Raw genomic sequence first — 72,089 nt, forward strand, 5'->3', positions numbered from 1 at the left:
CAGAGCAATAAAGGAACAACTTTGCAGCTAATTTAACACCTATAAATTTCCCTGCAGTGTAAAAGAAATGGCCTCGGCAGACCACGTGTCTGCTCATATTTCAAAGAATATTAAATGTAAATACTTCTAAAATGCCCTATAGTTAGAGTTCTCTTATTCCATAAAACACTTACAGGTTCATTGTTTATACTTTTATAAAAAATGGTACCTGATTCTGAACAGACTTATTATGTGAAAATTATTTTTTAAATAGCTATATTTGAGAAGTCATATAAAAGCTAGATAATTACAAATCAACAATTACAATCAACCTGAAAAATGTTAAAAAGACATTGATCAAAAAATTCGAAAACGTATGTCAACATAAAACCTGCACATAAACCTTTATAGCACCTTTATAACTGTAAAAACTGTAAGCAACAAAGATGTCCTTCAACAGGTAAAAGGATGAACAAACTGTGGTATATCAGTATCACGGAAAATTATTCAGTGATAAAAAGAAATAAACTATTGAACTCTAAAAACACGTGAATGGCTCAAACACTTATTGCTAAGTGAAAGAAGCCAGTCTATACAGGCTACATTCTATATGTTTCCAATTATATTATAGCCTGAAAAAGGTAAAATTATAGAAATGGTAAAAAGATCAATAACTGCCAGAGTTCCAGGCGGGGGAGGACAGATTAGGTGAAGTCCAGGAGATATTTTAGGGCAGTGAGACTATTCTGTATCATAATGTAATAGTGGATAGTTAACACTATGGATTTGTCAAAACCCATAGACCTTTACAGCACGAAGACTGATCCTTAATGCATGCATGATAAAAAAAACTATAGTTAAGAGGTTGGGGTATCGCAGGATGGAATGCAGAATGTGATAGAACAATCTAACTGTATTACAAATGCACAAAACAACCTCACTGGAGCCTGGGGTAGAGGGAAAGGTGCTGACCTGAGCAACTTTGTAAATGGAGCCTATAAAACTGAGGGCAAAAGACACTGCACATAAGCACCGTGTCCTAGTTGATAAAATTATATATTGCAGGATACGGGTTAACAATTCTGACACTGCTGTACACAAATGCTGGAACAGAACAACTAAATGAGTGGCAGATGGTGGGGACAGGAGAGGGAGGTTACCCATCAGCAAGGGGAGAAGGTCAGAACAGTTCATCTAGAAACAGATTAGAGTTGGAGACGTCAACATAAACTCATGTGTAGCTTGATATAAATATAATGGTTACATAGAGAAATACCTACAGATGTGTGCACATAGATTACTATATGCACCTATATTTCCCAGCTCCATCAGCAGAGAGGGCCCAGAAGTTATGACACTCCAGAGGCAGTGAGTCCATCTAGTGCCTGGGTCTGCGTTTCCAATCCATTCTCCAATAAAAGGAACCAGCATTCCTTGAGGACATGGCTGATTCTAGGACTGGGACAGGAAATATACAAGATGAGCTTGGAGCTTCTTGTAGTGTGAGAAAGTAAGAAAATGTTGGGGGAAAAAAACTAACACCTGATGACAGTTTATATCAAAAGGACACAGGAGAAAACTAAAAGGACTCCCAACAGCCAAGGCTGGAACAATTTGAGCAACAAAATAACAGTTTTAAAGTACTATTGGAGGGAATTCCCTGACAGTCCAGTGCTTACGACTCCACTCTTTCACTGCCGAGGGCATGGGTTCAATCCCTGGTCGGGGAACTAAGATCCCGCAAGCCAAACAGCCAGCCAAAAAAAAAAAAAAAGAAGGTACTATTGGATTATAATCCAAAGTATAAAATAAAATATCCATGAGTTCATACTGATATGAATAAATGAGGGAGAATAGACACATCTCATGTGCAGAAGAATTCCAAAAACTGTTCGCAGATACTCAAGGAGGTGGAGCATATCCTGACTCCTCGGGTGTGGGCTGAACAGGCTGACTTCCTTCCAAAGGATGTGGCATGCGGTGGGGAGAAGACAACCAACTTTGCAGTGGAGAAACCTGACACACACTGCCACAGCCAGGATCAAGGTCAACATCCACTGTTATGAGTCCGTTCCCAGTAAGTGCCCATGATATAATGTGATGAAGATGGAACTTCACCTCTGTGGCCTTCTTCCCCAAAACACACAACCCAAGTCTAATCACAAGATAAATACTAGACAAATCTCAATTGAGGGACGTTCTACAAAACACCTAACGAGTACTTCTCAAAAGTTGTCAAGGTCATCAAAAACAAGGCAAGTCTAAGAAATGGTCACAGCCCAGAGGACCTTAAGGAGACTTGACAGTAAATGTAATGTGGTGTCCAGAGCAAGGACATTAGGAAAAAAAAACAAGAAAAAATGAATAAGGTATGGGCTTTAGTTAATAACAATTTATCAATGCCAATTCATTAATTGCAACAAATATATCACATGAATGTAAGATGTTAAATAATAGAGATATAGGTATAGGTATATTGAAGTTTCTGTATTGTTAGCAACTATAAATCTAAAACTATTCTGAAATTTTAGTTTATTTTTAAAAATATATTGAGAGTCATATGCTCACAGAAAGTGGGAAATGGAAGGTACCATAAAAACCGTCAGTTAAACCTTTTATTGTACAAGGGAGAAAACTAAGGATTTATAGTACGGTTTTGTAGCCTGCACTTTGAGAAAACAGTGGTGGCTTGCTGCTGAGCTGGTCCTCACTGACACTAAACATCAATCACAGTAGACACTCAATAAATTATTACTGAATGCTGAATAACTCCCAACAACCTACCATCTACCCAAGTATCTTATCCTCTCACTCATTCATTTATTAACTCATTCATTCATTCAACAAATGTTTACTGAGTGTCTGGCACTATCATTTTACTCCTAGAATTATAACCACTTAGAAACTCTATCCAAAGGATGGACATTTTCCATATCTGACTTTGTAGGAAACTGTTTAGCTGATTCAAGTTTATAAGCATCCAAGGAAGAATGGTCTCAAGCCAGGTTAATAGAACATAGACTAAGGGGGTACAAGAAGGAAGGCTCTGAGTCCTAGAGGGGATGTGTGGTTCGTTTATACTCAGGTTGTGGGCTGCAGCCTTTTTGAGTCATACTGTTGTTTTAGACTCTCTCATCTCTCATTCCACTCCTTCTACTACTAACTGAGACAATGGGCTAACAGCCTATTGTTGTCTTCTTTCAAGTTTCAGCTCCACTACTTACCAGCTTGGTGATGTTGGCCAAGCTGCCTAATCTTTTGGGGCCTCAGTTCCCCTATCTGAAAAATTACCTCATGAAAGAATGTTGCTTGGGTCAAATAAGCCCACATTTCTAAAATGTTTGGCACACTTGACAATGACATTATTATTACTACTGTCAATACTGTTATTGTTATCATTACCGACCAACCAGAGGCTTGTACCTAGGAAGCTTCGACAGTCACTTGGGGTCTACAAAGAACACACGCTGGCACACTTAATCAATCTTTCCATCTTTCTCGGTTTGATAAGTAGGTTGTTTCCAACAAATCGCAAAATTATCGTTGTGATCTGGGCTATGATGCCATTTACTGTCAGTCCAATGCCTCTTTTAGAATGCCAGGAAACCAAAGGCCTTATTTTCAAGTTCCCTTCCTTCTTGGCCTCTTTTCCTGCCAAAATTTATTTTCATGTTAACATTTATTCTAAATATTCCATGGGCTCCTAAAGCTGGACAGTTCTCCTAGATTCAGTTCTCTCTGGAGGTCCATTTTTTCTGACTTTATTTCTATGATATTTAAAGGTCAGGTTCATCACAAGATAAAGACTGTAGTGTCTAAGAAATGTAATTAACTATTTACCAGTAGGTTTAGCTCCAAGCCTCAGGATTTACTGACCTCTTTAAATTTGCTAAAAGTCACCAAACAATTCAAAGAAATTTCTCTGTTCTGCTTTCTTCTCACTCTCCAGAAGGAGTCAGGTTGTTGGCCACTGATTGCATTTGGTATTTAAAAGGCCAAGCCTTGGGACTTCCCTGGCTGTCCAGTGGTTAAGAATACGCTTTCCAATACAGAGGACGCGGGTTCGATCCCTGGTCGGGGAACTAAGATCCCACATGCTGGGGGGCAACTAAGCCCGTGTGCTGCAACTACTGAGCCCGTGCATCACAACTAGGGAACCCAAGTGCCGCAACTACAGAGCCCACGTGCTCTGGAGCCATGTGCCACAACTAGAGAGAAGCCCACGTGCCACAACAAAAGATCCCATGTGCCACAGCTAAGACCCAACATAGCCAATAAATAAATAAATATTTTAAAAAATAAAAATAATAAAAGGCCAAGCCTTATACTAGAAGATCAATACATCTAAAATAAAAACATGGGTTTAGGGATAACTTGTATTGTTAGGGGGTGGAGGAGGTCAAGCTAACAAAAGTTGGTTTTTGGCATTCCACGTCTTACCTAGGGATTATGTAGAGGTTAATATCAGTAGCAGATTCCTGTTGAAATGAGTTATCTGTTCTTTTAAAGTCTCTCAACAGCCACCAAAGAAAAGGAAGGTTAAACCTTTATCTATCTATTAGGTTTTGTTCATAGGTGTCAATGATGCCAATAGAAAAATATTGTCTTGTTATGTCTAAGTGCATTTAAGCAATGGGTGTTCCTTGAGCCATACTTTAAAACATAAAATACTTTAAACGTTGATTGCTATTGTATCAAACTATTTCACTATTAGATTACTATCATTATCGTGAAACAAACTGAATAAAAAGTTAGTATGTTCAAAACAAAAAACAAAACAAAAAAATAAAGATCAGGTTTGTCAGGGTGCTCACGACCTCTACATGCCAATGCTGTGAACAAGTCCCAGGCCCCCAGTGTGACTTACTGTCCGTGTCCAGGTAAAGGAGGCCATGTGTTTGCTCTTCTGATGACAAGTTTCTGAGCAAGAAGATCCCCGCCATGAGCCCCGTTACAGCCACGGCTGCCTGTCTGGCATCCTGCCAGTTCCCAAGTGCATCCTAATTCCAGTACGAGGGCCTCTGGGAAGCAGGTCCCTTCCTACAGCTGCAGCAGCAACTGCTTGACATCGTAGGTGACAGCCCCTTGGTGATTAATAATGCTGTCTCCTCAAGGGCTTCACTGGAGGCTCCTTGGTGGAGTAAGTTTTCCTAAGTGTCACTGCAAAGGCAGAAAGCTAACTAAGTTTGGGTAATAGAGGTTACCTTCTTCAACCCAGTTGCAAAAACCATTCTCAGCACAAATGTTCCAGGTTCAGAGGAAATCTTAAGGGAAGCTTTAAATAGTTTTAATCAAAAAGAATATCCTTGTACTGAGTTCAAAAATAAGTTAATAAAACAGGTTAACTTCTTCTTTTTAACGGATGGAAGATTTTAAAGACATTCTAAAAGGCGATTTTGTCTGTAGCTCATTATTATTGCAACAAACATACTGTGAATTAGTTTTCCATTAGCGTCATTATTTTGAAACTCCTTTTGTTAAGGATACTCACAAAACAGGTCCTCCTTCTCTCCTGGGAGGAGGCTGCGAAGGTTGAAACCGCTGCTGCTTCTCTCCACACCCTACCCTCAGCAACTCCAGGATTTAAGCCTGAAGGAAACAGGAGAAAGGGGTCAATTAGGGAACAGAGAAGCAGCAGATTCTAAATCAGGGCACATGCATGAGCTCTCAGGTGGAAATCAGGGGAAGAGTTTATGTGTGTTCTTATTTTTTTCACAAGCTTAAGATGTCCAATGTGTACAATTATTTATACCTAAGACATCTCCTGAGACTTCTGATTGGAAGGATTTTGTTGTTGTTATCATTTGTTTGCTTGTTTTTTAGGAAATACTAATCAGCTCGCTTTTCAAATTTAATGCCCATACTTTTAACATAGCTGCTTAAGTTCTATATCATGAATTGGCTCTGCCATTAATTTGGGGGCTTACCCACCTCACATGAGAAGTTTACTCTGGGAAGCTCCAGAGCTGGTCTCAAAGAGACAGATGGTCTCCAGAGCAACATAAACCAGGGCTCAACAAGAGGTCTCAGTAACAGGCCATCAGGAAAAAACAAAATAAAACAAAATGCCTTAAGTTTCCATATACAAGAAAACAAATACTGGTTTCAGATTTTTAAAAATTTGAGCCCCAAATTAAAAGTCTCAAGGGCGGGACTTCCCTGGTGGTCCAGTGGTTAAGACTCTACGTTCCCAATGTAGGGGGCCTGGGCTCGATCCCTGGTAAGGGAACTAGTTCCACACATGCCACAACTAAAGATCCCAGATGCTGCAACTAAAAGATCCCACATGCCACAACTAAAGATCCCACATGCCGCAATTGAAAGATCCCGCATGCCGCAACTAAGACCCAGCACAGTCAAATAAATAAATAAATACTGCAATATTAGGGGAAAAAAAGTCTCAACGGCAACCTCTCTAATTGCAGGCCTTGGTTTGCAACTCAACTGCTTCCCAAATGGGCAACTCTGTGCCATGGACATCAGGTTGAAGAGTTACAGATGTTTCTAGTTTAACAGTGTTCAATAATTCTCCCTAGAAATGATGGGAGTCCAGCCAGTGATAAGTAAATGTTTGAGACATAACAAAGGACTAGAAAGCCCAGATGCAAATGTGGTTTTGAGGGGAAATCTTTCCTGAGTGACTAGGAACATGATCTGGAGGCAATGGACAGTAACACCCTGAAGCAGGCCTGTAAGAAACACAATGCCAGGCCTACTGTATGGATTTGGATATTGCTGACTATAAAAGGGAATCAACTATTTTGAACAACTATGGATTAAATACAAGGAAACAAAATGAGCAATGTAATCAGGGAAATAAAGAAGCATTAGATGAACAGGGAAATAAGAGGAAGACGAAAGTCAGTATGTGTTGGCACTGCACTTCTGGGCTAGGTCAGCACTGGGTAATCGAGATGGACAGCTCTTCAGATGGACTGAGGCCTGAACAGTTTCCACTTTCTTCCTCATACTCACGTATTTCTACACATTTAAGTCATACAAATAAACTAACCATCTCTGTGGCATAAGCTTTCTGTAGTAAGCATCACAGGGAACGTATTTATAAACATGCCAAGGGAATGTGCAGTCAACTGCACACACGTCTCGCACCTGTTTCTTGGATCCCATGCCACTTGCTCCAGCCTCAGTGAAGTGGAGCTTGGAGATTCGAGCTCTCTCAGGCTGCTGACTGAGTCTGGTTTTGCAGGTCTTCACTTGGCTGTGTGCTCCTCCATCCCAGGGTGTGTACACATGGCTTCCCTAGAACAGCTGTCAGCAGGTCGTTCCACTCACCTCCCTTCTGGAAACGCCTTCCTTTGACTTCCATGCCAACCCTCCGAATTCTTCTACCACTCCCATTCTCTGCTCATCCCTTAACGCCAGTGGCCCCTGTGATTCTGACCTCAGCCCAGTTCTCTTCTCGCTCAGAGTCCATTCCCGGCACGTGGGGAAACGCATGGGCACTAGACTCAGAACCTGCAGGCTGCAGGCTGCGTGTGTGTGATCCTGGGCAGGTTCCCTGACATCTCCGACGTGTCCCCTCTTATAAAGTGGGGCCGATACGCGGACCGACTTCATGGGGTCATAAGGAAGAGTGAATGAGTTCAGACGTGTGAATTGCCTGGCACCCAGAGTACAGGCTCAGCTTCTTTAACTGGGACAGCCATGGCTTCAACTATTATTTAGTTGAATAACTCGATCACTTACTTAGTTGATGGTTAGTTGACTAGCGCATAAACTCTGATTTTCTAGCTCGTATTTCTTTTCTGAGCTCCAAGTCCATTTAGCCAACCGCCTACTAAACATCCCCAGTTACACCCAGGGCTCCTTCAAGTAATTCCACGTTCACAGACTAACCACCCTCCTCTCTCCACTCCTGCTCCACCCGAAACTACTCTTCTTTTTTATTCTTTTTCCGAGATGAGTAACGGCATCATCCATCCAAAGGTCCAAACCTTCGAAAGTTAACAGAATCTCCCCTTTTCTCAACTACCCGTACCCTAAACATAAAGATCCAACTGCGGAGACTTCCCTGATGGTCCAGTGGTTAAAACTCTGCGCTTCCAATACAGGGGGAACAGGTTCAATCCCTGGTCGGGGAATGAAGATCCCACGTGCTGCGGGGCACAGACAAAAAGAAAAGAAAAGAAAATCCAACTGGTCACCACATCTTTTCAGTTTTGCTTCCTGACCATCTTCTCTTCTGGGTTACCCTCCTCCCTGCCTCTAGACTCTTCCCTCCCACACCGTCCTCCTTTGACACTGCAGTCAGTGGGTTCATCCTAGAAAGGATGGTTTTCATGATCTTTCCATTGACCTTCAGGATAAATCCACAGTTTTTAGCACAGCATGTGAGGTACTTCATCAACTTGCCTTTCTCTTCCTCTGTTTTATCTCCTCCCACCCCCCCCCAGCCCCCATTCCAGCCGCAGGAAACCACTGTAATCCCCGAAGTTATCACCTCTCCTTCACCACCATGCCCTCGTTAATACAACCAGGATTACCCCCTGTTCTCCATCTAGATAATCTTGCTCTGTTATCATCTTTCTAACTCCTGGGACTCTGCTCCAGATGGAATTAAAACAACAACTAAAGGATAGTTAACAGATGCTACAACTCCAGTTCAGTTTGCTCAAAACAGTGAAATTCCTTTCTTGCCTTTATTTCTGAGGCACAGAATAGATTTCTTTCTTGGTCGTTTTATTTTTTGCTTTCCAGTGACGGATAATGACCCTTTGCGTGAGGAGCTGGTGAGATGGGATAGATCTTCTACCAAAATGTCAAAATAAGAGATCTAGATGGTGAGGAAAACTTGGTGAAAACTCACAAAGAAACTGTGAGAGGGGAGGAGGTGCAAAGCCAGCCTTTCCTGAATCACGGTAGCCGTTCTTCCTCCCACCTCCCTCCCTCTCCTCTGCTTTCTCTGTCCTTATCTCTCTGCTCTTTGTCCTTATCTCTCTGTCACACACACACACACACACACACACACACACACACACACACACACACACACACACACACACACACACACACACACTTACTTCTCTTAAGGGAAGAAGAGCTCTGTGTTCTCTTTAAATCCCTCAGGTCCTACATTTTATTGCTCTAACAGTCCGCCTCCCTGAGGTTCCTGTCCAGACAAGCTATTTCAAACTTTGGTAGAGAAGCTGTTGGTTCACTCGCCTGGTTTGGAAGCGTCTGGGGGCAGGTCTCGCAGCCCTGTCTCCCGCCCCCCCTCCTCTCCCCGGTCCTGGCTGGTGGGCGACAAGGCAGACAAAGGTCCGTTTGTAACCTCCTTCCAGCACCTCCTCTCTTCTCCTTTTGCCCAAACTCACCCAGTGAGTTGGAGCATTTCAGAAGATTCCTCTGTCAAGAAGACCAAAGGAAAGGAGAAGAAAAAGGGTATGGACTTTTTTTCCTTAAGAATCATTTTATGTCATTGATTCTACTGCAAACTACTGCTATAGACTAGAGCAGAAGTGTATTTGTGTCTTGAGTCAGAAGAGAAGGACAGAGAGGCAGAGAGAGTCTCTGAAGAGGTGATGTGTGCACTTTGAGAAAGATGATGCTTTCCCAGGTTAGAGGAAAAGAATCAGATTAAAGGAGAATAGAAAATGTACATTCCTTAAAGGGAAAGGCATTTAATTGGGGACTTAAAAGGAGGCAGCTCCCTCACTGCTGCTCCTTGTTAAAGCCCCCGTCTGCCCTGAATCTGGCTCCAGCATTCCACCTCTCAGGACTACACGAGGGTGATGAAGTACACAAGTTCCTTTTCAATGCAGTAGCTGTTATCTCTGTATTCCTACTTTATGTAAAGTTTAATGGCAATGTCTAAGAAAGTGAATGTTTTCTGCTTTTAAAAATCCTGATTCCTTCTAGAAAAATGGTATCGATGACCTTAATTGCCAAGCAGAAATAGACACAGATGTAGAGGACAAATGTATGGATACCAAGGGGGAAAGGGGTGGGGTGGGAGGAGTTCGGAGATTGGGATTGACACATATATAACTATTGATACAATGTATAAAATAGACAACTGATGGGAATATACTGCATAGCACAGGGAACTCTACTTAATGCACTGTAATGTCCTAAATGGGAGGGAAACCCAAAAAGGAGGGGATATATGTATATGTATGGCTGATTCATTTTGCTGTGCAGTAGAAGCTAATACAACATTGTGAAGCAACTATACTCCAATAAAAATTTTTTAAAATCCTGATTCCTAAAAAGAAACTGGTATAAATGTGTGAGACAAAGAGGGAATTCATCCTTGGTGTCCCCACCGTGGAACACAACACAGTGTCTGTACTGCTGCAATACAGGGAACTCTTTTTCCCTTTGGGGCTTATAAAAATTCCTCTTTAAAATTCCTTGACTTAGTTACATAGACTGTGTAAAGCTCTCCCAAACGCTGGTCCTTTTATCCAGTGATGATGATTTCTCATGGCCAGGGAAATAGTTAAAATGATGCAAGCCTGCATATTCATATCATTCTCTGAGGTGCTTGAAGGCAGACCACCTTCAGGGAGGACGTGGACTTTGTTTTACCACTGATGAAGGTCTCTTGGGTACTGGGGCTGATCGTGTCTATTTTAAAGATGTTTGGAAGGCTTATCCACCTTCTACTACCACTTCTTTTCCTTTAACCTACACTGTGAGAAGTTTCACTGCAGCCCTCAGTCATTCTAATACAAAACTCTTCTGGTACAGAGAGTGGGAATTTTAAAAATAATAGTTATTTTCATCCACCAGGAAAGATGAATGGAAAAACACCACGACTGGATGGCAGTTTTAATCTCTTCCAACTATAATTTTGATATTTTAAATGTCAAGTTCTGAGCTGGAATTTTCATTTGTTTGTGCAGCCTTTGCTTCCTTCTGGCTGTGTTATGAAAGGAATCTGAAAATGGGCTGCCCTTTCTAACTCATCAACTCTGTTTCATCTCACTGCTCTTAATACCAGTTTCCAGAACTGGCATCAGCTGTCTGCATGAGCACTGCAGCATAAAGGCCTCAACGCTTTCACGACATAGCTGTGTTTTGGCCATTAAATGAGATACTTTTTCTTTTTAAGTCTCCACTTAACTCCAACCATTCAAAAGCCTGCTGGTGCCAAATACCCTCACACAACCAAAATTTGCAATGCCCGACCCATATGACGGTGACAATGATTTGTTGCTTAATTGGAAACATCTTGTTCATAGTTCTGTATCCTCTGCAGTGGTCTTTTAAAAATAATGCCACTATTGGGATATGAATGGTATCTTACAACATTAGTTAATTACATAAAATTGAATCCAAAAAAACCAGTTGGTAACTATCTAAAGATCTCTAGTTATTCCTTCAGATATTCAGTTTTTAGCCTTGTTTTCTGTTGTAATTTGGATGTACTTCAGGAGGAATTTTAAATGCATCTACTTCAACAGAAAGAGGGGAAAAAAACAGAGCAATTTGCTTCGAATTGGTCAAAGTCATTTCACTCTTGTTGGCACTTGAAAAATATATGGTCTTGATGGACTGCCAAGGATGAAGGTCGGTGTCTTTTAATGAAAAAACAAACCAATGTATCATGGTAACATACTGGTTCAGGCATTTCCCCACTTGCCAAATAATAGTTAAAGCTATTTATGTGCACTGAAGTAAAGGAAGAAGAGAAGACTTCAGTTCAGTTCAAACATGTAATTTATAAAGTGTTTAAAAAAAAAAAAAAAAGACTACCAGGGAGTTCTTGCCTGGTGTGGAACTTTCCATCCCAGTACGTGACTGAGGTGGACAAGAGACATCATTCTGTACTCTGGCCTGGACACAGCCAGGAAAAGCGCATGGTGTGGCAACATACCCACTTACTTCTCCAGCAATTTACTTGTTCCTTCCTTCAGCAAATGCTTTCTGAATGCTTCCTGTGAGCCCAGCCTGGAAGCAGGCCCCTGAGAGATGCAGGAGGAGAGGAAGGTACCCTGCTTGCCTTCTCGGTGCTGGCATCTCTTCCTCCAGTCCCCGTACATGGGCTGGTCCTGGTCTCCATCCCTCCCCTCTTCTCTTCCCACCCTGCACTCACTACCCTGCGGTCCCACAGCTATAAATACTATCGATAAATATCCCGATGACTCTCGAATTCATACTTCTGGCCCTGACTTCCAGACTCACATTCAACTGCCTACTCAGAATCTTCATTTCATGTCTGATAGGCATCTCAGATTAATTTGTCCAAATTCTTTTTTGTTTGTTTAAATTTGTATTGGAGTATAGTTGCTTTACAATGTTGTGTTAGTTTCTACTGTACAGCAAAATGAATCAGCTATACATATACATATATCCACTCTTTTTTGGATTTCCTTCCCATTTAGATCACCACAGAGTACTGAGTAGAGTTCCCTGTGTATACAGCAGGTTCTCATTAGTTATCTTCTTTATACATATTATCAACGCAAATCAGCCAAGAATGTTAAGGCCAAAAGGAAAAAAGTAAACTATATATGCAGCAATATATATATTTATTTTATTTCGTACCTGTGTGAGATGATATATGTACACTGAACTTATTGTGATAATAACTTCATGATGTATGTAAATCAAATCATTACGCTATATACCTTAAACTTCTACTGTGCCATTTGTCAATTATATCTCAATAAAACTGGAAGGAAAGAAAATTAACTTGTCCAAAAGTTTACCCTTAGATCCCCCCCGCTAGACCGACTCCTTGCAATTCATCCTCAGCTCATGTCAGTAAATGTCAGTACCATTCAGGTCAGAAACCTAAGAGTCATCCTGGATTCTTTCCCTCACCTCATTCTTCAATCAACTTCAACTTCTTTTTCTGACGTACCTCTCCCCCACCAGCACCCCCAAACATAAATGTTAGAGTTTCCCACTGTCCCTGGCCACCTCAATTTCTCCTTCTTAACACCCTCCCCAATGCACATCAAAAAGAAGCACACAAAATGTTAACAACAGCCCTCTCCATGTTGACACTCCAGTTGAATTTTATTCTATCTGTGCTTTTCTCTATTTTCCATGTTTAAACTATTACTTTTTTTTAGAAAAATTATTGATATTTTTCTAAAAAAATATATCCAACTAGGATTACAGCTCTCATTAGAACCATCCGATGGAAAGAAAGCATAAGACATTAATAGTCATGAAGTGAGCTTAAGAACAAACTACACTTCAATGCAGGAAATATAAGAATGGTAATACGAGGCCAAATTGTCTAAATGCATGACTTTGTCCAAAGGCCACAAGGAATAGACAAAATTAAGATAGATTACCAAAAATAAGAACATGATTACATAGTAAAAAAAACTCTGAAGATCAAAGCTCTAAAAGATAAGAAATATGCCAAAGACCTAAAATAACAGAAAAATTCTATCGCATTAGGGCAAAAAGATTAAAAAGAGCTTACAGCTCCCTTCCCAACTCCTCCCCATACACCCCACCTTCTGATAGAGAGGAATCTGGTGAGAGGGGTTAGAGAAAAGCCAGGTGATGTTTGTTGTTGAATCTTCTGATAAAGGTACACATACACAGAAACATATATATATATACACACACACATACACACACACCCATATATATATATATATTTTTTTTTTTTTGCGGTACGCGGGCCTCTCACTGTTGTGGCCTCTCCCGTTGCGGAGCACAGGCTCCGGACGTGCAGGCTCAGCGGCCATGGCTCACGGGCCCAGCCGCTCCGCGGCCTGTGGGATCTTCCCAGACCAGGGCATGAACCCGTGACCCCTGCATCGGCAGGCGGACTCTCAACCACTGTGCCACCAGGGAAGCCCGAAACATATATTTTTAAGTCAGGTATGAGCTAGTAGGCCAGAATAAATGCTAGTTTTGACAAAAAGCAAGCAAACAAAAGAAATTGGGAAGTACATTTTAAAGTCAAACTATTTAGAAAAAATTAAATACAATTAAATTAAAACAGTAGTACCTGATGACATGCAAATTTAAGGATTTGGTAGCTCACTAACCTCTTCCAGGCATAAATAGTTCTCTGCAACTAGATATTGAGTTTAGTAATCTGAGAAACTCCTACTTCCCTGGCTATAAGCATCTAAAGATTAGGATATATTATTTATTCTTTCACTAACATGCCAGGTACTGTTTAGCGTACTTGGATACATATCAGACAAAACCCTGCCTTCCTGGAGCTTACATTCAAGTTTGGGGAGACACAATAAGAATATTTTATAATAATTTAGAGGTTTATAAATGCCATGGAAAACCAGGGCAAGTAAGGCAGACTGAGAATCTGAAAGAGGAGATAGAGTTTTATTTTTTTAATTTAAAAAAATTTTAAATTGAAGTATAGTTAATTTACAATGTTGTGTTAGTTTCTGGTGTACAGCACATATATATTCTTTTTCAGAGTCTTTTCCATTATAGGTTATTATAAGGTATTGAATATAATTTCTTGTGCTATATGGTAAGTCTTTGTTTTTTATCTATTTTATATATTGTAGTATATATCTGTTAATTCCAAACTCCTAATTTGTCCCTCCCCCCGACCTTTCCCCTTTGAAAATCATAAGTTTGCTTTCTGTGTCTGTTTCTGTTTTGTAAATAAGTTCATTTGTATCATTTTTTTAGATTCCACATATAAGTGATATCCTATGATATTTGGCTTTCTCTGTCTGACTTACCTCACTTAGTATGATAATCCCTAGGTCTATCCATGTTGCTGCAAACGGCTTTATTTCATTCTTTTTTATGGCTGAGTAATATTCCATTGTATATCTGTGCCACACCTTCTTTATCCATTCCTCTGTTGATGGACACTTAGGGTGCTCCCATGTCTTGGCTGTTGTGAACAGCGCTGCAGTGAACATAGGGGTGCAGGTAAGTGGAGACAGAATTTTAAATAGGACAGTGGGGTAGGTGTTATTGAGGAGCAAAGGCTTGAAGAAGGTGAGGTAGTTAGATATGCAGATATCTGGAGGAAGAGCTTTCCAAGCAGAGGAAATAACCAGTGCAAAGGCCCTGAGGCAAGAATGCATATGGCATTTTTGAGGAACAGCTGGAACAGCTGGAACAGAAGAGTAGATGATTTCAGAGAGGTGATGGGGAGCCAGATCGCATATGGAGGTCACTGCAATGACTTTAGCTTTGACTCAAAGAAAGTGGAGTTGTTGGAAGAGGATGGGTTTAGTTATTGATATTTTCCTTAATTCCTTTGGTATTCCTGGCACTCTGGACAGTGCCTGGCATAAATGAAACACTAAAAAACATTTGTTAAGTGAAACTAAGTAAAAGCAGCTTGCTCCTGTTCTCCTCTCTCTCATGTGATTGCTGAATAGCTTGATCAGTGACCCGCACATTAGCACTATTCGCTCACTTCCCCACCTTCCCAGCAATGGCTGCTCTTCTCCTGAAAATCCTTGCTGGGTTGATGCTGGTCTGTGCAGAGGAAGTACAAGAAGATTTGGGCCTGAAGATTAGAGAGCGACTCTGGGCTACATTTCAGCAGCCTATTTCATCGAGGACAAAGTTTACAAGCACCATTGTAGAAGTAGGAAGGGCAGCCTAAATGAATGGCTCCTGTGCAACCATACTGGGTCTTATTTGTTGAATTCTGGGACAAATAGCCACTTACCCTATCTAAGAGATGCACATCAGAGGAACCATATTTCAATTTGGGGAAGGGAGAGTAGAAGAAGGGAGAAACATACTTCTGAGAATTTGGCTTGTGTTAAAATCAACAGAGTACCACACAGCTCATTTTCAGAATCTGTAAGATTTGGGTATCTGTCCTTCATATTCCTCCCAAAATAGCTACAAATAGTGAGAGTGATATAGAAAGCTTTACTTCTGCCCAAGATGCAGTAACAGGAACCAGATCTGCCCACTTCCTTGAAACAACAAAAAACAGCCAAAATATATGAAACCATCTTTGTCAAAACACTGGATTTCAAGCAAGGAAGAACACTGATTCTTGGGAGATGGGAAGCAAGTGACGTGAGCCCTACAATTTCCCCCAGTCTACTGCCTTGAGGGAACCCAGATAGAGTCCAGCCAACTCCCTGAGTTGTAGAAATGGGGCTGAGAGTCAGGGAGACCAAGGCAGCTGGAGACCACAGAACAGAGTGCCTGAGAGAGGAGAGATACACAGAGACAGAACCCTGGAGTCTGCAGAGGGCCCCACCCAAGTATTTGGCAGAAAATTGATTAGTGTATGCAAATGAGGGAACTATGGAAGCGGGGAGGGGAGGAGGACTGTCTGAAAGGATTAGAGAACAGAGTGCCTGGTACTCAAAAGGCCAGGAATACTCACAGAGAAGGAATGGCCTCAGTAGTGAGGAATAATTAGCCCTAGACTGAGAACAGATCTGGAACCACCTAACAAATCATCAAAGCAAGACTTGCAAGGATCAAACTGCTTCCGACTAACTTAGTTGCATCCCAAAACAAAGCACAAAAATACTTATAAGAATATAAAAATACCCAGCATCCAATAAGGCAAAATTATAAATTTCTGACATCCAATCAAAGATTACCAGGCATACAAAGAAGCAGGAAAACATAACTCATAATTAGAATAATCAATCGAGACCAACCCAGAACTGATACATGTTAGAATTAAAAAGCAACAATAAAACAGATATATTGGGCTTCCCTGGTGACGCAGTGGTTGAGAGTCTGCCTGCCGATGCAGGGGACACGGGTTCGTGCCCCGGTCTGGTAAGATCCCACATGCCGTGGAGCGGCTGGGTCCGTGAGCCATGGCCGCTGAGCCTGCGCGTCCAGAGCCTGTGCTCCGCAACGGGAGAGGCCACAACAGTGAGGGGCCCATGTACCGCAAACAAAAACAAAAACAAAAACAAAAACAGATATATCCTTAAGGTGCTGAAAGAAAAAAACTGCCAACCTATCATACTATAACCTGTTATACTATAACCTTTGTTCAAAAACAAAGGTGAAATAAAGACATTTTCAGACATACAAAAGCTGAAAGAATTCATCACCAGCCAACCTACATGATAAGAATATTAAAGGATATCCTTCAGGTATAGGGAAAATGATATCAAATGGAAATATGAATTTACACAAAGGAACGAAAAGCACTAGAAATAGAAACTGCATGGATAAACGTGTAATATTTTTTCTTGTTATTGAAATCCCTGAAGTTTAAATGACTGTTTAAATGAAATAATATACTTGGGGTTTATAGCATATACATAAAAAATATATAACAATAATAGCATAAAGGATGGGAGGAGAGAAATGTTAATATATTATTGTAAAGTTCTTATACTAATGTAAAGTATCATAATATCGTTTGAAGAAAGATAATGATAAGTAAAAATAGATAATATAAACCCTAAATCAATCATCAAAATAGCACAGTGAAGAATAACAGCTTATCAGCCAACAGAAGAAGTGAAATTATAAAAAAATTTCAGTTAATCCAAAAGAGCACATAAAAAGAGGGAAAAAGAAACAAAGAACAGATGGACCAAATAGAGAACAAATTATGACAGATTTAAATCTAACCATGTCAATAATCACATTAAATGTGAATGGTCTAAACACTCCCCTTAAAAGGCAGAGGTAGTCAGTTTAGATAAAAAAGCAAGACCAACCTACAGACTGCCAGTCTATAAGAAACACATTTGAAATACAAAGCCACAAAAAGTAAAAATAAAAGCATGGAAAAATATGTTCAGAGGTCAGAAGGTCCAATATTATTAAGATGCTAATACTCTCCAAATTTATCTATAGATTTAATGCAATCTCAACCAAAGTTCCAGCAGGCTTTTTCTGTAGAAATTGACAAGCCGATAACAAAATTCATAATAGACTGCAAAAAACCTAGAATTGCCAAAACAACTTTGTAAAAGAAGAACAAAGGTTCGAGGATAATTCTACCCAATTCCAAGAATTACAACAAAGCATCAGTAATCAAAACTGTAGTACTGGCATAAAAATAAACAAATAGATCAATGGAAAAGAACAGAGTCCAGAAACAGGCCCACACGTATATTAAAAAGTGATATTTGACAAAGATGCAAAGGCAATTCAGTGGAGAAACAATAGTCTTCTCAACTTATAGTGCTAAAACTATTGGACAACCATAGTTGAAAAAACAACCTAAAAAAGAATTTCAATCCATATGCAGTATATACAAAAAACAAAAAAAATTAATATGGACCACGAAACTAAATGTGAAACATAAAACTACAAAACTTTAGAAGAAAACATAGAAGAAACACTTTGTGACCTTCGGTAAGGCAATAATTTCTTAGCTATGACACCAAAAGCACATTCCATTAAAAAAATTGAGAAATTAGACTTCATTAATTTTAAGAACTTTTGCTTCTTTTAAAATCACTGTCAAGAAAGTGAAAAGGAAAGCCATGCATGAAGAGTAAATGTTTGCAAAACCTATTTATTAGGGCTTGATCTCATTAAAAGACCATGCCCTAATAAATAATATCTCTATTAGATATTATTATATCTAATAAAGAACTTGTGTCCAGAATATATAAAGAGCCCTCACAACTCAAGAACACAAGCCCAATTTTTTAAAATGGGAAAAGATTTGAACAGACAGTTCACCAAAGAAGATACACAGATGAACAAAAGCATATGAAAGGGGCTCAATACCATTAATCATTAAGGAAATACAACATAAAACAACCACGAGACAGCTATTAGAATGGCAAAAAATAAAAAAGACTGACCATACCAAGTGTTGGAGAGGACATGGACAAACTGGACTACTGGTGGAAATTTTAAATAGTACAACCACTTTGGAAAAACAATTTAGCAATTCCTTAAAACGTAAAACATACACCTACCAGCTATTCTACTCCTACGTGAATACTGAGAAAAATCTCCACAAGGTTCTGGCAGGTGGTGGGAAAGGAACCCTCTTGAAATATGTCAGAACATTCTGTTCTTCTTAACAAGGTCTGCCCTTGGGAGAAACTAGTGAACCAGAGCCTAATCAACTGGAGTATTATCAGAGCCCGACTGATCTGGGGTAAGGGAAATACCCAACTCCAGCCCACCTAGCCATCCTGTCCTACCTAAGGGGAGAGGAAAGAACTGAGACACATTTGTGAAGTTCGCAGCCCAGAAGCACAGTCTCACTAAAAGACCAAGCCCTAATTACAGGACCATGGAATGCTTCCTCTCCCTTCATATCTCACCACCACATAACCAAAGGCCTAGTTACAGCCGTTCCTTTTACCTGGTACATAGTATCTGGCTATCAAGAAAAATTTACAAGTCGTATCAAAGACAAATAGATAAAGCAAGCATGAGAACCAGACATGGAAGTGATGTTCGAATTATGAGACAAGGAACTTAAAACAACTGTGATTAAAGATGATGGACTGGAGTGGGGGGGATGCCCAATGCCACTTAAAATGTATACCATTACCAACAAGGTAGAACAAACTTACAAGCATTTTCCTGATACTAGATGGGGATTAGAAAGGGATATCCTATTTAAATGTATGTAGCATGCAAAATATTAAATGTAAATTAATGATACTATACCTATTACAGTAGAATTTTAAAATGCATAAAAACAACCCTGTGATTAATATGTTAAGGGGTCTAATGGATAAAGTGGACAGCATGAAATAACAGATGGGCAATGCCAGCAGAGAGATGGAAATCCTAAGAAAGAACCAAAAATAAATAGTAGAGATAAAAAGAACACTGTAACAGAAACGAAGAATGCCTTTGGTGGGCTTATTAGTAGACTGGACAAAGTTGAGGAAAGAATCTCTGAGCTTGAGGACTGGTCAATAGAATCCTTGAAAACTGAAAGTCTAAAAGAACAAACATTGAAAAAAAAGCAGAAACAGAACCTCCAAGGGCTGTGTGACAACTACAGAGGTGTAACACACGCATAACAAGAACACCAGGAGAAGAAAGAGAGGAAGGAACAGAAAAAATACTTGAAACAATAATGACTGATAATTTACTTAAATTAATTTCAGAAACCAAACCACAGACGCAGGAAATTCAGAGAACATCAAGTAGACCGTATGTCAAAAATCTACACATGGGGGCTTCCCTGGTGGTGCAGTGGTTGAGAGTCCACCTGCCAATGCAGGGGACGGGGGTTCGTGCCCTGGTCCGGGAAGATCCCACAGGCCGCGGAGCGGCTGGGTCTGTGAGCCATGGCCGCTGAGCCTGCGCGTCCGGAGCCAGTGCTCCACAACAGGAGAGGCCACAACATTGAGAGGCCTGCATACCACAAAAAAAAAAAAAAAAATCTACACATGGGGACATAATTTTCAAACTACAGAAAAACAAAGATAAAGAAAAGGTCCCTAGAAGATGCCAGAGGTGGAAAAATCACCTTACCTACAGAGGAACAAAGAAAAGAATTACATCCAACTTCTCAGAAACCGTGCAAACAAGAAGAGAGTGGAGTGAAATAAAGTGTTGAAAAAAAAATTACCAACCTAGAATTCTGTACTATGCAAAATTATCCTTCAAAAGTAAAGGAGAAATAAAGACTTTCTCAGACAAACAAAAATTGAGAGAATTCATAGCCAGTAAACCAGCCTTGTGAAAAATGTTAAAAGTTCTTTCAAGAGAAGGAAAATAATATAGGTTAGGAATTTGGATCTACATAAAGTAAAAGCACTGAATTAGAATAAGAGAAGGTAAAATAAACTTTTATTCTTCTTATTCTTAATTGATCTAAGAGGTAGCAGTTTGTTCAAAATAATAGCAACAATGTATTCAACTATCTATGTTATATGTGTATATAGATAAAGATATATATATGTATAGATATATATGCTTATGAATGGCAGCAATGATACAAGGAATGAGAGGAAGGAATTAGAATTATTTTATTATAAGGTACTCACATTACTGTACTGTGAAGTGTTATAATATTATTTGAAAGCAGAGTTCGGTTAGGTATAAATGAATACTGCAAACACTATGGCAACCACTGAAAAAGTAAAAAAGAAAAAGTATAACTAATACGTTAAGAAAGGGGAGAAATGGAATCATAGGAAATGCTCAATTGAAGCCAGAAAAGGAGGCAGAAAAAGAGTGGAAGAGAAAAATAGGAACAATAGCAATAAACAGAAAACAATAATAAGCATAGTAGATCCTAATCTAACTATATCAATGTCAATGTTGAACATCAATGATCTAAATGTACCAATTACAAGACAGAGGTTGTCAGAATGGATCAAAAAGCATGACCCTTACTGCTTCAGTGGAATATAGCAAAACCTTTCTAATATTTTGCTTACTTTAAAATATCTTCAAGTTCATTTCAAAAATCTCTGAAAATAAAACCTAGTATATTATTCTTTGAGAACACGTACACACATAATTTTATTTCTGATTTCAAAAATGATGACATGAATATTAGCTATCAGTAAATCAAATGTAACTTTAATCAATGAAAATGAGTTACCATTAGTATGTTAAAAGGATTTTAGATTTGCTTCATTTTATGAAGGATAGGTAGACCTATCTGAAATCATTATTTCATTTACATAAAATTAAAGATTTAATTAAAAGAATATAACCATAAAAAAAAGCATAACCCAACTATACGTTGTCTCACTTTAAATATAAATACACATATAGATCAAATGTAAATGGATGGAGAAAAATACATCATGCTAACAATAACCAAAAGAAAGCAGGAGGAACTATATTAATTTCATACAGCTCAAACATCAAAGAAAAGTTATCAGGGATAAAGAAGGGTATTACATAATGATAAAGGGGTCAATTCTCCAAGAATACAGAACAATTCTTAACAGATACTTGCCTAACAACAGTGTATCAGGTTACATGAGCTAATAACCAATACAACTGCAAGGAAAAGTAGATGAATCCACTATCATAGTTGGAGGTTTCAACACCCCTCCCTCAGAAATGGAGAGATCCAGCAGGCAGAAAATCAGAAAGGACATAGTTGGACTCAACAACACCACCAAGCAACTTGATATAATAGATATCTGTAGATCACTTCACCCAACAACAGTAGAATACACGTCTTTCTCAAGCTCACCTGCAACATTCACCTAGATAGACAACATTCTGAGCCATAAAACACATCTTACCTAATTTAAAAGAAGTCACACAAGGTCTGCTCTGAGACCACAGTGGAATTAAACTAGAAATCAATAACAGAAAGATAACTGGAAAACAGAAGAACATGTGGAGATTAAACACATTTCTAAATAACACATAGGTCAAAGAAGAAATCTTGAGAAATTTTAAAATATTTTGAATTTAATGAAAATGAAAACACAACTTACCAAATTTGGAGGATGCAGCAAAAGCAGTGCATAGAGGGAAATTTATGAAGGCAATGAATGCATATATTAGAAAAGAAGAGAGATCTAAAATCAATCATCTAAGTTTCTACCTTAGGAAACTAGAAAAAGAGCAAATTAAATTTGCTCCAAAGTAAGCAGAAGAAAAGAAATAGTAAGAATTAGAGCAGAAATCAATAAAATTGAAAACAGGAAATCAACACAGAAAATCAATGAAGCCATAAGATGGTTCTTTGAAAAGATCTATAAAACTAATAAGCCTCTAGCCAGGCTAACTAAGGGAAAAAAAGGAGAGGACACAAAATTACTAATATCTGAAATGAAAGAGGGGACATCACTACAGATCACATGGAAAGTGAAAGGATAATAAAGGAAAAGCCCACAAATTTGATAACCTAGATGAAATGAACCAATTCCTTGAAAGACACAATCTACCAAAATTCACACAGGAAGAAATACATAATGTGAGTAGATCTGTATCTACTAAAGAAATTGAATCAGTAATTAATAACCTCCCGAAACAGAAATCACCAGGCCCAGATGGGTTCCCTGGTGAATTCTATCAAACAGTTAGGAAACAAAGTATATCAAATCTCTACAATCTCTTTCAAAGCATAGAAGCATAGGGAATACTTCCTAACTCATTCTATGAAGCCAGCATTACCCTAATACCCAAACCAGCCAAAGACATCACAAGAAAAGAAAACTACAGACCAATATCTCTCATGAACATAGATGCAAAAATCCTCAACAAATTATTAGCAGACTGAATCCAAACAAGTATAAAAAGAATGATACACCAAAATCAAGTGGGATTTATCCCAGGTATGCAAGGCTGGTTCAACATTTGAAAGTCAATTAATGTAATCCATCACATTGACAGACTAAAAAAGAAAAATCACATGATCATATCAATAGATGCAGGAGAAGCATTTGATAAAATTTAAACTCAAGCATGATAAAAACTCTCAGTAAACTAAAAATAGAGGGGAATGTTCTCAACTTGATAAAGACTGTCTAAAGAAACCTTCAGGTAACATTATACTTAATGGTGGGAAACTTGAAGCTTTCCCGCTAACATCAGGTACAAGGTAAGGATGTTGACTCTCACAACTCCTTTTCAACATCATACTGGAAGTCCTTGCTAATGCAGTAAGGGAAGAAAAGGAAACAAAAAGTATACAGAGTGGGAAGGAAGACATAATACTCTCTTTGTTTGCAGATGACAGGTTGTCTATGTAGAAAATACAAAAGACTCAACAAAAAACTACTGGAACTAAATCATAGCAAAGTTGTAGGGTAGAAGGTTAATATATAAAAGTCAACTGCTTTCCTATCTACTAAAAATGAGTAAGTGGAGTTTCAAATTAAAAACACAGTATCATTTACATTAGCACCTTCCCAAAATGAAATACTTAGGTATAAATCTAACAAAATATATACAACGAGATCTGTATGAGGAAAAACTACAAAACTGTTGAACATAACCAAAGAACTAAATAAGTGGAAAGATATTCCATATTCCATGTTCATGGAGACAGGAAGACTCAATATTGTCAAGATGCCGGTTCTTCTCAACTTAATGTACAGATTCAATACAATCCCAATAAAAATCCCAGAAAGTTATTTTGTGGACATTGATAAACTGATTCTAAAGTTTATATGGAAAGGCAAAAGACCCAGAATAGCTGACACAATATTGAAAGAAAAGAACAAAGTTGGAGGACTGACACTACCTGACTTTAAGACTAACAATAAAGCTACAGTAATCAACACAGTGTGGTACTGGTGAAAGAATAGACAAATAGGTCAATGGAACAGAATAGAGAGCTCAGAAATAGAATTCTATAAATATAGTTAACTGATCTTTGACAAAAGAGCAAAAGCAATACAATGTGAAAGACAGTCTCTTCAACAAATGGTGCTGGAACAACCAGACATCCACATGGCCCAATATGAATATAAACACAGGCTTTACACCCTTCACAAGAAATTAACTCAAAATGGATCACAGACCTAAAAGTAAAGTACAAAACTCTAAAACTCCTAGAAGACAACATAGGACAAAATGTAGATGATCTTGGGTTTGGTGATGCCTTTTCAGACACAATACCAAAGACATGATATATGAAAAAATAATTAATAAGCTGAACTTCATTAAAATTAAAAACACCTGCTCTTTGAAAGAAAATATTAAGAGAATTAGAAGATAAGCCACAGACTTGGAGAAAATATGTGCAAAAGGCACATCTGCTGAAGGACTGTTATCCAAACTGTACAAAGAACACTTAAAATTCAACAATAAGCGAACAAACAACCTGACTTTAAAAATGGGCCAAAGATTTTAACAGACACTTCACCAAAGAAGATATACAGATGGCAAATAAGCATATGAAAAGATGCTCCACATCATATGTCATCAGGAAATGCAAATTAAAACAATGAGAGACCACTACTCACCTAGTAGAATGGCCAAAATCCACAACACTGACAACACCAAAAGCTGGTGAGAATATGGCATAACAGGAACTCTCATTCCTTGCTGGTGGGAATGCAAAATAATCCAGCCACTTTGGAAGACAGTTTGATGGTTTCTTACAAAACTAAACATAATCTTAGCATATAATCCAGCAATCATGCTCCTTTGTATTTATCCACAGAGGTTAAAAACATGTCCACATAAAAACCTGCATGAGGATGTTTACAGCAGCTTTATTCATAATTGGCAAAACTTGGAAGCCACCAAGATGTCCTTCAGTAGGTGAATGGATAAATAAACTGTGGTACATCCAGACAATGGAATATTATCTAGTGCTAAAAAATAAAGATAGCTCTGTCAAGCCATGAAAAGACATGGAGGAACTTTAAAAGCATATTACTAAATGAAAGAAGCCAGTATGAAAAGCTGACATACTGTGTGATTCATCCATAGGACATTATGGAAAAGGTGAAACTATGAAGACAATAAGAAGGACCAGTGGTTGCTGTGGGGCTGGGGGTTGGTGGGGAGAGATGAATAGGCAGAGCGCAGAGGACTTTTAGGGCAGTGAAAATACCATGTGTGATATTTAAATGATGGGTATAAGCCATTACACATTTGTCCAACCCATAGAATGTACAACACAAGGCATGAAACCGAAGGCCAACTATGGACTTGGGGTGATTCGGATGTGTCAATGTAGGGTCATCCTTGGTAAAATGTACCATGTGGTGACGGATGTTGATAACATGGGAGACTGTGCATGTGTGGGGCAGGGGGGTACGTGGGAATCTGCAGCTACCTTTCCATTTTATTGTAAGCCAAACTGCTCTAAAATAACTAAGTTTTTGTTTTTGAACCCACTGTCTTACCTAAAATAACTGACCTTTGAGGTGCATCTAATCACTGAAAACTTCATAGTAAAATTTCCTTTCAACAATATTGTTTTCTTTCATCGTACAATATACATATCTGTCTTCTTCCCTTTTTTTTTTTTTTGCGGTACGCAGGCCCCTCACTGCTGTGGCCTCTCCCACTGCGGAGCACAGGCTCCAGACGCACAGGCCCAGCGGCCATGGCTCACAGGCCTAGCCGCTCCGCGGCATGTGGGACCTTCCCGGGCCAGGGCACGAACTCGTGTCCCCTGCATTGGCAGGCGGACTCTCAACCACTGCGCCACCAGGGAAGCCCTCTTCCTCCCTTTTTAATACTCCAGAGGTAGGAAAGACACTTCAGCACCTGCCAACAAGATGAAATCTGAATGGCTGTGGAGTCTGATTCTGGTTCCTCCAACTATTTTGCTAGTCTTCCTTTACTACAAGAGCCTCCATTTTCTTCATGTTTAACATGGAAGCCAGAAAAACCTGATTCAATAGATAATGCATATTCTATAGTTGTATGCAGATACGATACTTAAAGTGTTATCTCCTGAAAGAGGAATTAGACTTGCGGTATGACCCCAAGAGTTCAAACTAGAACTGGTGGGTGGAAGCCACAGAAAAATATTTTCCAGTAAGGGAAACGTTAGAACTGTATCAGTGGAATATATGGATTTAGTCAACAATGAGTTTCCCATCACAGTAGGTGTTCAAGAACAGGGTAAATGCCTCTTATGGGGAATTCAAGCCTCTGTTTTCAACTGAGGCTAAAATGTAACCCATGTGGGAGAAGAGTTCACAATTACTAAAAATATGCAACAAAAATGGGTCCCCAAAGTAATTCTGAAAGTTTTAAAAACTTAACTATAAATATCTCTATAGAATATAATCTGTCAATGTCAGGATAACTGGGCTTTTTGTTTCTGTCAGGGTTGGACCCAGATTCTTGGACAATGTTGTTGGATATGCAAGGTCAAGAATCACTGTACACAATGATGTTATTTGTTCCAGAAATTTACTTGAGTTTTATCACCTTAAAAAGCAGTTTTTCTCTACTGAATATACTGAAAAAAATGACTTTGGGTCCTTAAAAACACAGATTCTGGCTCTTCCCACTATCTCCCTTCCCCCTCCCTCACATAACTCTCACTCAATATTTCTTTGTGGAGCTCAGGCATGTCATTTTTAACAAATATTCTAAGTGATTTTTATTGTAGGTGGTCATAAAACTGAACTTGAGAGACATTCAAAGAGAGTAGAAAAAATCAACGCCCACTCTTTCTATTCAAGAGTTTATGAGAATGCTGCAGGACTTTATGTTCAGATGAATTCCATCTTTAAACCAAACAAACAAACATATAAACACTGATACATTTTGTTTTTTCTTCTATCTCAGGGCCAAAAGCCAAAATGAAATTTATAGTACTTGCTGTCACCGTTGGACTAACTTTGCTGCTAGGAGTCCAAGCCATGCCTGCAAATCGCCTCTCTTGCTACAGAAAGATACTGAAAGATCGCAACTGTCACAATCTTCCAGAAGGAGTAGCTGACCTGACAAAGATTGATGTAAACATCCAGGATCACTTCTGGGATGGGAAGGGATGTGAGATGATCTGTTACTGCAACTTCAGTGAATTGCTCTGCTGCCCAAAGTAAGGAAATGCAATCACAAAACATATTGCTGTGAAGTGTATGTACAACAACTCTTTAAGACACCTTCATAATGAGTGTGCTAAAATTAATCACCCTTTTCAGTAAAACCCTGTTCAAATCTCAGCTATTTTTTAGGATCATCACCATATGTACCGAAATGAATGTTTTCATTTAAGAGACCGAGTCTGGCAGATTTTAGTAAAACTAAATGAGATACAGGAAATTAATAACACTCCAATCTATTAAATTCTAATTTTCCTATCTGATTTTTAATCACACACACACAAAAATCTGGTAGCTGAAGTCACCTTCAAGGCTGACATCTTAAACTAATTTGAAAACTAATAGAAGGCTTTAGATAAAAGATCCCAAACAGATCAAGTAACTGGATGGAAAAGTTTGGTAATGGTGAAAGAAAAACTTTCTAGCTCTATGTATGAGTTAACCAGAAATTAACTGAATAGAGACTGTCCACTGACTTGGAAAGTAGATGTATTTTAAGTATAATACAAAGGTAGATAAATAAATATTTATAGCTCTTGATTTTAAAATAATCTTCTCCTGGTTATTGAGGAAGCTCAAATACTATGATCTTGGCTACTTCATATTGAAATCAGCTTTTTCAAATTACTTTCAACATATCATCATATTTTTCATTTTTCTAAGAAATCTGTGAGCTAGAAAGGGCACATATAACCATCTTATCAAAGAAAGGTGTACAGAGGTAAAATGACCACTATCCCACTTAGCTAGCTAATATCAGCACTGAGACTAGAACACAGGTCTTCTGATTTGGCCTGGGTATTTTTTCTACCAAGCCAGTTGGTTCTTAAGTATGGTTCCCAGAACAGCAGCTTCAACATTACCTGAGTTCTTGTTAAAAACGTAGTTCATCCCTGGGCCCCAGACCAAAGCAACTGAATCAGAAACAATGGAGAGAAAGCACAGCAATTATGGCTTAAACCCTCCAAGTGATTGTGATGCAAAATAAAATTTGAGAATCACTTGATTAAACAATGATATCAAGAGCTCAAGTTAACTGATTCCATAAAATGATTTAACTTTTCCTACATAAATGAAACGCCATCTAATATTAAAATATCATGTTTACTTTTTTGTAAGACTTGAAACTAATTTATTGAAATGTACTTACTTTATGATATAATTTTGTGATTATCCATTGTTAATGGATGAGCTAGAAGTATGGATATATGAAAATAATTTCTATCTGAGTTTGGGTTACAGTTTTCCCAGTAGCAACAAATATCTAAGTATATTTCTTTTTTTTTTTTGCCTATAAACACAAATTTTATTTTGCCATTCTACTTTGCCAGTTGCATTGAATATAATTAAATACAGCACTGTATAAGTTTAAGGTGTACAGCACAATGAGTTGATATACATATACAGCTGACCCTTGAACAACACACGTTTGAATTGCATGGGTCCACTTATCCGTAAATTTCTTTCACTAAACATAATACATACCACAGTACTATCCCATCTATGGTTGGTTGAATCCTCGGATGTCGAACCACAGATATGGAGGACTGACTGTAAAGTTATGCACGGATTTTCCACTGCACAGAGGCTCAGAACCCCTTACCGCTGCATTGTTCAAGGGTCAACTGTATTGTGAAATGATTACCATAATAAGTTTAGTTAACACGAATCACCTCATATAGTTACAAATCTTTTTTCCTTGTGATAACCTGTAGGATCTATTCTCTTAGCAACTTTCAAATATATCATACAACAGTGTTAGCTACAGTCATCATGCTGTACATTGCATGCTAAGTATATTTCTAATGAGCCATAATCATAATACTACCTTGCACATATACACAATTTTATATTATACCGTGCATTTTTATTATACATCACCTTATGTGATCTTTCCAACAAGAGTGGATAGAGTTGAGTAGCTCAAAATTTCACCTTTCCCTATAAAACCTAGAAATTTACTTATTGACTTCCCAACCAATTTTTAATCTTCTGTTTCTTAGCTGTAGATTTAAACTTCATGGCCTATCCCCACCCATATCAGAGAAATGAATATTTTGGTATGCTTGTAAGGTTTTGAAATCACCCAATCTTTCCTTTTCTTTATAGACAAACGACAGCATAATGTCCATGGCAGATGGGGGAAAGTAGAAGAATTGATTACCTTCTTGGTCTTTGCTGCTCTTGTGGCAAAAGTCCTCCCACTCACTCTCTTTGTACTTTATTCACCTAAAAAGAATAGCCGTATCTGAAATCCTGGAAATCACCGTCCATTTCTTGCTCAGAAAAGTCTAACATGTATCTTAACTTTCAGCTGGATTTAATTCATGTTCTGCTCTCTTTCAGAGATGTCTTCTTTGGACCAAAGATCTCTTTCGTGATTCCTTGCAACAATCACTGAGAATCATCCTGTATTCCAGACAACACCATTCTTAATTCCCCACAAACCACAATCTAACAGTGTAGCTGTATTTCTGGTTCCTATGCAGTGCAATAAAGCACAGATTCTATAAATTCTTACTTGCCTAAGTAAACTTGTGTTAAATTAGCAGTAATAAAAATTCCATTTAATTTTTCTCTGTGGAAATTGTTTAAAATTTTTGACTAGAAAATTTTCATCTACAAGGTGTTCACTGTGCTCAGTAAAAGAATTCTGTCCCTCAGAGGAAGAGCCATAACCCTGGCTCAAAGATGGAGAATACTTTCAGTTCTTGACAGATCATGTATACTTAATGAAAAGAACCAGAGATAAATTGAGGTTCTCGGAAGGGAAACTAGAAGTTTTCTAGTAAGAGGGGGAAAAGGGAGCCAATATTTGAGTATATACTATGTATGCCAAGTACTTTAAGCACATTTGCATTTTGCTGTCTTAAAAAACCACAAAATCATCAAGATAAGTATTCTTAAACCCACTTTTCAGATGCTAACTCAAGTTTAAGGTATTTGCTAAAACTCAAGACAGACTTTGAAGACAGTTCCAGTTCCAAAACACTCACATAGTTGTATCCTTAAAACTATGCTACATACCCCTGACGTGTTCATTTTTCTTGGGAATAACAAAACACATTAAAAGAAACATGTAATGGATCAGAATTTAAAGTCACATGAATTTTAAAGGTAAATAAAACAGATGCCTTCAAAGATATTTTCTGGGTGTTAGAGGCAGTTTTGGACTATGCTCCACACCTTTGGAGGTGTGTACTGACGAGTAGCCAACAGAATTAATTTCAGAAAGTCCTTCATGCTATAAAAATTTATTAGATACTCGCTAAGTGCCAGCTGTTATTAAGATTTGGGGATGTAGTAATGAATAAGATGGACTTCTCCTCTTGGAACTTGTATTCTAACAAAACTGTAATCATTACAAATATTTATAAATGTGAAGCCTGCTGCTACAAAGGAGAAGTGTAGGGTGCTATACAAAGTACTGCTGTGGGGAAACGTTTGAGAAGCACCACACTTGTAGTAAATCTAGGAGATAACCATTTTGAGTTACAGTGACATTGTTTCACTGAAATACATCCTTGGAGGTCCCTGATCTGTTTCTCGAGACCACACCCAGAACAGTTTCAGTGTTCAATAGGTGTTACTGGGCTAAACAAAACAATTTTGAGGTAATCAGAATTCAGTTCCTCTTAAAAGCTGCAAAAACATAAGTCAGAACATGTTTTCAAATAGTATGACTTCTACAAAAAGGCATGAAGAAGTGGAATTGTTTTAAAAAAACTCAAATATATTGTTTTATCAACATAGTATATGATTTGATTGAGCTTTTTTTTCCTTCACTGAATTGACAGGTATTAAAGTCAAACTAACACAATAACAGAAGTCTTATATCCTTTCTGAAACAGTGCATAGAATAGGTAAATAAAGAAAATCACCAGTACATTTTCTACTTGGTATAGTCTCTCTTTGAGGGAGGAAAAAACCAAGGCAATTCAACAATGGCTTTTTACTAAATATTCCCTTACTACTGCACTCAAAACATGATGAGAAAAATAGTATTTGGAAAAAAGCTAAATATTTAATAAATGGAATTTTATAGATTATGACTATTCTTCATATTCTCTCCTTTCTGGAAATAACTTGTAATATCAAATTGCATTACATTCTTTTAGAAATGAATGCATTATAGAAGCACACACTGTTTTTTATGTAAATTACCAAATAAATGTAAAATGTGAATGTTCACACAATGTACCTTATACAACTTTTTCTGACTTGGTCAATATGTTTTACCAAATAAATATAAAAACATGAATGTTCACACAATTTACCTATGCAACCTTTTCTGACTTGATCAATATGTTTTTAAAAGCAAACATCTCATTCAGTCATTTAATGAATAGATCCTTATTTTTTTCAATAGCTTTTAGCTACAAGACAACTAAGCTTTTATTAAAAATGTACTATTGTGGTAAACACTGTGTTTCAACTGAACGAGGTAGGTACTATCACAATCCCTGTTCTATGGACAAAAATGCCAAGGCTTAGAGATTAAGTAGCTCATATTAAGTTACATTATCAGAGCAGTAAAGCCAGGTTTTGAATATGACAGTTTTCCTCTAGCATCTAGAGTCTTAACCACTGCTTTATTTAATAGCATCAGATAATCTATTTCCTTTTTAGGAAAGCAAACTTTTACTTGTATGCGACAAGTACATTTCAGATAGCTCATATATGTTAAATGCTTAAATGAATAACAATTTCTGTATTTTTATCTTTGACTTTCTATATTCTTGTTCTTACTATGAATTCCATGGTGCTGAGCACAAAGTTGACAGTAATACTTACTAATAGCTCATCTCTTCTTGATAAAATTTTTCTTTTCCTCATCATAATCCATAGGGACTCCTTGAATATTTTTGTTTACTGGGATTAGGTACTAATCCTAAAGGATTATTAGAGAATTGGAAGCAACATGGAGAAACAAAACAATGAGCAACAACTCTTAGAGGGAGAGGACAGGTAAGAACATTCACAGCTCATTCTGCAACCTTAACTTCCTTATAATTGCCCAGAAATATACATGAGTTCTTTCAATAATAAATTGTCTTAGCAAAGTATTATGACAGGTACTTTTAAAATGTAAATAATCTTACCAGTAAAATACTATGGGCTTTAAAATAATTTTCCCAAAAGGAAAAAATCATCAAATTCATATATTTCTAAATCATACTGCATTAACCACCTAAACCTAAATTTTTCTGTCAAAGAATTAAAGAGAAACTGATATTAGAAAAGTATAATAAATTAACATTGAATTAGCTTCCTCAATTTACTTCTATAGAATGGTATCACCAAAATGTGCTCAACTTGGTATAGTGGTATACCTGGAGAGAAATGCATGCCATACATGTAGCCAATACACTCTCAGAATTTTACAAATAAAAACCTATAGTAAATTTTCAATGAAAGAAGTGTATGTGATCTCCATTTCCAGAGTTTTAGAAGTCAGAACGTAAGTCTGTTGGGTACTATGGGTATAAAACTGACTTGATGTCTACTTTAAATATACATTAAAGGGAATACACACACATACAATACACACACACACAAACACATATATGATAATCTAGTAGCAATTAATATGATTGAGAACTATAGTTCACTATGTAGACTATAAATGCAACTGGGACATGATGCATATAGTAAACTAAAGTTTATAGTATCAGCTTTTAGCTACAAAGAAATATAAGAAATATCCTTCTTAGAGGAAAACATAGGCAGAACACTCTATGACATAAATCACAGCAAGGTCCTTTTTGACCCACCTCCTAGAGAAATGGAAATAAAAACAAAAGTAAACAAATGGGACCTAATGAAACTTAAAAGCTTTTGCGCAGCAAAGGAAACCATAAAGAAGACCAAAAGACAACCCTCAGAATGGGAGAAAATATTTGCAAATGAAGCAACGGACAAAGGATTAATCTCCAAAATTTATAAGCAGCTCATGCAGCTTAATAACAAAAAAACAAACAACCCAATCCAAAAATGGGCAGAAGACCTAAATAGACATTTCTCCAAAGAAGATATACAGAGTGCCAACAAACACATGAAAGAATGCTCAACATCACTAATCATTAGAGAAATGCAAATCAAAACTACAATGAGATATCATCTCACACCAGTCAGAATGGCCATCATCAAAAAATCTAGAAACAATAAATGCTGGAGAGGGTGTGGAGAAAAGGGAACCCTCTTACACTGTTGGTGGGAATGTAAATTGATACAGCCACTGTGGAGAACAGTATGGAGGTTCCTTAAAAAGCTACAAATAGAACTACCATATGACCCAGCAATCCCACTACTGGGCATATACCCTGAGAAAACCATAATTCAAAAAGAGTCATGTACCAAAATGTTCATTGCAGCTCTATTTACAATAGCCCAGAGATGGAAACAACCTAAGTGTCCATCATCGGATGAATGGATAAAGAAGATGTGGCACATATATACAATGGAATATTACTCAGCCATAAAAAGAGACGAAATTGAGCTATTTGTAATGAGGTGGATAGACCTAGAGTCTGTCATACAGAGTGAAGTAAGTCAGAAAGAGAGAGACAAATACCGTATGCTAACACATATATATGGAATTTAAAAAAAAAATGTCATGAAAAACCTAGGGGTGAAACAGGAATAAAGACACAGACTTACTAGAGAATGGACTTGAGGCTATGGGGAGGGGGAAGGGTAAGCTGTGACAAAGTGAGAGAGAGGCATGGACATATATACACTACCAAAAGTAAGGTAGTTAGCTAGTGGGAAGCAGCCGCATAGCACAGGGAGATCAGCTCGGTGCTTTGTGACCGCCTGGAGGGGTGGGATAGGGAGGGTGGGAGGGAGGGAGACGCAAGCGGGAAGAGATATGGGAATATATGTATATATATAACTGATTCATTTTGTTGTGAAGCTGAAACTAACATACCATTGTAAAGCAATTATACTCCAATAAAGATGTTAAAAAAAAAAAAAAAAAAAGAAATATCCTAATCCCCAAAGAATAAATTCTATAGTAAACAGTACACACACTTAAAAAATATATATATGCATATAAGACATTTCTTGACACTTTTAAACTAACTCCAGTTAAATAAATAAGCAATAACATGACAAAAATTTATTTTGAACCACCATCACTTGCCTAGATCATAATCTGAATTTTGCTATCAAAACTATGTAAATCCATAAAAACAGCAGCTAAAAGAGAGTTGGCTGGCATGGCTATACAAATATCAGACAATACAGATTTTAGATTAAAAAAATTGTACAAGAGACAAGGAAAGACATTTTATAGTTAAAAGGGTCAATCCACAACAAGATATAAAAATTATAGATATATATGCACCAAACAACAGAGCCAGAAAATATATGAAGGAAACACTGACAGAACTGAAAGGAGAAATAGTTCTACAATAATAGTAGAGGTCTCAATACTTTACTTTAAATAATGGATAGACATCTAGACAGAAGATTAAAAAGGAAACAGAGGACTTGAACAATACTCTAAACCATCTAGACCTAACAGACATATACAGAACACTTCACCCAACAATAGCAGAAGACACATTCTTCTCAAGTGCACATGGAACATTCTTCAGGATAGTCTGTTAGCCCATAAAACAATTTTCCATAAATTAAAAAAATTGAAATTATACAATCTATCTTCTCTAACCATAATGGAATGAAGCTAGAAATCAATAACAGAAGAAAAACAGGAAAATCCACAAATATGTGGAAATTAAACAATGCATCCTTAACAACCAATGAGTCAAAGAAGAAAGAAACAGGAAAGTCAGAAAATACTTTGAGATGAATGAAAACAAAAATAAAACATACCAAACTTATGGGATGCAGCAAAAGAAGTACTCAGAGAGAAATTTATAGCTGCAAACATATACATTAATACAGAAGAAAGATCTCAAATCAACTGAACTTTGCACCTTAAGAAACTAGAGGGACTTCCCTGGTGGTGCAGTGGTTAAGAATCCGCCTGCCAATGCAGGGGACACGGGTTCAATCCCCGGTCCGGGAAGATCCCATATGCTGCAGAGCAACTAAGCCTGCATGCCACAACTACTGAGCCTGCGCTCTAGAGCCCATGAGCCACAACTACTGAGCCCATGTGCCACAAATACTGAAGCCCACGCACCTAGAGTCCATGCTCCACAACAAGAGAAGCCACTGCAATGAGAAGCCTGCCCAGCGCAATGAAAAGTAGCCCCACTCACCACAACTAGAGAAAGCCCATGCGCAATGAAGACCCAATGCAGTCCAAAAAAAAATCAATGAAACCAAATAAAATATCAGCAAAATTAACAAACCCTCAGCTAGACTACTAAAAAAAAAAAAGAGAGAGAGAAAGTACATATAACTAAAATTACAAATAAAAGCAGGGACATTACAACCAACCTTACAGAAATTAAAAGTATTATAAGAGAACACTATGAACAATTGTATGACAAATTGAATAAAATAGATGAAATGGACAAATTCCTAGAAACACAAAATTACCAAAGCTGACTCAAGAATAAATAGAAAACCTCAACTGCCCTATAATAAGTAAAGAGATTGAATGAATAATCAAAAATTTTCCATCAAAGAAATGTCCCGGACCAGATGGTTTTGCTAGCGAATTCAAAAAGATAAAAGATAAATTAACATCACTCCTATTCAAATTTTTCCAAAAAATAGAAAAAGAGAGAACACTTTCTAACACATTCAATGAGGCCAGCATTATCCTGATAACAAAGTCAGATAAAGACAGCAGAAGAAAATATAGAACAATATCCCTTATGAATATAGATGTAAAAATCTTCAACAAAATACTAACAAACCAAACCCAACAGCACACTAAAAGGATTATACACCATAACCAAGTGATATTTATCCCAGGAATGCAAGGGTGGTTCAACCAAAGAAAACAATTCAATGTAATACACTAAATTAACAGAACAAAGGGGAGGAAAACATGATTACTTCAATAGTTATAGAAAAAGTATTTGACAAAATTCAACACCCTTTCATGATTAAAAAACTCAGCAAACTAAGAATAGAAGGAAACTTCCTTAATAAAATAAAGAGCATTTTCGATACATCCACAATTAACATTATACTCAATGGTGAAAGACTGAAAGCTGCCTTCATAAGATAAAGAAAAAGACAAGGATGCCTGTTTTCATCCCTACTACTCAACATTGTACTGTAAGTCCTAGTCAGAGCAATTTGGCAAGAAAAATAAATAAAAGGCATCCAAATTAAAAAGGAAGAAGTAAAATTATCTCTATTTAAAGATAACATGATTCCATATATAGAAAATATCATAAAATCCACAAAAATACTACTAGAGCTAATAAATGAATTCAGCAGGGTCAACACACAATAATCAGTGTTTTATACACCAGTAAGGAACAATCCAAAAAAAGATATTAATAAAACAATTCCATTTATAATAACATCAAAAAGGATAAAATATCATGAATAAATTTAACCAAAGAGGTGAAAGACCTGTACATTGGAAACTACAAAACGTTACAGAAAGAAATTAAAGAAGACCTAAAAGTAATGGCAAGATAATCCATGGTCACTGATTGAAATACTTAACATTTTTAAGATGGCAACTGTCAAGCGATCTACAGATTCAGTACAAGCCTCATCAAAATTCTAATGGTCTTTTTTTTTTTCCCCAGAAATAGAAAAGCCAATCCTCAAATTCATATGGAACTGCAAGGGGCCCCAAATATCCTAAACAATACTGAAAAAGAAAAACAAACTGGGAGGACTCAAACCTTCTGATTTTAAAACCTACTACAAGGCTACAGTAGTCAAATGTGTATGGTACTGGCTTAATAGAAATATAGGCCAAAGGAACAGAATTGAGAATATAGAAATAAAACAAAACATCTATGGCAAATTGATTTTTGACAAAGGTGCCAAGACCATTCAGTGGGGAAAAAACAGTCTCTTCAACAAATACTGCTGGAACTGGATAACCTCATTCAAAAGAATGAAGCTGGAACTCTACCTCACTCCATATACAAAAATTGACTCAAAATGGGTCAATGCCCTAAATTTAAGAGCTAAAACTATAAAATTCCTAGAAAAAACATACGGGCTAATCTTTATAACATTGGATTTGGCAATGGATTCTTAGGCTTGACACCAAAAGTATAAGCAACAAAAGAAAAAAATTAATTGTACTAAATAAAAATTTTAAACTTTGATGCATCAAAGAACATTAACAAGAATGTGAAAAGGCAATCTACAGAATGGGAGAAAATATTTGTAAATCATATATTGGATGTAGAATCAATACCTAGAATAAAGAACTCCTACAGGGGCTTCCCTGGTGGCGCAGTGGTTGAGAGTCCGCCTGCCGATGCAGGGGACACAGGTTCGTGCCCCCGGTCTGGGAAGATCCCACATGCCGCGGAGCGGCTGGGCCCGTGAGCCATGGCTGCTGAGCCTGCGCGTGTGGAGCTTGTGCTCTGCAACGGGAGAGGCCACAACAGTGAGAGGCCCGCGTACCGCAAAAAAAAAAAAGAACTCCTGCAACTCAGCAACGACAAAAACAACCCAATTTAAAAATGAACAAAGGAACTGAAAAGAAATGTGAATCAAAACCACAGTGAGGTACCACTTCGCACCTAGTAGGATGGCTTTAATAAAAAAAAAAAAAAAGGAAATACAAGTATTAGCAATTTGGAGAAACAGCTGTTAGGACTGTACAATGATACAGCCACTATGGAAAAGTTTGGAGGTTCCTCAAAATGTTACAGAATTACCATGTGACTCAGCAACTCCACTCCTAGATATATATCCAAGAAAAAGGAAGACATGTCCACACAGAAACTTGTACACGAATGTTTATAGCAGCATTATTCATAATAGCCAAAGGTGGAAATCCAAATATCTAAATGTCCATCAATGGATGATTGGAAAAACAAATTGTGACTTTCCAATTGTGATTGGAAAAACAAATTGGAAAAACAAATTGTGAAAAACACATTTTCCAATCAATGGATGACTGGAAAAACAAATTCACACAATGGACTGTTATTCAGCCATAAAAAGCAAAAAGTACTAATATATGCTGCAATTTAGATAAACCTTGAAAGTATTAAAGCAAAAAAAATCCAGAAACAAAAGGACATGTACTGTATGATTCCCTTTACATGATATATCCATAATAGGCAAGTCCATAGAAACAGAAAGATTAGAGGTTATCAGGGGATGGGAAGAGGTGGAATTGGGAGTAGTTACTTATCAGTGTTTCTATGGGGTAAGGAAAAGTTTTTAAAATAGAGCTCTGGTGGTTGCACAACATTGTGAATACACTAAATACTACCAAATTGTATTAAAGGCTAACATCAATTAAATAAAAAACTTTATGTAGAAATAATAGAGCTTACTTTCTTAAAGAAATTTATTTCAGACATTAATTTTTAGCCTTTTGCTAAATTATCCAGTAAAAGGTAGTTACCAAATAACTTATTTCTTGAGCTGCTGCTACACATTCTACTCCAATGGTAGTCAAACTTGGATTCTTTTCCTGGTGCTCTAATATTAAAAGTAAACCATATACTTATAGAGATTTACTTTTTCTTGTTCAGATATAGATAAGTAAAAAGGTTTCCACTAAACTCGTAATTTTTAAAACCCAACAGCAAAGAATTAAAATTTTTATGTAAAACTTGTACACTGCAGCTTCTTGAGTCTCTCATCTTTGGGGAGGCTCTTAAGTTCTCAATTTTTCATGTTTTAAATTGCTCTAACGAGGATTTAATTTCACTGGATAATCAACACTCAACTCTTACTCTTCACTTTTTTATACAACTACATTTTATGCACATAATTCTATGAAACTAACATTGATTCATTGTATTCATAAACATACATTTTAATGTCAGCAAATAATTTCAAGCTTTTTTCATAAGAATGGAGTGTGGTTTTATAGGAAAAAATAAGCCTACAGACAAGTTTCGATTGAAAAACTAAGTCTTTATAGATTTAGGTAAAAATATAAAATATAGAGGTAATACTTTCTTCAAATAAACCACCACATCTTGTAGCTATGTGGTTCATCTTCATACAGCTAAGAAAAAAACTTCTCATGGAGTTTTCTGGAGTACTGGAAACCAGAGGTTTCTGTAATACCAATTATTACAAGCTCTGGCTCATCAATAAAGTAGCAAGTAAATCTTTAAATGGTCACAGCAAAAACAAAGACCAGTAGCGTTAGAGTTCACCATTATTTTCTAGCTGTCAATACACTCAGAACAGTTAAAAATACAAAGACTCACCTTCTATTGAACCAGTATGTTCTCTTTTTTTTTTGTTTTTGAACCAGCATGTTCTTTAAATTTGGCTACATAGCAGTTCCCAATCAGGGGTGATTCTGTCCCCACCAGGGACATTTGACAATGCCTAGAGATATTTTCGGTTATCACTTTTGGAGCTCTACTGGTTCTAGTGTGTGGACTCCGGTGAGTCTGCCAAACCTACAACACAAAGGACAGCCTCCCACAATAAAGAATTATCAGGCCCAAATGTCAACCTTGAGATATCCTGAGCTACATTAATGGTCTCGGCCATTTCCATCCTGAAATTTGTACCACAATCTCAGAACACTTCACTGAAACTGTTGTTCTGTTCTGATGTCACAAGCTATAAATTTGATTTGTAACTCTAAGACCCTGGTTAAATAACACAATCTCAGGAAAAGCAGAGGTTAAAAATATTTAAGAGAAAACTGATAGAGAATGAAATATAAAAAGGAAATAAAATAGAACTCAAGTCAGAGCTATGTATGACCAAAATTTTAAGATCTTGTTAGATTTCTAGATCTCTCCAATTTATTAGCTTTAATCTGCAGTGTAAACAGTACAGAACATGACTGAAAATTAAGGGGCAGGGCAGAGGTTCTTTCTATATTTGTGCCATATAAATACCTTTTCACTAAAACAAAATTTAAAGAAACAACAAACTATTTAATTCTATGTTCAGGTTTCAATTTTCAGCACTGTGTTTACCTTTGCTGACACATCACGTCTTCTTTGGAAGGAGGCAGGCATTAAACTATTTGTTCTTCCTGATATTTCAAACCTGTTAGTACTAAAAAGCACTTTAAAAAATAATAGTATTTAGGATATCCTTAATTCCAAATCAGACTGTCCCAGAGAAAGCAAATGTGCTACATCTGTTACTTCTGTTAGTTCCTCAGAATTAAAAAAAAGAAAAAAGGTAACAAAATAATCTTCACATTAAAATCTCAATTAATACTGGTCCCTAAATAAAAGTCAGTTTAAAATAAAAATCAAGTTTCACAAAATAAATACACTGAAGCAACTATAATAGTAATAACCTTTATTTAAAATATTTTTTAATCTAGGAAAGCTCATTTTACATGAGTTTCCAACTAAATATTAGACTCAGAAACAAAGAAAATAAAACCAGAGAAAATCTTCTGTAGAAAAAATACACAAGGAACATTTCTACATGTGAAAAAGCAGTAAGCAGTCTTAACATGAACATCCAAGTCTTACTCTCAATTCCATCTCTCCTAGTGAACACCACTATCAACCTTGAGATCTGACTTGTTCTTGTCATTCTTCACTGAGTAGATGAAATATGTTAAGGTGTCTTTTTCATTCACTGGAATTGACCTAAAGTGGCAACCAACTATCTATAAAGAAAAAAAAAATTGAGGAAATTAAATTATAGATATTAACAGATTTTATAAACTAGGTAAAAAATACTGTCATCAAAAGAAAATGTGTGATGGTAAGAGCTATTTCCTTTTAAAAATAAATTTAAATTTAACAAAGAACCAACAGGATGAAAAGCATATAAGAGTAAGATATTGTGAACAAGAGATAGTGTGATTTCAAAGGATCCCCTGGCCCACTCAATTAACTATACATTAATTAGAATGTGTATTTCCTTTTACTTATTTTGAATTTTATAACTGAGATCTAGATTAGGATTTAAGTAGTTTTACTTTTAAACTTCAAATATCAATGAAACAGAACAGAATGTAGGAGTCCACATGCATCATATAATGGTTTAGTCTCTACTTATGGAAAAAGGATAAACATTAAGTTGAAAAAGCTTTGGTACTATAGAAACAAATCATGAATTATCTTACAAATATGTCTGCTACAACTTACATTCATTCATTGGCAATATTTTTTGTTAAGGTTCCCTGAAAATTATTCTGAATAAAAATTATTGATGGAAAATGAGAAGGGAAAAAGGGATGTCCACTGAAGAATGTTTACCTGCTTTCTTGCCTTTTCATTCTGTGCACTGCAACTACGAATAGAAGTATAATAGACTAAACTGGGGCGCTGATATGCATATTTAGATTCTAGAAGATAAAACTTCTTAAAGAGAAAGATAATTAAGAGACTTAAGGAGGACAGTCACTCAACTCTGGAATCATTTGTAAATATCTGCATTTCTGAGTAAGTTATAACACTCGTGACTATTTGGATTTCTCATTTCTAAAAAAGAAAATAACTCTAGAAATAATTTAACTTTTTAAAAAGAAGATCAGATTATCAAAAACTTCAAGTTTGATTTCCGCATTTAAAAAATATATACATTTAAATGTAACATTTAAAATAATCATTTCTTCAGTTCTCATTTGTCCCAAAACAAAGGTACCTTCACTTGATTAGTAAACTGTATATATATCAATACAGTTTCATCATGGCAGGCAATATCTATATTTATGTTAATATTAATGTACTATACAATCCAAAAAGGATGTGATCTTTTAAATCAAATTTAAAGAAAAATTAGATTTTTGTTGCCTAGGCAAGAAGGAAAGATGCAGCTCTGGCTAAAGCCTTAATATACCGGACCTTAATGTTAAAAAGCATTCTACTCATCTTCTATCTTATTCAATATGCACATTTTAGAAAATGTTGGATTACTAAATTCAAGCTGAAGAATATAAGAAAACTTATTTATATATTTACTTATATCCTGTCGAATAGGTTAAGCATTTTTCTTTTAAATATGATTGAAGTACAAACATATAAATCTATAAATATCTTAATATGATGTACAGATTTCTTGGCTCTATTATTTCCTGAGAACACAAACACACTCAATTTTTTAAAATTCACTGAAGTACTACAAGTCCTATATCAAGAAACTATAAGTAAAAGCTTGGATACAAGTCTTTGCATCTTCTAGATGTAAAAACATGGGTGCTTCAAATAAAACTAACATCAACCAGGACAAGTTCTGAAATAGTTAAATCAGCCAGGTATGGGAATACTGTTTAGGGGCTTATCTGTAAAACCTACTCCATCAAAAACTTCAAAAAATAAATTCTAACAAAGACATCAAAGTTTATTAATTTATTTTATTATGCCTCAATTAGGTGTTCAATAAATGTTTACTTAACAAATAGAATTTTAAAATAAACAGGTTTCTAGAATGAGAATTAAAAAACCTTTCACTCACTATTTCTGAAAGTCATTATTGGAAGATGCTTAGAAAACTGCACACAATCCATTGAGTAGTCATTACACAAAGGAATTTCCTACGTGGTAGACAAACATTTCTTCCACAATAGCTTTTTTTACTAACTTTGATTTTTCTAACTCCTGATAAAAGGTATTGTTATATATGCTACATTAACAATGTCATTAGCATTTAATGACCCTTTTTTATATGAACAGGTTCATTTAAAGGTTAAATAGCTTAAAACTCATATATACCTCCACAAGCTGTGCTTTATTAAGTCCTGGTCTGGTTGGGAGTTTGAAGTGTCTTTTGTATCTCCTAAGTGTATTCACCTGTAATTGGTATAAATCAACCTGGAAAAAATTAACATATCATTTGTTAAAGACTTAGCTTTGTTATATATAACAACAATGCAATTTCAACACAATGAAAACTTAACTCCATTATTAAAAATGCCTTTTATATAATCAAAACTACAAATGTATTAAACACTTCAATCTTTTGAGCATAATTATTAAAGACCAGGGACCAAAAAAAGAACTTATATAAGACAACAGAGCTCTAAGAGTTGTCAATTGAAACTGTAACAAGTCCAATTGTGTAACTGCATGTTAACTGGCCATATTTAATTTTGCTTTCATTTTCAGATTTTTCAAATGTTTTAAGTATTTTTAAAATTTGTTCATATTTTTTAAATAAAACTTTCAGAATGGAGGACTTAAGATTTACATTTAACATACGAAAACTTTCACCTACCTCTGGAGTATCAATATCTTGAACAGGTGAATCTCCTCCATCATCATCACTCCCTTTTCTCTTTCTTCTGTTTCGAACGCTCTGAATTAAGTTTTTATGATAATCACAAATGTAAAGATGCCTTGCCTGAAACAGAAAAGTTTCACAGACTACTTATGATTGCCGTAAAATGTGTCTATGTATTAAAAATATGTAACAGTGAATTATTAAAAATAAAAACAGTCCAAACAGGCCATTGTTAAGACAACGCACGTTTCTTTCTACTCCAGTCCTGAACCCAGTTAAAACCTACCATGTCTGGTAATATTGTTAAGAAGATTGGGGGTGGGGCGGGGAGAGGTGCCAATAAGGGAAGCGAGACACAGAGAAGAACGAGAAATTCCTACCGTCTGGATTCTGTCATCAAATTGCAGCGATGGTGAACTAGATTAGTTCAGTCATGCTGTTTTTTTTTTTTTAACAAGGGGAAAATGATGCTGTTCACAATTTTGCTATTTGATAGCATTTTCTCTACTTAAAGAGCATTTTAAAATACCGTAATGTATGCTTCCTAACCTTGCTAACTTAATACTCAAATTATAATCGAGCACAAAACTATCCATTTTTACAAATAAGTTGCTGATTTCACATCCTAAATTTAAATTTGAACTATGAACTTCTCTGCGTATTAAATAAATGCATTTATCAGTAATACGTTTTTCCAACCAAAGCTATGTGAAATTATTCAAGTATACCTGAAAAGTTTCTCATGAACACGACGGAGGAACTAACTGAATAGGCAGAAAACTTTAATTACATAGTTCTGAGAGCTGTACCGTAACATCTGAAATACCGGGTTTCGTACATTAGCAGTTACTCCTTAAAAAAAAACAAACAATTGAGGACTGAGCTAATAGGCTTTTAAATTAACCTCTAAGCTAAGGGCAAGCTAAAAAGATGCACAATGTGTGCCGGTTCTGGCATCTTGTTATTTATTACCGTCGCCCAGAGCTCCGGTAAGTGGAAATGGCCGTTTCTAAAAACCTCAGCGACGGTCAAAAGAACAAACGTGCGAAAGGACGAAGAAAGAAACCCTGATGGCTGCCAAACGGAGGGCAAAACCGCAGAGGCTGCGCGCTCCCCACGTTGGGAGCGGCTGCCCGGGATGCTGACACGGCCGCTCGGCTCGCAGCCAGGCGTCCCCTGCACCCGCGCCCGCGGGACGGGGAACGGGATCCTTGTCGCCCGCGGCGTCAGGCCCTACCAGCACTCCACTGTCCCCAGACCGGGGGAGCTACTCCCCGGGGCCGAGTGCCGGCTCGGGCAGCAAAACAAAGAAGGCGCCTCCGTTCCACAAGGAGCCGCCGGGCTGCAGGACAGCTACTCCGGGCCCTCTGCTCGGCCGCCCCCTTTGTTTCGCGCCCCGGCCTCCGCGGAGGAGGAGGGGGAGGCAGGGCGCGGGTGAGGTGGCGCGCGAGCCTGTCGGCTGCGGGCGGAGGGCCGAGTTGCAGCACATTGTTGTTTCCTTCCTACTAGAGACGCCGGAACGGGCTCGCGCTGCGCCCAGGTCTGGGGGCCCCGCACCCCACCGACGTCCCGTCTGCTCCACTCCCCAAGCGCCCGCGGGGCGCGCAGGGCAGGCCCGTCCCGCCGTCACTTACGCTCTTATCCAGCTCGATCTTCACCTTCTTCTGGGAGATGCTCTTCTGGATCCTCTTGCTGAAGCTGGCGTTGCCCGCCGCCCGGCCGCACCGCTCGCCGTCCTCGCGCAGACAGCACAGCTGCCCCGGGCCCGGCCCGGCCGCTCCCGGGGGCCCCGCTGCCGAGACCCCACCGGCGCCCGGCACCTCGGCCCCGGCGCCCGCGCCGGCCCCGTTCCCAGCCGAGGCGGCGGCGGCGGCGGCAGCAGCGGCGACCACGGCGGCCATGACGACGGCCGCGTCCCCGCCGCGGCTCATGTCTTCGGGCGTGAAGCCGTTCATGTCCCCGCGCTCGCGGAGACGCGCTGACAGAAGCCCCGCTCGCCGCGCCGCTCGCCTCTCGGGAGACGTCGGGGTCTAGGCTGTCCCTCAGGCACCTGCCCGGCGGCGGCTACTCACTCTGCGCCCGCGGCCTCCGGACAACACCGCGGGCCCCCGGCCTGCCGGTGTCTGCTGGCGCCGGGACAGTGGACGGGGCTTGGGGTCGGGAACCAGAATCTGGCGTCGCCTGGAACCGGGACGCCGCTCACTGTCACATGGAGGAGACTCCTCAGCAGTTGGACCACTGCGCCTCCGCCTCCCTCCGGCCCTCGACCTGCGCAAGCGCGTTGCGCCCTTGCCCGTCCCGCCCCTTCCACTCTGTCGCATGGCACCACGGGAATTGTAGTTTTCTTCCGGGGAGCTAACCTGAGCTCCAATCTGACCCAGCGCTTCGCGGTTTAGGGGAACTACTTATCCCAGCATTCATGGCGCGGAGGCGGGTCGGGCCTTTTTTTTTGGGGGGTGAAACACGGCGAAAACAGGGGCGTGTGGTTGGGGTTGCGAGGTTTTCTGGCTTCTGGTCTCTCCCGGGAAGTTGGGCTGTGTTTAGCTACTGAATTTTGCAGAGCTGGCAATTTATACGAAGAGGTTACTCAACTCCTGAGGCGAAGCACAAAACGCGGGGGGGCGGGAGTAGGAGGGAAGGGGAGGGAGCTTGTGGGAAAGCAGTTTCGGGCTGTTTTCGTATCTGTGGAAAAAGTTTTTGGTATGACTACGCTTTTGTGGGAAACCCAGACCGAGGAGAAGCCCTGGCATTTTTCGGGTCCCGGAGGTCCCGCAGCTAACACCACGGGATCTGATAGCAGTTCCGCTGACTGACGCCCCAGACTGTCTGTGAGGGCGCCTGCCGGGGGGAAACGCGCGTCCCGACCTCGGCGCCGGGATGGGGCCGATGTCGGGCTGGAGGCCGCCTCCAGATCCTCGCATTGTCCCTGCGAGGAACGCGCTGGCTTGCGGGGCGCACACTGTCGCTTCTTGAGGTGGAGCTGCTGACAAGTGGACTTAACGGGGCTGCTTTTCGCTTCCACCCCCTGCCTCTCCGCTTTCTCCTCGAGGGAACTGGGAGCCGGTCTAATAGCATTTAAAAGGGACGTGTAGCCCCTCCGAGTCTCGGTCAGCCTGGGGCTCCCGGAGCCCGAAGGCGCGCGCCCGACCGAGAGCGCAGGGAAAGCGCAGCTCCGGGATCGTCGTCGGCGCGCGCGTGTCTGTGTACGTGTCTGTGTGCGCGCGCGTGTGCATGTGTACGTGTGCGTGCGTGCGTGTGGAGGGCGGGGTGGAAGGTTGGGAGAGGCTAGTACGAAAGCTGCGCCTTTGCTAATTGCAGCGCGTCATTATTTATCAGTACGTATATCTTGTTTAACTATCCCATTGTTTAAACAAAGATAGAAAGCAGTAGGGTTTTTTTAAAGTTCTTTTATATTTACTGAGTAAACATTGATAGATGAATTTTTAAAAATGTAAACTGTCATCTGCCCTGAAATTCAGTGCCATTCAGTCCATCTATGCACTTATGTTTTAGGATATAGCAAAGGAAGAAAAAAAAAATGTAGTGGGCAAAAGAAAGATGCTGAATGGTGAGTATTTGTGTTATCTTTTCAAGCTGCACTGCCCAACGGTGTGTCTGCTAGCCTTATGTGGATATTAGCACTCGAAATGTGGTTATTGTGACTGAAAAACTGAACTGTTCATTTTAATTCATTTAAAATTTTAAAACTGATTTCAGTTATTGGAAAACTTTTAAATATGTTTGGAACAACTTGGTTAGGAATCTATTTTTGCAACTTAAATTTTATGAAATCTAAATTTAGCATCTGAACTGTGATGTGCCGGTATGTATAAACTACCAGCAGGATTTCAAAGACTTAGTACCAGACTTTTTTTAAAGAATATTGATTAGCTTAGTAACATTTTTTATATTGATTACATGTTCAAATGATTATATTTTGGCTATACTGGGTTAAATAAAACATTAAAATTTACCTGTTCCCATTTTTCAAAATGTGCCTACTATAACATTTAAAACTACACATGTGGCTCACATTATATGTGTATTTAGATATTGTTGGCTTGAAGTATTAAAACGCAGAATAATACTGTTTATAGATGTATTTTCTTAAATAGTAAAAATGAGACTATATCGATAGAATGGACACACACCAGCTTCAAGGTGGTGGTCATCTCTTAGGAGAGAGGCCAATGGATGGTATCTGGGAATGGCTAAAAGGTGGTTTCCATTTGTAAGTTTTTATTTGTTAAAAACAGTCTAAAGCAAACGTGATATTGGGATGTTGGATTTTCATATTTTTTGTAATTTTATATAATTTAAAATAATTTATAATATTGTTTGGTTCTTGCCCTTAAAAGTTTATAGTCTACCTTCTGCAAATGTGATCAAATCAGTTCATGTATGGTATAGTTATATATCAATTTCATATGAATTTTACTGAAGTGACGAATTGTGACTATGCTTCCTTTACAGACAATACAGTAATTTTAGAAGTTTCAGTCACTCATTTATTGCATGCTAGGATCTTTTCTAGGCTCTGGGGGTACAAAAATAATTGGGAGAGGGTCCTAGCCATTTTGGAGCTCACAGGTAGCTTAACAAGCACATGATACGTGCTATAGACTGAATGTTTGTGTCCCCACAAAATTCATATGTTGAAACCTAATCCTCGTGTGATAATATTTGAAGGTAGGGTCTTTGGGAGGTGATTAGGCCATGAGGGTGGAGCCCTCAGGAATGGGATTAGTGCCCTCAGAAAAGAGGCTCTAGAGAGCAACCTCACTCCTCCTGCCATCCATGGGAGAAGACGCCCATCTGTCAACCAGAAAGTGGACACTCACCAGCCATGAACCGGTCAGCACCTTGATCTTGAACTCCCCACCCTCCAGAACTGTAAGAAATAAATTTCTTTTGTTTATAAGCCACCTACTCTATGGTATTTATTTTTTATAGTAGCCTAGACAGACTAAGACACATACCTCAATAAAATTAGAGGAAAAGTACAGACTTAGCACACAGAAGGAAATGATTCACCTCTGAGAAGTAGAAAACATTCCTGGAGTAGGTGACATGTAAATTTGAGATTTAAAGTATCTCTTCAGTGAATCTGTCCTCCCTACAAAGAAATTTTCTTAACAACCATGGATCATTGTTTATGTCTAAAACTCCTCATATTCAGGGCAGGTAATAATTTCTTGCTCTAAGTATAATTCACAGTCAAGGTTGGAATCAGGTTTTGGGGAGCTTCAAGTTTATATAATCTGAGGGGTCTTCTTTAAGAAAAATATACAGAATTATGAATGTAAAATTAGATACAAGCCTTTTAAGGGACTCTGAACCTTACATCCATTAGCTTCATGGTAAATTTACCTCACAATAGACAATATGGAAAATGATTTATGAAACCTAAATTATAAGAGTGTTTTTGACATCATCAAAATATTCTTTGCTTTCTGAAAGGATTCAAAATATTCTTTGAAAAGCATTTTCCCCTGCCTTTCTTCCCTCTAAAGCTTTTAATATAATTGAACTTTTCTGTTTTTATTGCAAAATAAGCAATTAAATAAATTAATTTCAAAATATGCAAATTAGTACATAATCTTCACATGAACATGATGGTAAATTCAAATAATACAAAAAGTTTCAATATGAAAAATAAAAGCCTATTTCCGCTCATCTCCCCAAATCTGTGTCCCTAAAAGCAACCAATGTTAGCAAGTTCTGTGTTTCCTTCTAGAAAAACAATTATATGCATATACCAGTATATACATGTCTATACATGAATAATTCTATTTTATTGCAGCTAAGGATCATGCTGTTTTATACCATGCTTTCTTTTACCTAGTTTAAAATACAGCAAGCACACCAAAAAAGTGCACAAAACATAAATGTCCAATTTAAGCAGTTTTGGTAAAACAAGCATCTATATAAATACTTCCCAGGTCAAGAAATAGAACATTGTCAACAGGGCCAGCTTTCTGGGCATGCAAACAGCGCAGAGGCACAGGGCAGAGGCTCAGAAGCCCACCCCTTCCGACCCCTTACTCTCTCCACTCTGCTTGTGGTTCAGTGCTCATCATCATCATGAAATTCTTAACCATTCATCTTTGAATTTCTGGGTTCTGGCGGATCTCTCCTTGCCCATCTCTGCACTGGCCTGAGCACTCCGAGCTGACGCAGGATGTAACCGCTGTGGTGCGCAGCCCCTCCCTCTCCCCGCCCCTCGCTGAGTTGGGGGTCAGGCCGCGGCTGCCTGTGAGGGTCTGCCTTTGACCAAAAAGAATCGCTATACCCAAGGGAGAGCGACGTTAAATAGCAAATTAGAAAACACCATGACATGTCGAGAGAGAGAGAGACGACGGAAGAAAGAAAGAAGATTTTTGCATTGGGTCCCACCAGTTGTGCCGCTGGCCTTGATTGACAGCCCTGAGTGACCGCATGTGCTCCTCCTCCATCTAACCCCTCACCGGCCAGCAGCAGCTATCCTGATTTCTGGTATTCACTACCTGCCTTTTCTTTATAATTTTACCGCACAATTATGAACTCTAAAAAGACATTTTAGTTTTTTGTGTGTTTTTGAACTTTTTTAAAGTGGAATCGTGTACTTTGTTATTGTTTTCTCTGGCTTCTTCACTGTCTTGAAGATCTGCTTGTACCTCGCTTAACTAGCTCTTTTCATTGTGGATGAATAAAATACACTTTATTTAACCATTTTATTGTTGATGGACATAGGGGTTGTTTCCAGTTTAGGGATATTAAAAGCAACCTTGCCATGATCATTCGTGTACATGTGCCCTGATACCTCTGTGCTTACAGTTTAATAGGACAGGTATTTAGGAACAGAATTGCTGAGTCATAGAGTATGCATAGCTGCAACTTTACTGGGTACTTCCAAACTTTGACAGTTCCACAAGCCTTTTTTTTTTTTTTTTAAACGATCCAATGGATTTGTCTGTTATCTCTCGATTTTACACTGAGTGTTCCTGATTACTAATGAGGTTATATGTTTATTGGTCTTTGGGCTTTCCTCTTTGGAAGCTTCTGTTTAGGACTTCAGCTGTTCTTCTATTGGGTTTGTGACTTTTTCTATTGATTTGTAGTTCTTTATATATTCTGAATAAGAGCCGTTTCTCGAAGTTATGTATTGCAAATATCTTTCCTACTCTATCACTTGCCTTTTGACTGTGGTGGCGACTTTAGGTTAAAGTCTTTTAATTTTTTAAAAAATATTTATTTATTTAATTTGGTGGCACCAGGTCTTAGTTGCGGCACTCGGGCTTCTTAGTTGTGGCATGCGAACTCTTAGTTGCAGCTTGCATGTGGGATCTAGTTCCCTGACCAGGGATCGAACCCCGGCCCACTGCATCGGGAGTGCGGAGTCCTAACCATTGCACCACCAGGGAAGTCCCTAAAGTCTTTTACTGTGGAAAAAAATATATCAATCTTTTCTTTTATGACTGGTCATTTTTGTGACTTAATAGTTCCTTAGTATCTTAGTACCTTCAAAATCATGAAGATACTTTTCTATATTACCTTCTCACCAGAGTGTTTTTATCAATTTCATTAGACCTTTCAAAGGACTGATTTTAGTTTTGTTCATGGTTTCTATGGTATTTTTTTCTATTTCAGTTCTTCTCTTTTATTATTTCCTTCTACTTTGTTTATTTTGCTATTCTTTTACTAATTTCTTTACAAATATGTTCATTAGAAGGTATACGTTTCCCTATGAATACTATTTTGTCTACATCCCACACATCATAATATTATCTAAATTCCTTCATGATCATTTTTGATGCCTAAATTATTTGGATGGAGATGTCTTAATTTCCAAACATATACAGATGGTCTCGTATCTCTAAATCCACTAAAATTTAATGAGGTTTGCTTTTTAACCAATATGGTTGATTTTTTAAAATATTCTGTATGTACTTGAAAACAATGTATATTGTGCTGTTAGGTCAGTGTTCTATTTATGTCCATTGGGTATTATTAAATGGACTAATCAGTCTTATGTATCCTTACAGACTTTTTGTCTCCTTGTTCCAACTAATTACTAAATTAAAATGTCCCACTTAGCTTGTAGATTTATTTCTCTTCTTAGTTCTGTCAATTTTTCTTCTGCATATGTTAAGACCATATTATTTATACAAATTAAAAACTGTTATGTAAACCCAGAACTGAACATTTTAACATTCTGTAGTGACCTTCATAATCTCTGTAATGATTTTAGCCTTAAAGTCTATTTTGTCTGGTTGCTATCAATATAGTTACAACACCTGTCTTTTACTTAGTGTTTGCATGATATATTTTTCCATCTTTTTACTTTCAGCCTTTCTGTATCCTGATGTCTTAGATATGTTTCTAAAACATGTGGTTTTGCATATTTTCTTTTTAAATCTGGCCTGATAATCTTTGTGTTTAACTAGGGCATTTACTAGGGTTTTAACTAGTCTATTTTACAGTTATGTAATTACTAATATATTTCAATATATTTAAACCCAAACATATTAATCCTTCACTTTTTGTGCTTTATATTTGTTGTGCCTACTCTACATTTTTATTCTCCTTTTTTTTTCTTTCTTTTGGATTTTTTTTTATAATCCCATTTCCCCCCCAATTAGTTTGGAAATTATACACTCTTTTTCTATTCTTTTGACCCTAAAACTTACAATATGTTTTCTTTACTTTTTTTAGCCCAGTATTAATCTTTACTTTGCCCTCTTTCTAGAAAATGCAAAGTTCCTTTCAGAATCACCTTTTTTTTTTCTGGCTTCTTTTAAAATTTTTTTTCTCTCTTTGATTTTCTATGGTTTCACATAAAGTAAAATGCCTTTTATTTTTTTTAATCCTGCTTGTACTTCACTGGGCTTCTTATAGATTAACATCTTTAATCAATTCTCAGAAATTTTCAGCCATTATCTCTTCACATATTGTCTGGGTCCTTATTCTCTCACTCATTTCTGGGACTCCAGTTTGATATATATATTAGGCTATCCCAGTGTATCCTCCATGTCTCTTGCTCTATCTTCAATATTTTTTATTTTTAATTTTGTCTCTCCTTCCCTCATTTGGGATGTTTCTTTTAACCTATCTTCCAGTCAGTCATTCTCTATTTAGGTGTGCCTAATCTGCTCTAAAATTTACCCATAGTTTTTTATACCTTTAACTATTCTATTTTCTAGTTTTATAATTCCCATTTGGTTATTTTTCAAATCTTAAATGTCACTTTTTATGATTTCCAGTTCCTTGACAAAATTTATAAGCTTGACTTATTTTCATGAACATAACAAGCATAGTGGTATAAAGACTATGTTTGTTATCAAGTCTTTTTGTCTGTTGTTTCTGTTGGTACTGGCTAATTCTTGACCCTTCTTTCATCCCATTATCTTTGATTGTTTTCTATTCATTTTATTTGAAAACTTAATTATGGAAATAATTTGAGGCATTGGATCATGTTCTGTTCTTCCAAAGAGGAGTTTCATTGCCTTCTTTCAGGTCGTTAAGGGTTCCAATAGTCCTGAACCCATGCTTGAGGATTTCTGAGTCAAACAAATGATTATAGTCCATATCCCCACTTTTGGCCTATGCTTCTTGGGGGTCCTGTCACAGAGTGGGAGATATTTCACTAGGGTTACCCTCCTTAATGTGTACTTGACTTACGCCTAGATCCAAGTGACTGCCAAATGCTCAGCTTTTTTCTCACCTTTCTTAAGTTGCTTGTTTATGACTAGTACTGTTTATGTTAAAACAACATCTGCAACCTAATAGTGTTCGGAGTCTAACATCTTGGTCAGCCCATCTCTGCTGCTTCCACCATGATTTTCTTCTCACCAGAATGTGAGGCATACAAAATGCAGAGGTAGTTCCCAGGTAATGCTGGAGTTTGCTCTACAAATACAAAACTATCTGTGGCTGACTACCAATTTGGAATGGTATTAATCTTCAAAAATAAGTTGAACGTAGCTTTAAATCCCCAGGATCAAAACAAGAATTCTTGGGACATCTCATCCATAATCCAACTAGATTATGATAAGATCCAATAAGACCTTCTTACACATTCCCATACAATGCTCTAGTTTCCTGGGTTCAGGAGAAACATTTTACTAACAGTTTTCTTTTTAGCGTATCAAAATAAAATGCTGCTTGTCTCTGAGCCTCTTGCATTAAAATTTTTAAATCTAAACTGTAGGCCTTATATGATTTTCCATTAAACTACTTTGTTACAGTATCTTCTAGACATAGCCTTAATGTCATAGTAGGTGTGAACATCTATATAATTGGCTCTAATTAGGCTGGTGATAACCAGAACATTCTTGTTCATTATCTAAAGCCAATAATCATAGTACTTTCAGAGAATTTCTTCATTTCTTTTGAGAACATGGGAGAAAAATTAATTATATCATCAATCTATAAGAACATGGGGTCTGCTTAGTTCTTAAACCTCTTATTCCTTTTCTTGAAATCTATCCACAGCAACAAGGAGAATGAAAATAAGTTCATGAATTTTCAGCAAACAGCTGACTAACAAAACCCCAAGGCTCCAAAATTACATGTGAACGCTGTAGTAGGCAACTGAGACCAGAAGCACAGTGCAGCAAGTGTACGTAGGAATTCAAGAAAACATTTTGGGAGAGATATGAGATTGAATAGGGTCCAAATACCCAAGAGGGAGAGAGAGAGGATAGAAAGTGCCTAATCAGAGATAGCAGATCTTAGAAAGCACCAGTAAAATAACTTTCTAAAAGTGATAATATTATTTTGGAAGGCAAAGCCTCGGTCCCTGCAGCCTGTGAATGAATCAGGAAATTGAGAACTGTGTGCAGAAGCTTTTCAGAGCCAGGTTAGGTACTGAGAGGCAGAGGAAATGTGATTTCACAGAGTTGCCATCTTTTAAGAAAGTAAGTCTTTTGCTATAGCAATGGAGGAGAGAGCCCACGAATGATTAGTTCTGTAAAGCTATCCTGGCCCTTCTTTCCACCTCCTGATAACAGTCTAGGAAAATTCAGCTCTTCCAAATATGAGGATTATGAAAATCATATGCACAACAGCTACTCAAAAATACAGTAAGGAAACTGTGAAACAGAATAAAACGATTTTCTTACAGAAGATGAAAATTTACTGGGAAATTGTTACCATAAAACAAATGAAATTTATAACTCAACATGAATTTGAAAAACTTAATGCAACAATCCTAGCTATGAAGTAAAATCACAAAGAAGTAATAAACATAAGACTCAGGTAGCTGGGGGCCAGACAATAGGTTATTAATGCCTACTTTTTATAAGAATATAATCAGAGAATTGAGTATTTTGACCTTTTGGGGATGTGTAGTAAAGAATTAACCTGGACTTCCCTGGTGGCGCAGTGGTTAAGAATCTGTTTGCCAATGCAGGGGACACGGGTTCGATCCCTGGTCAGGGAAGATCCCACATTTCGTGGAGCAACTAAGGCCGTGCACCACAACTACTGAGCCAGCACTCTAGAGCCTGCAAGCCACAACTACTGAGCCCACGTGCTGCAACTACTGAAGCCTGTGTGCCTAGAGCCCATGCTCTGCAACAAGAGAAGCCACTGCAATGAGAAGCCCGCGCACTGCAACAAAGAGTAGCCCCTGCTCACTGCAACTACAGAAGACCTGCGTGCAGCAACGAAGACCCAATGCCGCCAAAAAGAAATAAGTAAATAAATAAATTTATTTAAAAAAAAAGAATTAACCTTACTGGTCTGGTCTTTGCCCTCATGTCCTGGGAGGTAATCTCTAGGAAGAGTAGGTTTGTTTACCTGGGGGCCTTGGGCCACATGGTATCCTCTCTACGTCCAGAGGGGATGGAGACTAAAAATCAGCCATGAGGGCTGTCAACCATGTCTACATAACTGAGTCCCAATAAAAGCTCTGGAAACCAAGACTCAGATAAGCTTCCCTAGTTGGCAATATTCTGTGTGTGTCATTGCACATTGTTTCTGGGAAAGTAATGCTGTCCGTGACTCCACTGGGACAGGACAACTGGAAGCTGCACATTTGGACTTTTTCTGGACTCTGCCCTGTGCACCTATTCCTTTGGTTGATTTTAGTCTGTATCCCTTTGCTGTAATAAGCCATAAGTGTGAATATAACTACTTACAGTGAGTTCACTGCATCCTTCAAATATATTATCAAACCTAACAGGGCTCTTGGAAACTGTGAACTCTGAAGCTGGTGTCAGATGTGAGGGTGGTCTCTTATGGACCACTTCCCTAACTGTGCAGGAAATTTTTGAAGTTTTGCCACAAAGTATATAATCAGATTTTTAAGTCATGCCTACTGATAGGATATATTTTATTTGTTCACAACAGACTCCTATGAGAGGTTGTGTGGACTATTTGTGTGTTTCTGTGAATTTTTGGTAATACCAATAGTTCTCGCTACATTTGTTTTAATGCTGTGTTACCTTTAATGTGGGTGTTATATATGGTTCATAAAAGGCCTCTTTTTGTTTAAAAAAAGAATGAGGGTGAATTAGATACTGTTCTGATAAGCAAACATAAATAAAGTCCTTTTTTTTTTTTTTTTTTTTGCCATTGGCACCTTCTCAGTCCCACTAGAGAAACTGTCACTCCTATATCCAGCAACAGTGCCTTCAGGGTGTGGCTACAATGAGGAATTAACATTTTTCAGTTACTCTTCTATTCATATGCTATGTTCTGTCACTTTAGCCACTTTCAATTCTCTTGAAAACCTTCCTTCTCATCTGCTTGGCAAAACTCAGCTCTTGTTCAGTCCAGGCCTAGTGACCACTCTTCCTCCACAGTGTTTCACTGCAGGTCCTTCTGCCCATCCCTAGCGAGTACTGAATTGTTAGTACTCAAGAGTATTGAAATGTCTCTGGCCTCCCATTCCACCATCTATCTCCTCATTTTCACCCAAAGACCAACCTGCTATTTAACAAGAAAATTGATACTAATAGACAGAAATTTGTTACCTGTGCTTACCAACAAATCTGTATTCTAACAAAACTTGCCTTCTTTGGTGGAAGAGAGAAGAATCCTTTTATTTGTGTCCTAGATGTTATTACCTCTCACCTCCCTAAGTGTTTTGTCCCATTAGTTATCTTCCCCTCCATCCTATATCTTCAGTCTTTTCCTACAACCTGCAAGTTGCTCAAGTTTCTTGCATGTTAAAACAACACCCCATACAAGCCAATCCTCCCCTTAACTCTAAGAGGCAGTCTAGATATTTATCTAAGCTCCCTCACTGCCTTAATAGTCAAGCTCCTTAGAAGGGTAGTGAGCATTTATCTTCAGTTCTACACCTCCCAGTATGTCCTATGCTTGAAACACTTCTTCCATTCTCTCCCCACCCCGCTGTTTCCCATCACCTACAGGATAAAGTCTGAGCCCTTCCAAAGTTGGCCCCTGCCTTGCCTTTTTCTACCACTTCTTGCCTTGCACTCCACGCTTCTGCATTACTGAGCCACCCAGAACACACCACGCTGTCAAAAGCATCTGTGCTTTTGAGTGTGCTATTTTCTTCTTTGGCAACTGTCATCCCTTGCTTTTATGCCATCCATCTATTCATCCTTCAAGCACTATGCTGGAGTCATCTTATCTCTGAAACCAGCCTCTTAGAAATTCGATGGAACCAAGTAGATAGTACCAGTACTCCTCATCTGAATCTTGAATCTATTTATAAAGAAGACCAAAAAATAGGGCTGGTAGAGAACCATAGGATCTCCTTTCTTACTGATAAAGCTAATATTGGGGAATGCAGTCCCCCTCTGTAGGCAATAACAATGAACTGGTCAAATCACAGGTGAGCTGGAAAACCACAGACTGCCTTTCCTTTGCCACGTGGCAGAGAACAGAGCAGAATGTGTGCAGTCTGAGGCAGGCTGACTCCCAAGACGGACGGAGGAGGGGCTGGAAGAGGAATACCCAGTTTCTTTCCGACTCACCAGATAAGTCATCCCACTTCCTCAGGGCAGGAGTGAGTGAGGGAACTGAGTGAGGTAAGGAATCATTTCCCCTCCCCTACTGGCCATTCTGTGGGTTTCCTTCTGTTGGTCCACCGTGCTTAGACCTTAAGCCCAGAGTCCTCTGGGCATGGGGTTGTCCTCTTCGGGAGGAGCTCAGCATTCAACCAGGGTAATTTTGCTCCCACTTTCAGAAGTCTGTCCCCCTCTCAATACTCATCACCACCCCTTTGTGATTTCTCCTAGATCACAAAGTGTGTGATGTAGGTCTGTTCCCACAGAAGGCTCTGAAATGGTTCAAAACATGACATTAATCCAATCCCTTCCAAGGACTATTCTGTGCCCAAGGCTGAAAATTCACTCTCTCTTCTATTTCCTACCTCGAATTCTATCTAGGCACGTTGTGACCATAGTAAGCAGAGACTCTTTACTGACTTAAAATTAAAACATAAAGATACTTCAATAATAAAACCACATTTGAATATAAACAACCTCCCATTGTCAAGTTCCCAAAGAAAAATTAAATTCCCTGCAAGTCAAGCCCCAGTCTTTAAGAAGTGCTTTCCTAATTGTCCTTACAAAGTCAATCTATGCCCTTAGAAACTGCATCTCAGTTCTCCAGATCCTGATTCCTTTTGGGGAGTCATTCCAGTCTGCCCCTTTGAGATCTTGCCTTTCTTCCTCTGTCAGATTTCTTTGGGCCACAGTCATTTTCTGATCTAATAACAGTGAAGGTGTTTCCCCATTTTATAAAGTTTTAAGAACACTTAAATCCAAGTGCATCTCCATTTCTCTCTTATACTTGTCTATCCTGGAATTCAAGATCTCATTTTACCATTTTGCATCTTCCTAGCCTGTTCCCCCAGAAGCTGTCTCTCCAAGAGGTCAGATAGTCTCCTAAGGAAACCTCTCTCTTCCTCCAGTGCAATCAGCCCATCTTCCTTATTTTTTTAAAAAATTAATTAATTTATTTATTTTTGGCTGCGTTGGGTCTTCGTTGTTGTGCACAGGCCTCTTCTAGTTGCGGCGAGTGGGGGCTACTCTTCGTTGTGGTGCACGGGCTTCTCATTGCGGTGGCTTCTCCTGTTGTGGAGCACAGGCTCTAGGCGCACGTGCTTCAGTAGTGGCACACAGGCTTCAGTAGTTGTGGCTTGTGGGCTCTAGAGAACAGGCTCAGTAGTTGTGGCGCACGGGCTTAGTTGCTCCGCGGCATGTGGGATCTTCCCAGACCAGGGCTCGAACCCGTGTCCCCTGCATTGGCAGGCGGATTCTTAACCACTGCACCACCAGGGAAGTCCCCCATCTTCCTTATTTTGTCTCTATACTATTATTACTGTTCAGAAGACAAGACTGACGCGTACTTTTCAAGCCACCCTAGCTTCTCCTTGACTTTCTAAGCACATCTGATTCCTAGAGACAATATTCTAAGCACAGTCTTCTAAACTCCCTTTTTAACCTTCGGATTTGTAATCATTTCATTGAGTTATTTTTCTAACTCCAACTCAAAAAGATGGCATAGTCTTTATAATAAGAACTCCCATTATTTATTAATATAAGTCCTCTCCCTTCCTATAAACGAAGCTACAATTTGACTGTAGCATGGCAGATAAAGCCATGGTCAGAACAAATGGAGTCAAAGAATTAAAGTCAACCTAGTAGGTAATGAGTGACTCTCAAGAGCCTGTGGACAAGCCACATGAATCCAGGAGGTTAGTACTGAATAGTTTCCTCCTTTGGCCCTGTAGGTAGACAAAAATAAAATACAAATGGGTAGGATTTAGATATGCCTATCCACATTGTCTAACTAGGCCTGGCAGTGACAATTTGAAGCTAGAAGTTCAAACATAAGTCCTTTATAACACACATGAAACTTGGGTGCAGGATATGTCCTTGACTGTAGACCCAGCTGAAAAAATACAGTATAAGCAGCAAATAATTGACTGCCTCTCATGTCTGATGGGTCGGTATAGGGGAAGACTCTTTTGCCTACAATCATGTCCTTGTTTATTAGGGTTTCCACAGGCTGTAGAAATCAGCTGATTTGTGGGGGGCTGCACATCCACAAGTGGGCAAAGGTGCTGCTGTCTGCTAAGACTCCTGTCTGCTAAGGTCCTCTTGGCCTTCCCTTTACTGAGGCCTCTGAAGGTCTTATAAGTTTGCTGAGCCTAGCTTGACCTGTGAAGCTGAGGCTTCACTTGCTTAGGCCAGCCAGCAAGGCCCACCTGTCTTTGCTGGAGGTTATTTGCTTGTTAGAGGTATTTTCTTTGCTGGGACTCATGCATGCTTCCTATGGCTAGCAGGGCTCTTCTAAAAACAGCTATTTGCCTATTACCATAAATTTCAGTAGCCCACCAGAGTGAAAGACCCACATGACCTAAGAGTTAAAGACACCCTCAGAGAGCACAGCAGTTAAAAGCAAACTGTGTGAGTGTAAACATCTACCACATTACAGAGTATGAGCCTCAAAGGCCAAGGTCGAGAATTCATATGGTTTGGGCTCAAAAACTTCAAGCTACATTCCAAGCTCACTCCAGAAGTCTCAGTCTCTGCATGTTTGGTCTCCATCCACCTCACTTTTTGTCTTATTTCTTGATGATTTTGGCCAATGCACCAGATTTGGGGACCTTGAAGGGGCCCATTAAATAATATGAAGCAATAGGGAAACAAAAGACATCATATATGGAGACTGAATATTCCCTTATTTCTGATATATAGAGAATTGACTTGTACAGCAGGCAACTGAACTTAATTCAAAAACCCCAGAATCAGAGAGCTAACCTTTCAACCAAAGGCCACACCCACACTGGACTTTGAAAAAGAAGGCAGGAGGCAGAGAACAGAATGCATGTTTCCTGAAAGCAGCTTGCTCCTAGGAGAAAAGGGAAAAGAAGTGGCTGGGCTGCCCACACCCAAGTTCCTTTTCTAAACTCTCCACTTAGACAATTCACTCCAACTCCCTATGAGTGATTTTTTTAATCTATTACCAAAAAATGCCATTAGAAACATTCCAATATATGTTTATGGGACTATGTTTACATATACATAAGCATTTCTGAGGACATAGACCTAGGAGTAGAATTTCTGGGACATAATTATGTCTACGATCAGCTTTAGTAGATGCAGTCAAATGATTTCTCAAAGTGGTTCTGACTACCAGAGTCTAAGAGTTAGATGCTCAGCATCCTTGTTGACATTTTGATATGTCCAGTTTGTAAAATTTTATCCATATGGTGATATACAGAGGTATCTCATTATGGTTTTAACTTACATTTCTCTTACAGATGTGGAGCATATTTTCACAGCTTTATTAGCCGTTTGGAAAAACTTTTTGTGAAATGTCTGTGCAAGTCTTTTTGAACATTAAAAAAATGACGTCTTTTTCTTACTGATTTGTAGGAGTTCCTCATATTTTCTGGATATGAGATCTTTGTTGGGTATATTTGTACTGCAAATATCTTTTCTCCCGCTGGGGCTTGCCTTTTCATACCCGTAATTGCACGCTTTGATGAACAGAAGTTCTTAATTTTCAAAAATCTTGTTTATCAATGTTTTTCTATGTGATTAATGCTTTTTGTGTCTTATTTAAAAATTTTTTGCCTACTGCAAGGTCATGAAGGTATTGTCCTCTGTTATCTTCTAGAAGCTCCTGTTTTACCTTTTACATTTAGAACTGCAATCCACCTAGAATTGATATTTGTGTATGATGTGAAGTACTTCAATTTAATTTTTGTCTATGAGGATACTCAGTCTAGCACCATTTATTTTAAAAAATGTCATCCTATCCCCATTGCACTGTAGTGATTCTTTTGTCATAAATCAAGGCATTTTATATATGTAGGCCTTTTCTGTTCCATTGATCTACATGTCTATATTTTCACCAATACCACACTGCTTAGCTACTGCCACTTAATAATCATCTTGATATATGATAGTGTGTCTTCCAACTGCATTCTACTTTAATATTACCGGCTTTTCTTGGCCTATTGCATTTCTACATAAATTTTGGGATCAGCTTGTCAAATTCTTTAAAAATGTGCTGGGAATTATATTGTGATCTCACTAAATCTACAGATGAATTTGGATTTTTAAAGAGTATTTAAAATTTTACTTTATATTATACATATATATTACTTTACGTATTACACTGTTGCTTTCTTTCCAGTTCTTTTACTTATGGAGGGGGCAGGGGGAAAAGAAGGGAATGCTTTATTACACCGACCAAGACCTCCAATACATGATTGAGTACAAGTGTGATAGTGGATCTCCTTGTCTCATTCCCAATTTCAGGGGAAAACTTACTTCAACATTTCATATTAAATGCAATGTTTTCTGTAGGGTTTTTGGAGTTATATTTATTAGATTAAGGATGTTCTCTTTTACTATTACTTTGCTAAAAATTTTAAAAATCATAAATGGGTGTTGCATTTTATGAAATGCTTTTTCTGCATTTGGAGATGATTTTATGATTTTTTTTCTTTTCAGTCCATTAATGTAGCAAATCACAATGACTGATACTTTTAAGTGTTAAACTAATCTTGCATTTCTGGAAGACTACCAAATTTGTCATCATGTTATCCTTTTTCTATGTTGCTGGATTTATCAATATTTTGTTCAGGATTACTGCCTGTAGGTTCATAAGACACTGGCCTGTAATTTACTTTTCTTGTAAAGTCCTTATCAGGTATTGTTACCAATACAGTAGCTAGATTTAGCAAATAAAAGTGTGGGACACCCAGTTAAATTTGAATTTCAAATAAACAATGAGTAATTTTTAGCATTATAAGTATATCCTGTGCAATATTTTATACTAAAAAGTGTTCATTGCTTATATGAAGTTAGTTTTAATTGGGCAACTCTAGTACCAAGGTTCTGTTTACTTCATAACACAAGTTCAAAAATGTTTCCTCTTTTTGTATTCTCTGGAAGAATTTGTGAACTTCCTAAATGCTTGCTAGACTTCACTGGTGAAAAAAAATATGTGCCTGGAGTTTTCTTCATGGGAAGGTTAAGTACAGGCTAAGTTTATTAATAGATGAAGGACCATTCAGATATTCTATTTCTTCACCTGTCAGTTTTGTTAAGGCATTGTTTTTCAAGGAATTTGTCTATTTGGCCTAAATTTTCCAGTTGACTGATCATGATATTTCTTATCTTTTAATATGTAGGGACTTTATATTCTCTTGATATGTTGATTCTTTTGAGAAATGTTCTTTTTGTCTCTAGTAATAACGGACACAAATTTGACTTTGTTTGATGTTAGGGTAGCTATACTAGATTTCTTTGGCTAACGTTTTTATGATACATCATTTTCCATTCTTTTACTTTCACTTTTTCTGTGCCGTATTTATGGCGTATCTTGTTTAAACAGCAGAGGATTGGGTTTTGCTTATGTAATAAATCTGACAATCTTTGTCTTTCAATCGAATTACTTCGTATATTTAATTATGCACTTGAATTTTAAACTACCATCTTGCTGTGTGTTTCGCATTTGTTGCATCTTTGTTCATGTTCTTCTTTCTTGCCTTTTTAAAAAATCAATTAAATATTTTTTATTGTTCCATTTCCCCCTCCATTAGCTCGTTATTATAATTTTTAAAATAAAACTTTTGAGATAATTGCAGATTGTCATACAGTTGTGAGGCACATTATAGAGATCCTGTGTACATTTTACCCAGTTTCCTCTTGCAAAACTATATAGTTCAATATCACAGCCCAGAATTGACACTGACAGTCAAGATTCAGAATATTTCAATCACCACAGAAATCCTTCATGTTCCCTTTTATAGCCACACCCATGTCCCTCTTGACCCCACCCCCTCTTTAATCCCAGGAAACCACTAAACTGTTCTCCATTTCTATAATTTTTGTCATTTGAAAACAAAATATATAAAAATACATGAAATTACACAGTATGTAAGTTTGGGGATTTTTTTTTAACTCAACACAGTACTCTGGAGATTCACCCAGGTTGTTGCATGTGTCAATAATCTGCTCCTTTTTATTGCTGAGTACTTTTTATTTTACAGTACCAATGTAAAACAGTCTGTTTAATCATTCACCTGATGAAGGACATCTGGGCTGTTTCCATTTGGGGGCAATTATGAACAATGCTGCTGTAAATATTCATGTACAGGTTCTTGTGTGAACATAAAGACTTCATTTTTCTGGGATAGATTCCCAGGTGTGCAGTTGCTGGGCTGTATATAGTTTCATGCTTAGGTTTTTAAGAACTGCAAACTGTTTCCCAGAGTGTCTGTACCATTTTATATTGCCAGCAACAATGGATGAGTGATTGATACAGCTTCCCTGTATTTTTTCCACCATTGGGTGTTGTCACTAATTTTATTTTAGCCATTCTGATAAGTGTGTAGTGATATGTCATTGTGGTTTTAATTTGCATTTCCCTAATGGCTAATCATATTGAACACCTCTTCATCTGCTGATTTACCATGCATATACTGTACCTGCTTGGGTAAGTGTTTGTTCATCTCTTTTGTTCATTGTTCTAATTGGATTTTTTTTTTTACTGTTGAGTTTTGAGAGTTCTTTATATAATATAGACATTAGGCCTTTCCCAGACATGTGGTTTGCAAATATTTTCTCCCATTGTGTAACTTGTCTTTTCATCCTCTCAATGTTTTTCACAGAGAAAATCTTTTAGTTTTCATGAGATCTGATTTATCAGTTTTTCCTTTTATGGATTGTGCTTTTGGTGTTAAGTCTAAGAACTCTTTCCTTAGCTCTAGATTCCAAAGATTTTCTCCTGTGTTGTTGTTTTTCTAAAAAGTTTATAGTTTTGCATTTTATGTTGAAGTCCATTATCCATTTTGAGTTAATATTTGTGTAAGGTGTGAGGCTTAGGATGAGGGGTTTTTGTTTTTATTTATTTTTTGGTAAAGCACAACTGCTTTTATTTTATTTATTTTTTATTTATTTATTTGGCCACGCCCCATGGCATGCGGGACCTTAGTTCCCTGACCAGGGATCCAGCCCTCAAACCCATGCCCCCTGCAGTGGAAGCGCAGAGCCCTAGCCACTGAACCGCCAGGGAATTCCCTGTGTGTTTTTAAATCTATGGGTGTCTTTTATCAGTTGTGCAAAATTCTTGGCTATTATTTCTTCAATTATCTTTCCTCCATTTTCTCTCTTCATCTTTTGGAACTCAAGGTACATGAAGCTAGACTTTTTCACTTTGTCACATTTATCTCTGATGCTCTTCTATATTTTTCATGTTTATCTCTGTGTTCTAACTGGTTATTTTCTATTTCCTGTCTCTCTTTTCTCATACTGGCAACTATTTTTTTTTCCTTTAATGCTAACTAGTCCTTCTTGTATTCATACTGTACTTCTAGGGTTATTTTCCTTCTTCAGTAGTACTTACTTTAGAAGTCCTGTTAGGGCTAGTCTGTTGAGTCTCACAACTTTCTTTAATCTTAAAATATTTTTATTTGCACTTATATTGCAAGATCATTTTGCTGGGTGCACACAGTTCTAGGATGACAGTCATTTTCCTTCAGCACTTGACATGTATTATTTCACTGTCTTTTGGCTCCCATTGTTGCTATTGAGAAGTTTGTCTTCCTTCATAGGGAAACTGTCTTTTCTCTCTAGCTTCTTTTTAAATCATTTATCTTTGATATTCTGCAAATTCAACTTGCAGTATTTGTTGTTGGATTATTTTTATTAAACTACTTGAGTTATTTTGTGCTTCTTAAATTTGAATTCATATTTTTCATTATAAAAAAATTCACCTACAATATTAAAATAGTACCATTCCTTGTTTTCTCTGTCTCTTTTTTTCTCGAACTCATTAAACATATTGGAATAGTGATAAACATTCTATTTCCAACGTTTCTCAACTTCATTTTTGAATATTTTTCATGTCCTTCTTCTGTGCTTCATTCTAGGTAATTTCTTAATAACATCTTCCAGTTTAATTTTGTTTTCAGCTCTATCTTATCTGTTTAGCCCATTCATTAATATGTCAACAATTATGTTTTTTACGTCTGGAAGATCCAGTTGGTTAATTTTCAAATCTTTCTTGCCGTTCCTAATAGACACCTGTTACTTCCTCATCTTTATCATTTTGTCCTTTTTCCTATTAAGGATTTTTATATTCCAAATCTAATGACTGCAATATCTGAATTCCTTGGGTTTGTTCAACAGTGGCTTGCTTCTTCATTTGCTTGGTCATCTTTGATTTTGTACTTAATTTGATCTGTGATTTTTCCGCAACATTAAATTGGAATGTTCTCCCAACTGAGGATTCTCATACGTTTCTGTGAAGAAACAAAATGTGCTACCAATATGCTTTTTAGTTTCTTCAAAAGGCCTGAGTTAATGTTGGCTCCAGTTAGTTTCCCTTCCTTGTTGTGGGCCTACAGGTTAGGGTCACACATTAAACTGCTGCCCTGGGCATTTGTTCTCAGGGCTGACCTGGGCCTCAGGTTTACCTAGCCCTCAAAGCTACCACTCCTGAGTTTAGCTCATGTTTGGGGTCTCCCCCTACCCTGGCCCTTATTTTGGCAGAGGGGAATTCCTTAGATATTTCCATTTTCTGCCATCCTAGTAATGCATTAAAAAGAATAATTTACTCAGGAAATAATTCTTAGAAGAACACAAAAATACCCAAGTACTTAGTTTATCATAATGCTGAAAGCTGCAATCACACATCCCTCTTTTACATGGAAGGACAAAAAAAAAAAAATCCAGTTTGGATTCTGGGGATTGCTTTCAAGTCAAATCAGTACTATTACTTCATTGATTAATTCATTTAATTGAATTTACAAGCACTCATGTACCAAGTGCTGTGTTAAAGGAGAAGAAAAGAAACCATCTCTGCCCAATTGGGGTCTAGCTGAGAATAGACCCCCTAAACTAATAAGCAAACAGATACACATATTATTACAGTTAGTGATGAGTGTGATAACTGTTATGAGAGAAATTTGGGCAGCAACTTTATAGTTAAGCTTAAACCTGAAGTGAAGGAGCCAGCTATGATGAGAAAGAAGGTAAAAGTCTTCTAGGCAGAAGGAATAGCTTGTGCAAAGGCCTTGAGGCACAAGATTTGGCGTTTAAGGAGCTGAAAGATAGTCTATATAACTATGGCGTGAGGGACAGGGAGCCATGGGGGCTGATGTCAGAGACAGGATGATGCAGGGCATTGTGTGCAATGGTAAGGTGTTGGATTTTTTTTTTTTTCCCAAGATTATTTATTTATTTCTGGCTGTGTTGGGTCTTTGTTGTGGCACATGGGCTTTCTCTAGATGCGGTGAGCGGGGGCTACTCTTCGTTGCAGTGCATGGGCTTCTCATTGCAGTGGCTTCTCTTATTGCAGAGCACGGGCTCTAGGCATGCAGGCTTCAGTAGTTGTGGCACACGGGCTCAGTAGTTGTGGCTCACGGGCTTAGTTGCTCCGTGGTATGGGGGATCTTCCCAGACCAGGGCTCAAACCCACGTCCCCTGCATTGGCAGGTGGATTCTTAACCACAGCACCACCAGGGAAGTCCAAGGTGTTGGATTTTATTTTGTGTGAAACGGTAGGCCACTGAAAAGTTTTATGCTGGGAAGCAATTGATCTGACTTATGTTTTGAGAAGATCATTCTCGCTATTCCGTGGAAGAAGGATTGTTAAGGCCAAGAGTTCCTGGAATTAGGGAGACCAGAGTCTATTGCTGTATTCTGGGTAAGAAATTATTGCAGCTTGAACTTGTGTGATTATTGCAGAGATGGAGATAATTAGAGATTCAAAATATATTCTGGAGGGAGAACAGAGAACGTATGTTTTGAATGTGGTGGAGCCAACCCAAGAAGCTGGGCAGAGCAGACCATGGTGACTAATTATGCTACATTAACTGATATCTGAAAGGTCATCACCTCACTACCACTTTCTGTGACAGAGCCCTGCTGAGCTTCTTGAGACGTAAGTTTTAAAATATCAAAGTGAATGCTGCAGGGAGAGCACAGGAAGAGGGCTGTGGGGAATCCTGTGAGCTTGCCTTAGTCAGAGGGGAATGCAGAAGGATTACGACTAGTGTGTCTAACCGCTTACTGCTCATCTGTGTGTCCTGATAAGTTACTATCTTAAATAATTTACTCCAGAAATAAAATGACTTGTCCTGGGATTGCTATGCAAAAAGAGGGGAAAAAAGTTATTTAAAAAGTTATGAATCACTGGCTGCATAAAACAGAATACCTGCTTAACAGTATTGTTGGGCGTTTATTTTTCTGAAGTAATAGAAGACTGGTGATGCTTCAGGAGTTCATCAGTGTCAGGGTCGGTACCTGTGATTTTCCTGACTTTCCCCCATGCTGTTTAGAGTAGCATTCTCATGATTGACTTGAACCAGCAATAATCTATGAATACCCTATTTATTATAATCAAGGTATTTCTTAATATAAGAAGGAACAGGAGAATGGTTATTGGGTAGGTGATTAATAGAGTTATCTACCACTGTCTAGAGTTAAGATGAATAATAGAAGGACTAGAACAAGACCACGTTACTTAAAACTCTTGAAACATGAAAAATTCTTCCAGAAGTTAGCAGAAGTGAGTTATTGATCTTAATGAGAGTTTAAAAATAAGTCCACCTTTTGTAAACCTAAAAGGAATATGTTCAGTTATTAATTAAATTGACAAATTCACTCGGTGAATATTTGAGCCTATGACATATATACAGCACTGTGCAAGGTCCTAGGAGAGATATAAAACATGATACACATTCCTTACCTTCAAGAAACTTCCAAACAATAATTGTTTGTATTAGACTTTCTACTTCATAAAACTCTTTCCAGGCATTATTTCCTTTGAAATCATAACAACTCTGTGTAGAGGAAATTTTTATCTGATGAAGAAATTAAGTGCAGTAGACCCTTCAGATCCTTGCTGGTAACTCTCTGGCCTTCACCACTTCAATTCCTCAGGCTGCTTTCCTGTTACTGGTGTCTGTATCTTTGCCCGAGGGCTTTCTCCCAAGAATGGAAGGCAGCCCTGTCCCTGGGGTCAGGGCAATTCGGAAATGCAGGGAATTATCAGGCTCTCATCTCAGCAGCCCTCACCTAATGACTGACAGGGTCTGTTGTACAGATACCCCAGCTCTCTTGCTCCTCAGGTAGGTAACTTTGAGGCATGTGTTTCATACCATTTCCAAGTTTTCCCATGGGATTATGCTCCAGGCATTACCAGTGGTAGCTGGCTTAATAAGGCGCCCTTTATTTACTGCCTTCCCTTCTTTGTCTCACTTCCCCACCTCCTACTGGTGTTTCCTGAATCCTCCAGATAAACTACCTGCACTCAAATCCTTGTCTCAGGATTATAAAGGGCATTTCCACTAGGTTATTTCCCCAATACTCACACAGCAGCTAAAGCGTTTGGTCCAGTGGGTGGGCCCATGATTCAAGCCAAGCCAGCTGGAATCTTTCCCAGAGAATTTTGTTCAATCTGAAATAGGGAGAAAGGAGCTCTCTTCCCTCTTTTCTGTTCTTTTTTTCCCCTCCCTTTCAATGTATTTCTAGTAGAACAGCACCTGGCACAAAGTAGGAACTTGCTAAATATTTCTGGAATATTTAATGTATACAAGTCCTACAATTTCTTTGCTGCTGATTGACATTTATGATCAGATGTTAATTTAAAATGTATGAAATACTCTTGTTACAGTACATCCTAGTGCCATAGCACAGCGTAGTAGTTGAGAGCATGGACTCGGGAACCAGACTGCTTGAGGTTCAAGCTTGGCCACTTGCCAGTTGTTTGACTGTGCAGGTTGTCAATTGTCTCTCAGTTCCTTTCTCGCTCTACTCTCTCCTCTGGATTCTGGAACCCTAAAGGGTTCTGGAACCCTAAAGGACATGTCCCAGACTCACTTGCCAGGAGGTCTCCGGTTCGGTTCTGCTGACAGGAGATCAGTGGGCAGGAGGAGAGTGGAAGGCACTCCTCCTTTCTTCGGGCTCCAGCAGCCTCGGCAGCACTGTGCTCCTCTATGATGACTCCAGGAACAGGGGTGCCCGAAGGCTGCTGGCTTCCTGCAAAGCAGCTAGCAGAGATAGTTCTAGTAACGCCAACAGTTACGTTCCAAAAACCTCAGAAGCACACATTTGTGGGTTTTGGATGACACTGCTTTCTGTTTTGTGTCCCAAGAGCAGGGATGCTGGCTTTTATCGAAGTACCCTGTGGATAGCCACACTCTCTCTCTTTTGCTCCTCCAGTCCTTCTGTAGGGATTCCGTCAAAAATAGAGGTAATAACATTCCTTCTGAAATACCCAAAGTGGTTTTTCTTTTCCTGACTGGATACTGGCTGATACTGTGACCTCAGGCAAGTAACTAATTCTCTTTGCCTCAGTGACTTCCTCTGTAAAAGTGAAGATAACACTAGTATTTCTATCTCATTGGCTTTAGGAGGATTAGATATTTTTAGAGCACTTAGAACAGTGGCTGGCACACAGCAGACACTATGTTTATTAAATAAATGGTACCGTGTATCACATTCTGTTGTTAAATACATATGGCATTAGCCATAAATTTTATAAAACCTAATGTCCCTCTGTATACAGCTACCACTTTGTGCAACCTGGCCCATGACCCGCCCTTATCATTACTGCTTGTCACAATCACCTCCCTGCATCTTCTGTCTTCTCCTTGGCTCATCTCTTGTGTCATAAATCAGCACGTGTGTTTTTACAGTGTCTTTTTCTCTCACTTGCTTTAGACATAATACAGACATTTTGGAGGCACGCAGGTTTAAGGTTTTTATGAAGCGACTGTATTTTAGGAAGCTGCAGTGGCGAGAGGGGTGTGCAGGTTGGGAAGCAGCATTGGCACTGGAAGATTTGCATTGGAACCTGAAAATGAATCCAGACTCATGAAAGTAGGATGCCAGGAATCTTGTGCAGGAGAAAAGATTGAGAAATACAGATTCTTTTGGTTAAATCTTATCCACATTAAGAGTATTTCACATTTGTGTGGAGTTACCTCACTGATTTCTGTTTTTGATTTTTGAGAATAGACTTTCTTTTGATTTCCTACTCACCAGGGAGAGCAGACTCAGATTCTATGTTACATTCACTCCATTCCCAAGATCCTTCAGACCAACCCTCACCTTGCCACCCCCCTCTCAAAAAACAACACAAAAAAATGTGGGAATGAGACAGGCTTAGAGGTTACTGAATAGACAGAGCACTGCTGTGTCTGTACAAAGGTGGGGTCATTGTCCAGAGACCTGGTTACAGAAATTCCTAGAATGACAGTTTTCCACAAAGTAAGATCAGTTCAATTTTTTTTTTTTTTTTTTTTTTTTTTTTGCGGTACGCGGGCCTCTCACTGTTGTGGCCTCTCCCGTTGCGGAGCACAGGCTCCGGAAGTGCAGGCTCAGCGGCCATGGCTCACGGGCCCAGCCGCTCCGCAGCATGTGGGATCTTCCCGGACCGGGGCACGAACCCGTGTCCCCTGCATCGGCAGGCGGACTCTTAACCACTGCACCACCAGGGAAGCCCGATCAGTTCAATTTTTATTGTCCTTTTAACTTTCAGCTTGTCCTACTAGACAGAGTAAATACTCTTTCTTCTTTGCTAATTAGTCCAATCTTCAACTCTGCATAAGTGCATTGTTTTAGTCTAATTAGAATTCTAGACTTTGAATTTTGATGGATATTTTTTAAAGTACATCTGAAAAATCTCATATTGTTTGCAAACAATTTTTAAATACCATCAAACTACTAAGCATAGAATCAAAATTATTTAGGGGGCAAAGTTGTAAATATTTCACCCTTATGAGTATTTACACCAGAATTTACAATTTTTAGTCATTACCAAACTTAAAACTGTCATTGGCTAGATATAAGATCAGCACAGTATTAATATATCACAAATTTACTTTAACTGGAAACACCTACAAAACAGTAGACAAAAAATTATTTTCAAAAAAAATTACAACAGAATTATCTTCCTCCTGTATGAAAGCCATAGATATTCAGCTAAATATGGGCTAAATTAACAATGTTATTATACAATTCAATAGCTGCTGACTCTCTTAACTACTGTTTCCTAAAACAGAAGAGTAGTATTCACTCCCTCCCAAATGATGCCTCTATTTTCATACTGTATTCTGCAGCTCTTACTGTTAAAGTTTAAATTGTTCTTGACTATTTTGGATTCAGTACTCTGCAAGTGGAAAAATAAGTCATTGGCCTTTAAAAAAAAAAGGCTTCACTGAGGCATATTTTACATATCACAAACTTTCCCATTATAAGTGTACAGTTCAGTGATTTTCAGTTAATCTATACAGTTGTGCAACCATCACCACAAGCCAGTTCCAGAACATTTCCATCATCTGAAAAAAGTTCTGTTGTGCATCTGTGCTGTCAGCCGGGCTCCCACCTCCAGCCCTAGGGCATCACTCTTTAGCTTTCTGTGTCTATACATATATTTGCCTTTTCTAGAAATTTCATATAGATGGAATCATACAATAGGTTGTCTTTTGTGTCTTGCTTGACTTAGCATAATGTTTTTAAGGGTTCATGTATGTTATAGCTTTTATCAGTGTTTGTCCCTTTTCCCCCTTGATTCTTTTTTTACTGATGAATAGTATTCCAGTGTATGGATACACCACATTTCTGTTTA

General features: G+C 38.2%; 2 protein-coding genes across 3 annotated transcripts; one reads left to right on the top strand and one right to left on the bottom strand.

The window, feature by feature from the left end:
- Nucleotides 1-9,133: 9,133 nt before the first annotated feature.
- SCRG1 (stimulator of chondrogenesis 1) lies at nt 9,134-29,868 on the top strand. Its single transcript, XM_067745355.1, has 3 exons — nt 9,134-9,381; nt 27,022-27,277; nt 29,628-29,868. The coding sequence occupies exons 2-3, from the start codon at nt 27,036-27,038 to the stop codon at nt 29,680-29,682; spliced, it is 297 nt and encodes a 98-aa protein (XP_067601456.1). The 5' UTR covers nt 9,134-9,381; nt 27,022-27,035; the 3' UTR covers nt 29,683-29,868.
- A 10,766-nt stretch (nt 29,869-40,634) lies between these two features.
- SAP30 (Sin3A associated protein 30) lies at nt 40,635-45,768 on the bottom strand. Of its 2 annotated transcripts, XM_067745354.1 has the most exons (5): nt 45,161-45,768; nt 43,521-43,646; nt 43,019-43,117; nt 41,564-41,597; nt 40,635-40,968 (listed from the first exon to the last, which is right to left on the bottom strand). In XM_067745354.1, exons 1-4 carry the CDS (start codon nt 45,479-45,481, stop codon nt 41,580-41,582), a joined length of 564 nt encoding a protein of 187 aa, XP_067601455.1. In that variant the 5' UTR covers nt 45,482-45,768; the 3' UTR covers nt 40,635-40,968; nt 41,564-41,579. The 2 variants fall into 2 exon arrangements, with proteins under 2 accessions (XP_067601455.1, XP_067601454.1); XM_067745353.1 differs by lacking the exon at nt 41,564-41,597 and having other exon boundaries at nt 45,161-45,755.
- Nucleotides 45,769-72,089: the final 26,321 nt, after the last annotated feature.

The sequence above is a fragment of the Pseudorca crassidens genome, chromosome 7 (assembly GCF_039906515.1).
Source record: "Pseudorca crassidens isolate mPseCra1 chromosome 7, mPseCra1.hap1, whole genome shotgun sequence".
Lineage (NCBI taxonomy): Eukaryota > Metazoa > Chordata > Mammalia > Artiodactyla > Delphinidae > Pseudorca > Pseudorca crassidens.

Coding starts and splice junctions, on each gene's coding strand:
- SCRG1 (XM_067745355.1), top strand. CDS start 27,036: ATGAAATTTATAGTACTTGCTGTCACCGTTGGACTAACTTTGCTGCTA. Junction 27,278..29,627: donor GAATTGCTCTGCTGCCCAAA/GTAAGGAAATGC, acceptor GCTCTCTTTCAG/AGATGTCTTCTTTGGACCAA.
- SAP30 (XM_067745353.1), bottom strand. CDS start 45,481: ATGAACGGCTTCACGCCCGAAGACATGAGCCGCGGCGGGGACGCGGCC. Junction 43,118..43,520: donor AAGATATTGATACTCCAGAG/GTAGGTGAAAGT, acceptor AATTTTTTCCAG/GTTGATTTATACCAATTACA. Junction 40,969..43,018: donor ATAAAGCACAGCTTGTGGAG/GTATATATGAGT, acceptor TTTTCTTTATAG/ATAGTTGGTTGCCACTTTAG.